A 51,601-nucleotide genomic window follows, 5' to 3' on the forward strand; every position below is an offset into this window, starting at 1 on the left:
GAGTTTGCACTGAGCTGAAATCGTGCCACTGCACTCCAGCCTGGGCGACAGAGCAAGACTCCATCTAAAAAAACAATTAGAAAACATAGATTGGCAAAAATAAGAAAATTTTAAAACCATAAGAATACTACCACCTAGGGAAACTATTGTTAATATCTTGATATGCATCCTTCAATATCTTTTAACATATGCCTTTTTTTTTTTTTTTTTTTTTGCCTGGCCTGAGACTCACCCATCAGGGTTTTTTTTTCATTTCACAAAAGTGAATTGACTTGTGTTCACTGTTTTGCAATCTCCTCTTCACACATAACATATGGGAACATCTTTTCCTGTCAGTAAATACTCATCTTACAGCCAGGTGCATGGCTCAAACCTGTAATCCCAGCACTTTGGGAGGTCGAGGCAGGCGGATCACCTGAGGTCAGGAGTTTGAGACCAGCCTGACTAACATGGAGAAATTCCAACTCTACTAAAAATACAAAATTAGCCAGGCGTGGTGGCGCATGCCTGTAATCTCAGCTACTTTGGAGGCTGAGGCAGGAGAATCACTTGAACCCAGGAAGCAGAGGCTGCAGTAAGTCAAGATCATACCATTGCACTCCAACCTAGGCAGTAAGAGCGAAACTCCGTCTCGAAATAAATAAGTACTCATCTTACATAGATTCTAATAATACTATTTTCAAGGATTGAAAAGTATCCCCTCAATGAAAGGATATAACATAATTTCTTTCTTTTCTTTTCTTTTTTTTTTTTTAGATAGTCTCACTCTGTCACCAGACTGGAGTGCAGTGGCATGATCTCAACTCACTGCAACCTCCACCTCCTGGGTTCAAGCGATTCTCCTGCCTCGGTCTTCTGAGTAGCTGGTACTACAGGCGCGCAACACCACACCCAACTAATTTTTGTATTTTTAGTAGAGACAGAGTTTTACCATATTGGCCAGGATGGTCTTGATCTCTTGACCTCGTGGTCCTTCTGTCAAAGTGCTGGGATTACAGGTGTGAGCCACCACGCCCAGCCTGGATATAGCATAATTTCTTTAACCATGTCAGATGCCGTGGCTCAAGTCTGTAATCCCAGAACTTTGGGAGGCTGAGGCAGGTGGATCACTTGACATCAAGAGTTCAAGACCAGCCTGGTCTACACAGTGAAACCCCATCTCTACTAAAAATGCAAAAAATTAGCTGGATATGGTGGTGGGGACCTGTAATCCCTGCTACTCAGGAGGCTGAGGCAGGAGAATTGCTTGAACTCGGGAGGCAGAAGTTGCAGTGAGCCAAGATCACGTCCCTGCACTCCAGTCTGGGTGACATGAGCGAAACTCTGTCTCAAAAATAATTTCTTTATCCAGTCCCCTAGTTTGGGATTTCTACTTTGTTTTCAATTTTCTGCTATCATAAACTGAACTGCAACAAGTATCCGTCTGGTCATTTGAAAAGTAATTTTGTATTGTGAATGTTCCCATAAATGGTGTGCTTAGTTCATTAAACTGTGAGGACTTGGTAGTAACTGCCCAGTGCCCCTCTCCCCTCATGCAGAGGCACACTTGCAGACTCCAGTCAGCAGTCCTACCCGCTCCCCGCCGCCACCATCAGCACAGTGGATACTTATCTAAATCCCACCCACCTCAGCTCTCAGCTTCTCCAGGACTCCCAAGGTCCCTACTCTTTTCTCTTCTTTAATTTTATGTTTTACTTTTTTATAAAGACAAGGACTTGCTGACTTTTTTTTTTTTTTTTTTTTTTTTTTTGAGACAGGGTCTAGCTATGTTGCCCAGACTAGTCTCAAACTCTTGGCCTCGGGCGATTGTCCTGCCTCTGCCTCACACAGTGCTGGGATTATAGGCTTGAGCCACAGTGCCCAGCCCCTTACTCTCTTCTTACCTAGCATCTAAGTTAGTATCCATCAATGTATTCCTTCAGAAATGAATGATATTTTTACCCTGGTGTTTATGTCTTTATAATAATACCTAATATTTGTACAATGCTTTGTAGTTTATTAACCATTTTATACAGAGCTACCACTCTTTGAGTGCTTACTGTGTGCCAGGTACTGTGCTAAGAATTTGAAATAAATGATCCCTAAGCTTTCCAAGATAGGTAAGTATAAGCGGTCCCGTGTCATGAAAAAGGAAACTGTCGGGTGCAGTGGCTCGCATCTGTAATCCCACCACTTTAGGAGGTTGAGGCGGGCAGATCACCTGAGATCAGGAGTTTGTGACCAGCCTGAGAAACATGACTTTACTAAAAAATACAAAACTTAGCTGGGCATGGTGGTGGGCACTGTAATCCCAGCTTCTTCAGAGCCTGAGGCAGGACAATTGCTTGAACCCGGGAGCCAGAGGTTGTAGTGAGCCATGATTGCACCATTGCACTTTAGCCTGGGTGACAGAGTGAGACTCCATCTCAAAAAAAGAAAAAGAAAAAGGAAACTGGGGTTTAGGACAAGACCAAATGACATAGTAGAAAAAGCTTTGAAGTCAAACCGGACCCAAGTTTGAATTATTTATTTGCTGTGAGTATCACAAACTGTCAGTTCACTCCATGGATAAAAATCGGATGTGAACACCTCTAGCCAGGGCGTGCACTCCTCAGTCTTCCACAGTTTGCACCACTTCCAGTGACCTACACCACTTCACACACTTGCCTACCTGAACCCTGACAGTATGTGAATTTGAAAATATTATTCCATTTGATCTTTATCAAGGGCTTTGTAAGGAGGGCAGTAGCATAACAAAGGTAGGAGGGTAGGAGAATTCCACCCTGAGTTAGACAAGAACAGGATGTTTAGTCCATAATGAGTTTTATTTTATAATTTATTTTATTTTATTTTATTATTTCAAATATGGAACGCTTCACAAATTTGTGTGTCATCATTGCGCAGGGGCCATGCTAATCTTCTCTGTATCATTCCAATTTTAGTATATGTGCTGTAGAGGTGAGCACTATTTTATTTTATTTTTTGAGGTAAAGTCTTGCTCTGTCACCCAGGCTGGAGGGCAGTGACAATCACCACTCACTGCAGCCTTGACATCCCAGGCTCAAGTGATCCTCCCACCTCAGCCTCCTGAGTAGTTGGGACTACATGCAAGCACCACCACACCAAACTAATTTTTTATTTTTTGTAGACATGGGGTCTCACCATATTTCCCAGGCTGGTCTCAAACTCCTGGGCTCAAGGGATCCTCCCCACTGGGCCTCCCAAAGCACTGGGACTGCAGGCACATGCCACCATGCTGAGCCAATTTGTTTTTGTTTGTTGGCTGGTTTCTGTAGAGATTGGGGTCTCACTGTGTTTCCCAAGCTGGTCTCAAATTTCTGAGTTCAAACCATCCTCCTGCTTTGGCCCCCTCCTCCAAAGCACTGGGACTACAGGCATGAACCACTATGCCCAGCCTTCTGCCTCTCTTTTTTTTTTGAGACAGAATGTTGCTCTTGTTGCCGAGGCCGGAGTGCAGTGCTGTGATCTCAGCTTACTGCAACCTCGCCTCCCAGGTTTAAGCAATTCTCCTGCCTCAGTCTTCCAAGTGGCTGTGATTACAGGCATATGCCACCACGCTCGGCTAATTTTGTATTTTAAGTAGAGACAGGGCTGGGTGCGGTGGCTCACGCCTGTAATTTCAGCACTTTGGGAGGCTGAGGCAGGCGGATTACCTGAGGTCAGGAGTTCAAGACCAGCCTGGCCAACATGGTGAAACCCTGCCTTTAAAAAATAAACAATAATAATAATAATAAAAGATAAAATAATAATTAAAAAAAAGTAGAGATAGGATTTCACCATGTTGGCCAGACTGGTCTCAAACTCCTGACCTCAGGTGATCCACCTGCCTCGGCTTCCAAAGTGCTGGGATTACAGGCGTGAGCCACTGCACCCGGCCATTCTGCCTCTCTTCTTTGGAAGACAGTTGGCTTCCATTTCTCTATAAGCTCCAAGCCCAGTACAGATAATAAGCCCATCAAGTTGGCTGCACAGGCACCTAGAAGGTTTGGGGCTAAGTCACATACCCAACTAGTGACACTTCCTTCAGGGAGCAGCACAGAGCTCCCAACCCTGTTGGGATGCAGGACAGCTGAGCCAGAAAATTCAATCATAGTAGACAGCCTATCTCTCCAAAGAAGAAACACTTGTCTTCTGCCTCTAGCTGACATTCTGTGACTGCACAGACAGCACTGTGTCAGTTTAGCAATTACTACATAACAAACCACCCCAACAGTTAGAGGCTTAAAGCAATAATTAGCTCACAACTCTGCAATTTTAGCTGAACTCAGCTGAGCAGTTCTGTTCATCTCATTTTCAGTTGCTTGAGTGGTTGCACTCATATGGACAGGACGGTCTACAATGGCCTCACTCACATATCTGGCAGTTACCTGGGATTGTCAGCCAAAGCACCTCAGTTCTCCTGCGTGTGGCTCTCCAGCAGAATAGCCTTGGCTCCTGGCCTGGCATCAGCAGGTCCCAAGAGAGTGAAAGTGGAAGCCACAAGATTTTCCACAGTCTAGGCTCCAGGAGTCACATATTGTCACTTCTGACACATTTGTTAGCCAAAGCAAGTCACAAGGCAATGCCAAATTCAAAAAGTAGGAAACATAGACTCTACTTTTTGTTTTTTTGGTTTTTTTTGGACAGAGTCTCACTCTGTCACCCGGCTGGAGTGCGGTGGCACAATCTCGGCTCACTGCAACCTCTGCCTCCCGGGTTCAAGCTATTCTCCTGCCTCAGCCTCCCAAGTAGGAGGCTTAGACATCTTAGATGTCTCTAAGAGATGAACTGAAAAATTCAGGACTAGTCCAGGACAAACTCACAGGGCAGTGGAAGGCAGAATCCAAATTTCCAAAGAGTAAAAAACTGAGGAAAAAAAATTTTAATCAGAAGAGCAAGACTGAGTGTCAGGTCCAAAGAGAAATGTTAGGCCATAAATGGGAAAGTAAATTACTGGGTCAGAAGCTAATAAAGAAATGTCAATGTCAAATAAGAAATGTATGAAGAAAAGGAGGTAAGAGAGTCAAGCCATGAGAAAGAATCACTAGGGCAGAGCACAGTGGCACATGCCTATGGTTCCAGCTACTTGGAGGGCTGAGGCTAGAGGATTGCTTGAACCCAAAAGCTCCAGCCTGGGCAACATAGCAAAACCCATCTCTTTAAAAAAAAGAAAGAAAGAAAGAAAGAAAAATAAAGGAAGGAAGAAAGAAAGAAAGAAGAAAAGAAAGAACCACTAGGCCCCTAACAGTGTGCACTTATGCTGGCTGTTGGGGACAGGTAGGACTGAGAGCCTAAAGAACATTCTGAGGCCAGGCAAGGTGGCTCATGCCTGTAATCTCAGTACTTTGGGAGACCGAGGCGGGCAGATTACCTGAGGTCATGAGTTTGAGAGCAGCCTGATCAACACGACAAAACCCTGTTTCTACTAAAAATATAAAAATTAGTCAGGCTTGGTGGCACACGCCTGTAATGCCAGCTGCTTGGGTGAGGCTGAGGCAGGAGAATTGCTTGAACCCAGGAGGCGGAGGTTGCAATGAGATCTCACCACTGCACTCCAGCCTGTATGACAGAGCGAGACTCTGTCTCAAAAAAGAAAAAAAAAAAAAGAAAAGAATATGCTGGGGCTCCACTCCAGCATTTAAGCTAAAGCTAGAAATACAGGAAATACAGGGTTGAAGGCATCCACTGAGCTCACCAGGAGCTCATCAGGAGCTGTGACACAAAGATATGGTCTTTGAGCCCATCTGAACAGGAGGGACAACAGAAGCTTTGGGAACTGATGAGTCACTAAAGAAAAAAATACAGAGCACAAGTTGCAACTGGTGGTCCATAGGCTAAAGCGGCCCCAGGGGCGCTTTATTTGGGCTACACAGAGTTGTAATTTTTTCAATTAACTACCCACTTTTAAATGTTGGAATATTTCACACAAAAAAAAATCTGTATATCTAGTTTATCTTTAAAAACTGGAAGATCTGGTAATGCTGGGGCCAATTTCACTTGACAATGAGAGTCAGGGTTGAATTGTGACTGTCACCTTTTTTTTTTTTTTTTTTTTTTTTTTTTTGAGACGGAGTTTCGCTCTTGTTACCCAGGCTGGAGCGCAATGGCGCGATCTCGGCTCACCGCAATCTCCGCCTCCTGGGTTCAGGCAATTCTCCTGCCTCAGCCTCCTGAGTAGCTGGGATTACAGGCACGCACCACCATGCCCAGCTAATTTTTTTTTGTATTAGTAGAGACGGGGTTTCACCACGTTGACCAGGATGGTCTCGATCTCTTGACCTCGTGATCCACCCGCCTCGGCCTCCCAAAGTGCTGGGATTACAGGCTTGAGCCACCGCGCCCGGCCTACCTTTTTTTTTTTTCAGACGAAGTCTTGCTCTGTTGCTCAGGCTGGAGTACAATGGTGAAATCAGCAACCTCCGCCTCCCGGGTTCAAGCGATTCTCCTGCCTCAGCCTCCCGAGTAGCTGGGATTACAGGCGCCTGCCACCATGCCCAGCTAATTTTTGTATTTTTAGTAGATACACGGTTTCACCATGTTGGCCAGACTGGTCTCAAACTCCTGACCTCAGGTGATCTGCCCACCTCGGCCTCCCAAAGTGCTGGGATTACAGGCGTGAGCTACCGTACCAGGCCTGTCACCTTTAAAGAAAGCACATAGGGTAGGCTAGGCCACTGTAAGAAAATGTCAGGGACTTAACACAATGAAGATTTGTTTATTGTCCAAGTAAAGTCCAGGGTGAATCAGGCAGCTCTCCATGGTAGTTTTCTTCCTTGTGATGACTCAGGGATCCAGGCTGTGTACCCTTTATGACTCTGCTTTTCCAACTTATACTCTAGATGATCCCATCGCGGAGCCAGAGCTGGAAGGCTGCTTTGTGGTGCTTATATGCTTCCAACATGAAGCAAAATGGTACTCGAACTATCCGTTTATTTGCCAAAACTAGTCCCAGGGCACTCGTCAGGGACATGAGAAATGTGAGGCAGCTCACGGATATTGAGTGAGCAGTAAATGTCTCTGCCATATGGAACGTGTGCTCTGCAGTTTGCCACATGCCTGCCAGGCTGCTTAAATCATTCACACGATCTGCCTGGCTCCTGAAGACACTGGCATTTGCAGCCTTTGGTACAAAAAGTGGGGAGTGCTGAGGAGAGAACCTTGTGGAACGCTACCAGGGAGCAGCCATCACAATAGAACCCTACACTAGCCAGGCGTTTCCTGCCAGAAAACAGAACCTACCCCTGGGAGGTGACCTGGTCGTATCTTTCATATCTCCTGGTCACACTGCTGAGGTGGTGCCTGCTTCTTCTCCATAGATGAAGATTCAAAATGTTCTTGTGTTACAACCTTTGCATATTTCAAATTCCTTATAGTTAAGAAGACTCCTGAATTCTACCTACTTTCCTTCCCCCTACATTGCATTTCTCCTCTTTGCTCTTGTTCTGCAGGGCTGCCTAAAGACTGAACTGAGCAAGAACCTGCACACTAGGCTCTGGATAGTACCGGTTCCCATGTAAAATGTTCGGGAAGATGAATTTATGTGTTCTTCCTGAATAGTGCTTGTTTTACATAACTTTATTTGTCCCACTGTTTACTTTTTTTTTTTTTTTTTTTTTGAGATGGAGTTTTGCTCTTGTTGCCTAGGCTGGAGTGCAATGGCACGATCTCAGCTTACCTCAACCTCCACCTCCTGGGTTCAAGCGATTCTCCTGCCTCAGCCTCCCGAATAGCTAGGAGTATAGGTGCGTGCCACAACGCCCGGCTAATTTTTTGTATTTTTAGTAGAGACAGGGTTTCTCCATGTTGCTCAGGCTGGTCTCCAACTCCTCACCTCGTGACCTACGTGCCTTAGCCTCCCAAATTGCTGGGATTACAGGCATGAGCCACTGCACCTGGCCTTATTTTTATTTTATTTAGTCATTTATTATTATTATTATTTTTGAGACAGAGTCTCACTCTGTCACCCAGGCTGGAGTGCAGTGGCACAATCTCGGCTCACTGAAACCTCCACCTTTCAGGTTCAAGCAATTCTCGTGCCTCAGTCTCCTGAGTAGCTAGGATTACAGGCAAGCGCCACCAAGCCTGGATAATTTTTGTATTTTTAGTAGAGATGGGGTTTCACCATGTTGGTCAGGCTGATCTCAAACTCCTGACCTTGTGATTTGCCTGCCTTGGTCTCCCAAAGTGCTGAGATTATAGGCGTGAGCCACCACACCAGGCCTATTTTTTTTTTTAATTTTAAATTTTTTTTTTTTTTGAGACAAGAGTTTTGCTCGTTTCCGGTGTTGGAGTGCAATAATGCAATCTCAGCTTACCGCAACCTCCACCTCCCAGGTTCAAGCAATTCTCCTGTCTCAGCCTCCCTAGTAGCTGGGATTACAGGCATGTGCCACCACATCCATCTACTTTTGTACTTTTAGTAGAGACAAGGTTTCTCCATGTCGTTCACGCTGTTCTCGAACTCCTGACCTCAGGTGATTTACCCACCTAAGCCTCCCAAAGTGCTGGGATTACAGGCGTGAGCCACTGTGCCTGACCTACATTACTTTTTAAATTCTTGCTCTAGGGCTTAGAAAATACATCCTTTACTTTTCACAGCCTAGGGTTAATATTCTACATCTTCATGTGGAATATGAAAACCTTACAACCATTTTAGGTCCATTTATCACCAACCCCCACTATTTCTTTTTTTGTTTTTCAAACAGAATCTCGCTCTGTCGCCCAGTTTGGAGTGCAATGGTATGATCTTGGCTCACTGCAACCTCTGCCTCCTGGATTCAAGCGATCCTCCTGACTCAGCCTCCCGAGTAGCTGGGACTACAGACGCATACCACCACGCCCAGCTAATTTTTTGTATTTTTGTAGTAGAGATGGGGTTTCACCATGTTGGCCAGGATGGTCTCCACCTATTGACCTTTGATCCGCCTGCCTCAGCCTCCCAAAGTGCTGGGATTACAGGCAAGAGCAACCTGCCCGCCTTTGTATTTTTTTTTGTAGAGATGGGGTTTCACCATGTTGCCCATGGCTGGTCTCCAGCTCCTGGGCTCAAGGGATCAGCCCACCTATGCCTCCCAAAGTGCTGGGATTACAGGCATGAGCCACCATGCCTGGCCCAATTCCCACGTTTTATGCTACAGTTGTATGTTTTATATCTAAATACATTATAATTCCACAATATCGTGTTCTAATATTTGCTTTTGGCAGTCAGGTGTATTTTAAATAAATTAAGAGGGACAAGGCACAGTGACTTAGGCCTCTGTAACCCCAACACTTTGGGAGGCTGAGACAGGAGGACTGCTTGAGGCCGGGAGTTCAAGACCAGCCTGGGCAACATAGTAAGACCCTGGTCTCTACCAAAAAATAAAAATAAGCTGAGTGTGTTGGCACACACCTGTAGTCTCAGCTGCTTGAGAGGCTGAGGTGGGAGGATCGCTTGACCACAGGGATTGAAGGCCACTACATTCCAGCCTCGGTCACAGAGAGAGACCTTGTTTCTTAAAAAAAAGACACACAGGGCCAGGTGCAATAGCTCACACTTGTAATTCCAGCACTTCGGGAGGCTAAGGTGGCAGATCATTTGAGGTCAGGAGTTCATGACCAGCCTGGCCAACAGGGTGAAACCCCATTTCTGCTAAAAACACAAAAATTAGTTGGGAGTGGTGGTGCGCACCTGTAGTCCCAGCTACTCAGGAGGCTGAGGCAGGAGAATTGCTTGAACCTGGGAGGCAAAAGTTGCAGTGAGCTGAGATCATGCCACTGTACTCCAGCCTAGCAACAGAGTGAGATTCTGCCTCTAAATAAATAAATAAATAAATAAATAAATAAATAAAAGAGAGACCCACAAGCAAACATGTATATTATAGTTTTTGTTTTTTTGTTGTTGTTTTTTGGCTTTTTTTTTTTTTTATGCAGAATCTCTCTTGCTAGGCTGGAGTACAGTGAGGTGATCTTGGCTCACTGCAACCTCCACATCCCTGGTTCAAGCAATTCTCCTGCCTCAGCCTCCCGAGTAGCTGAGACTACAGGAGCATGCCACCATACTGGCTAATTTTTGTATTTTTAATAGAGACGGGGTTTCACCATGTTGGCTGGGATGGTCTCGATCTCCTGACCTCATGATCCACCTACCTTGGCCTCCCAAAGTGCTGGGATTACCACCCGCCATATTATAGTATTTTTAATAAATCAATAATAGATAAAAAATAATTTCAAAAAAGAAACTGAGACAAAAACATGCCTTTACATTTACCCAGTAACCCCACTATGTAAGTACTCTTTATTCCTTCCCATAGACATGCATTTCCCTCTGGTATCTTTTCCCCTCAGTTTGAAGAACTTCCCTTAGTGTGGCTGTAATACAGTCCTTTCTTTTTTCTTTCTCTTTTCTTTTTTTTTTTAATTTTTTAAAATTTTTGAGACAGAGTCTCATTCTGTCCCCCAGGCTGGAGTGTAGTGGCATGATCTCAGCTCACGGCAACCTCTGCCTCCCAGGTTGAGGTGATTCTCGTGCCTCAGCCTCCTGAGTAGCTGAGACTACAGGTGTGCACCACTATGCTCAGCTAATTTTTGTATTTGTATTTGTATTTTTTTGAGACGGAGTCTCACTCTGTCACCCAGGCAGGAGTGCAGTGGTGCAATCTTGGCTCATTGCAACCTCCGTCTCCCTGGTTCAAGCACTTCTGCCTCAGCCTCTTTAGTAGCTGGGATTATAGATGCACGCCACCACTCCTGGCTAATCTTTGTATTTTTAGTAGAGACAGGGTTTCACCACGATGGTCAGGGTGGTCTCGAACTCCTGACCTTGTGATCCACCTGCCTTGGCTCCCAAAGTGCTGGGATTACAGGCATGAGCCACCGAGCCCAGCCAAATACCTGTTAATTTATTACCTCAAGAACAGGAAACTAATAGCCGTCTGAAGATGTTATTTTATTTTAGCAGGCTATTAAATTGACTAGACTCAAAGTACAAACTCACCCACTTGAAGTAGACAGCAGCTCGGATCTCAGTTTGTCTTTATTATTGTTTTCCTTAGCTGAACTGTTTGCAGCCTGCTCCATGCATGCATGGTTCAAGGACCAGCCAGAGATTTGGACAGAGTCTGCACACAGAACTCTGGCTCTCTTCTGAACAAGATTCCCCACTCACTTTCTGGTATTGAGGACATCCTGGGTAATGTCTTCCTAATGACACAAATGTGACACAAACTTCTGCCCCCGACACCCCGCTGTTCCACTCCACTTCAGTACCTGCTTGCAAGTTTCAACTCCTGTCCAAAACTGCTTGCCTTTATGCATTCTCTACAGCTTTCAGATAATTGTGGGGTTTCTTTTTTTAGTTTTGTCCAGAGATTATCATTATCTATGCGAGGACTGATCTGCTGGGAACTTATTTACCAAACCAGAAACAGAACCCATATACAGGCGCGCGCCACCATGCCCAGCTAATTTTTTGTATTTTTAGTAGAGACGGGGTTTCACCATGTTGGCCAGGATGGTCTCAATCTCCTGACCTCATGATCCACCCACCTCAGCCTTCCAAAGTGCTGGGATTACAGATGTAAGCCACCGCACCCAGCCTAGTATTTGTATTTTTGTGTCTATTGGATTTCACCTAACATAATGACCTCCAGGTTCATCCATGCTGTCAAAAATGGCAGGATTTTTTTTTTTTTCTTTTTTTGAGACAGAGTCTCACTCTGTCACCCAGGCTGGAGTACAGGGGCTTGATTTCGGTTCACTGCAACCTCTGCCAACTGGGTTCAGCAATTCTCCTGCCTTAGCCTCCCAAGAAGTTGGGATTACAGGTGCCGGCCACCACACCTGGCTAATTTTTTGTTTTTTTCTGTTTTGTTTTTGTTTTTAGTAGAGACAGGGTTTCACCATATGAGCCAGGCTGGTCTCGAACTCCGACCCCAAGTGATCCGCCTGTCTCGGCCTCCCAGAGTCATGGGTTTACAGGTATGAGCCACCATGCCTGGCTGGTACTTGTTGTTTCTGAACCTTGCTGTCATTACCTAAAAATGAGATTAATCTCATCAACCTTGTAGGGCCACTGTGAAGACGAAATAAGCTAGTTCATTAAGTGTTTGTCATAACATTGGGATATTTTAGGTGCCCAGCGGTCAACTTACTTCTTAAATTAATGGTCTTAATTATCAGATTTCATTCCATTTTAATGATCCAAACCAGAAGAAATACAGAATCTCAAGCTTTACCTCAGTCCTACTGAATTGGAATCTGAAGTTAAACTCTGCAGGTGACTGTTAAACATTAAAGTCTGAGAAGCACTAGACTAGTACATATCTCAAACACAGCAGGGCCAAAACAGAGCCCACATATACTCTCCAAACCTGTTCCACACAGGCTTTGCCATCTAAGTAAAAGGCACTGCCAGGCAGCTCATGCCAAAATCTGGGGAGTTATCATTGATAACTGTTATAGTTATTTAGGCAAAAGTGCTTACAGCACTTTTGAAAAGTGATGTGGCCCTACCAGTCTCACTGTCACCCAGGCTGGAGTGCAGTGGCATAACCTCAGCTCATTGCAACCTCTGCCTCCTGGGTTCAAGTGATTCTTCTGCCTCAACCGCCTGAGTAGCTGGGATTACAGGCACGTGCCACCATGTCCGGCTAATTTCTGTATTTTTAGCAGAGCCAGGTTTTCGCCATGTTGGCCTGACTGGTCGCGAACTCCTGACCTCAGGTGATCTGCCCACCTTGGCCTCCCAAAGTGCTAGTATTACAGGCGTGGGTCATCGCACCCAGTGAAGCAACAACCCTTTAACTAAACCTTCTCTTCAATTATTGTGTTACCGGAAAGGTGTCCAGATCCAGACCCCAAGAGAGGGTTCTTGGACCTCATGCAAGAAAGAATTCTGGGCAAGTCCATAAAGTGAAAGCAAGTTTATTAGGAAAGCAAAGGAATAAAAGAATCGGCCAGGTGTGGCGGCTCACACCCATAAGCCTAGCACTTTGGGTGACTGGGGCAGGCAGATCACTCGAGCTCAGGAATTCAAGACCAGGCTGGGCAACATGGGGAAACCCCATCTCTGCAAAAAATACAAAAATTAGCTGGGCATGATGACATGCGCCTGTGGTCCCAGGTTCTTGGGAGGCTAAGGTGGAAGGATTGCTTTAGCCTGGAAGGTGGAAGGATTGCTTTAACCCAGGAGATGGTGGTTGCAGTGAGCGATGATGTCACCACTGCACTCCAGTCTGGATAATAGAGTGAGACCCTGTCTCAAAAAAAGAAAAAAAAAACGGAATAAAATATGGCCACTTGGCTGGGCGAGGTGGCTCAAGCCTGTAATCCCAGCACTTTGGGAGGCCGAGGCGGGTGGATCACGAGGTCAAGAGATCGAGACCATCCTGGCCAACATGGTGAAACCCCGTCTCTACTAAAAATACAAAAATTAGCCGGGCATGGTGGTGTGTGCCTGTAGTCCCAGCTACTCGGGAGGCTGAGGTAGGAGAATTGCTTGAACCTGGAAGACAAAGGTTGCAGTGAGCCGAGATCACGCCACTGCACTCCAACCTGGTGCCTGGTGACAGAGCAAGACTCTGTCTCAAAAAAAAAGAATAGCCACTTCATAGACAGAGAGCAGCAGCATGGGCTGCTTGACTAAGAATACTTATAGTTATTTCTTTATTATATGCTAAACAAGGGGTGGATTATTCGTGTTTACTTGGAAAGGGGAGGGGGATTCTCAGAACTGAGGGTTCCTCCCACTTTAAGACCATATAGGGTAACTTACTGACATTGCCATGGCATCTGTAAACTGTCATGGCCTGGTGGGAGTATTTTTTTTTTTTTGAGAGGGAGTCTCACTCTGTTGCCCAGGCTGGAGTGCAGAGGCACAATCTCGGTTCACTGAAATCTCCACCTTTGGTGTTCAAGCAATTCTCCTGCCTCAGCCTCCCGAGTAGCTGGGACTACAGGCACCCAACACCATGGCAGGCTAATTTTTGTATTTTCAGTAGAGATGGGTTTCTCCATGTTGGTCAGGCTGGTCTCGAACTCCTGACCTCAGGTGATCCCCCTCCGCAGCCTCCTGAAGTGCTGGGATTACAGGCGTGAGCCACAGCGCCTGGCCTGCATGCTATTTTATCAGCAAGGTCTTTGCGGCCTACAACTTGTGTTGACCTCCTATCTCATCCTGTGAGTAAGAATGCCTAACCTCTGGGAATGCAGCCCAGTAGGTCTCAGTTATTTTACCAAGCCCTATTCAAGGAGTTGCTCTGGTTCAAACACCTCTGACAATTGCACTCTCCATTCAGCAGCCTGAGTAACCTCTTTTTTTTTTTCTAATTAACGGATGACTTACATAAAGTACACAAATCTTAAGTATACAGTCTGATGAATTCTTACTAGATATACAGCCATGTAACTAGCACTCACATCTGGATACTACAGAATCCTTTTTAACATTTCATTTCAAGTCATGACATTTCTGTGTTTTAAATCATTCCATACTTTCCCAATCCCCTGGAGATAAAATCCAAACATGTCCTAAACCTGGTTACACAGCCTCACAAGATCCAGCCCTATCTGTCAAGCTTCATCTTGTACCACTCTTTCCTTGCCCTCACCACATTGCAGCAATCCCATCTGCACATCCAGTCTTCTCCTAAACCTCTTCAGAAGACATTCCCAGGGCTGGCTGCTTGTAATTTAGATTTCCATCTGAATGTCACTTCCTCAGAGACCTTCTCTGATGCAATCTAAAGTTATACCCACTTTTTTTTTTTTTTTTTTTTTGAGACGAGTTTGGATCTTTTTGCCCAGGCTGGAGTGCAATCGATCTTGGCTCACTGCAACCTGCAACCTCCGCCACCCGGGTTCAAGCAATTCTCCTGCCTTAGCCTCCCGAGTAGCTGGGATTACAGGCATGCATCACCATGCCCGGCTAATTTTGTATTTTTAGTAGAAACGGGGTTTCTCCATGTTGGTCAGGCTGGTCTCCAACCCCCGACCTCAGGTGATCCACCAGCCTCGGCCTCCCAAAGTGCTGGGATTACAGGCATAAGCCACCTCGACCTGCACCCAATCACTTTTTATGACACCACTTTAATTACTCACAGAATGATCGTTGTTGGCAATATTTTATTTATTAGCTGCTTATTATCTATCCTTCCTCTACTAGAATATAACCTCTTTTGGGACAGTTCTATTTCGTGTTGTACCCACAATGTCTATGGCAGTGCCTGGTACATGGTGGGCAACACAAAATTTCATTGAATGAATGAAATGGAACATTAGCTAGGGGAAGCATGGATAGCCCTGGGCTCTGAAATCCTAAAGGCCTGAGTTTTACTAAACCTAGTCAGTAAACTGGAGCATTAAAGGAGGTAAAAGCCATGGCAATTTAAGTGTTCACCATTTGTTACCTTCTCATTCTGTCTAAACATGTCTCATCAAAACCATTCTTACAGATGTTCGATTTGTTTTGCCTTTACAAAAAGTAATTTGAAAACAAACTCGCGCAGTGGCTCCCGCCAGTAATCCCGGCACTGCGGGAGGCCACGGAGAGAGGTAATACTTGAGTCCAGGAGTTCGAGACCAGACTGGGCGACATAGGGAGATTCCCCACCCCGCCCCACTCCTTGTCCACACAAATACTTGATCCCAGCTACTCAAGAGGCTGAGGTGGAATGACTGCTTGAGCTCCGGAGGTTGAGGATGCGGTGAGCTGAGATCGCGCCACTGCACTCCAGTCTGGGCGACAAGGGGAGACCCCATCTCAAAAAATAAAAATAAATAAAAACAAACTCAGTAATTTCTGATGTAGCTTTTAAAAAGTAGACCGGGCGTGGTGGCTCACGCCTATAACCCCAGCACTTCGAGAGGGCGAGGCGGATGGATCGTCTGAGGTCAGGAGTTCGAGACCAGCCTGGCCAACATGGTGAAACTCCGTTTCTACTAAAAATACAAAAAACTAGCGGGTAATGGTGGCGGGAGCCTGTAATCCCAGCTGATCCGGAGGCTGAAGCAGGAGAATCTCTTGAACCCGAGAGGCGAGGGGTGCAGTGAGCCGAGGTCGCGCCATTGCACTCCAGCAGCCTGGGCAACAAAAGCGAAACTCCGTCTCAAAAAAAAAAAACCATTAAACTCAGAATCATCCCTTTCAGAACATCACTTATGGACACCCATCCAGGATCCACCAAGCCTCGGCTCAGTGCAGAGTAAGCGGAACCAGCAGCGAAGCCCCGCCCTTCCCGCCCCTCCTCCGGCAGGAAGTCTGTGCGTCAGGAGGCCGGCAGGGGCTGAGGCCGGCAGAGGCTTAGCCCGGGTCCCGCGTCCGCGTGTAGCTCTACGTAAAGCGTGCGGGGTTTCGCGACAGCCCAGGCCCCACCCCTTTGGTCACATGTCGCGCATGTCTTCCTGTCGGACACTGTGCCACCTCGCCGCGCAACTTTACGAACCTAGAGCATCGCCGCCCCGCCTCCCGTCTCCGTCCTCACCTCCCCGCCCCCTCCCAGCTTCGCGTCTCCTAGCCCGGCGCGCCCGCTAGAATCACGTGATTGCCTCATCCGGGTCCTTTGCGTTCTCTTTCCCTCTCCCAACATGGCGGCCTCAGGTGAGCGAGCAGCCGAGCGCGGCCAAGGACTGGGCTCTGAAACCCTCCTCCGAGCCTGATCCACTGATTTCCTGGAGTCTGGGAACTGCCGGCACCGGTTCCTTCCCGACTTGAGGGCTGCGGCAGGCTGGCGGCGTGGCCATGTTAGGTTGCTGCCTCGGGATGTTTGGGGGGGAGGGGAAGGTGTCCTTCCCCTCCCCCTCACACTCTTTTCACTCTGCGCGAGACTGGAATAGGCAGTAATGGTGGACTCAGGCTTGAATTGAAGGAGGAGGCGCAGAAAGGTGTGCGGGTGGTGCGAGACGTTTTCATAGACGTGAAGCACCGTGCTCGCGTGAAGGCGTGGAGGAAGGAAGGAGGCGGTTGCTGCGCGGACGAGTGCACATTAGACTACGTCTACGATGCGCGAGGCGTAGCGGACCGGAGTCGGGGGCAGGGGAAAAGGGGGGGCAGCAGTTAGAAAGCGAGCGCGAGTCGGTGGAGGGGCGGGGGAAGGCAGCGGAGCGCGTGCGCGGTAGGAGACACGAGGGTAGTGGAGACGGGCGCGCCTTCTATGCGTGCGCTAGAACCCAGATAGGAAGCTTTTACGCCCTTGTGTTGCGCTCTTATGTCCTTTTAGGTTGTGCTCTTCCCTTTCTAGGGTGTGGCCCCGTGCCTGTACTTTTCCGAGGGTATGTCTGTTAGGCTTGGAGGTTGGTGCTATTGGAGTTAGGTGGAGGTGGGGAACCCAGTGTGGTGCGCCCACGTGTTGGAGAAGCACGGGTCTGCACCTAGATTTCCTTATAGGTTTTTTTCTCTTACTCACTTGGACGCATTTTTACTCAGCGCAGCTATATGCCAAGATGAGATTTTCTTCTGGCGCTTCCATATTGGTTAAATTTGGATAGCTCCAGTGGTAGATTTCAGCCTTTTTGTTTTTGTTTTTTAGATAACTGTACAACTACCAGCAGGTACTTTTAAAATAATGTTTACTAGTGGCTGGAGTTGCTTACTTCTTTAGACATCTTTGGAAGGGAATATCAGTGCCATGCAAGTCTAGTTACATTTCTTATGGGCTTGTAAGAGCATTGATGACCTAACATCTTGTAGCATTGATTTTAGTTTAGGGAATATAGTTTGTTTTCTCTGGCATGACTTGGCATTCTTCAAAACATTATTTGAACCTATCTTTGGGTGCTCATTTCTTACCCAGTAATTCATTTTCTCTATTAAAAAGGAGATCAGGGTTATGGCTGGCTTTGGAAAACGTTGAGAAAATTGAGGTGCATTTGAACTTCTTTCATTGGTGTAACACTTGACCAAGCACTTTTGTGCATGTTGTCTCCTTTGATCTTGAGGTAATGTAGAGAGAGATGGTGGTGGTTCCCAGCTGAGGAACATTATTTAAGGCCGCACTACTCTCAGCTGGCAGAGCAAGGTCAAAACCTTTGAGACTTCTTAGCAACTTAGAAGTATCAAGGTGTCATCTTCAGTTTAGGACGCTGCTCGAAAGCATCTGAAGTTTACAAAAGTTCATATTTTTCTCCAGTGAGCTAGTAAAATCCTAAATATATTTTAAACTAACCATTGCATAAAGTATTTAGTTGGTCTGGATTTGCCACCTTAACAGTTTAGTATCGTAATTTAGTGAAGAAAATCTGTGTTTTCTTAACTTTTGTGGAACCTTTAGAGGCGGAAGACATGACAGCAATTCATGCCCTTCGTTTTGCCGAGTTGAGTGAAATTCAGACTAATTACAGGGATTTACTCAGTGACGTCCCATTCTCTTGTTCTTCCGTATTTACTCTACCCCCTTGAAAACCCGCAGGTTCTTTCTTTCTTAATTTTTTTTTTAGACAGTCTCGCTCTGTCGCCCAGTCTGGAGTGCAGTGGCTCGATCTCGGCTCACTGCAACTTCTACCTCCCAGTTCAGGGGGTTCTCGTGCCTCAGCCTCCTGACTAGATGGGATTACAGCCATCTGCTTTTTGTATTTGAAAACCCTCATCTGCTTTAATTCACTTTAGTAAATCTCTTTAGCTGGTACTGGTATCTGAGCACAAGTGACATCTTTCAGTCTGCTCTTGAGGAATCTGGGGTTTATTGGATTTGTTTCCCCTCTCCTCTTTTCCAATCACATTGGCTTTGTGAAGTAACCAGTATTCCCTGATATGGGAAGTGGATCTTGTGTATTCTCTGTGAAAATACATAAAACAACTTCATATACCTCTTTTACTGTTAAATGAGACCAAAAAATTCTTTACAGCAATACCAGTTTCCACTGTGACTCATTGACCTTCAGGAACTAAGGTAGGTGTCAAAACTGACTATAGAATGAGGATAGTTTGAATTCGTAGAAACTTGTTACCTTGAGTCAGTACACTTAATTCCTTGTTTTTGCTTCTTAAAAAGAATTCTTAAAGACTGGGTGCCGTGACTCACGCCTGTAATCCCAGGAGGCTGAGGCCAAGGCTGGCAGATTACCTGAGATCAGGAGTTCCGAGACCAGCCTGGCCAATGTGGTGGAACCCCGTCTCTACTAAAAATACAAAAATTAGCTGGGTGTGGTGGCGGGTGCCTGTAGTCTTAGCTACTTAGGAGGCTGAGGCAGGAGAATCACTTGAACCTGGGAGTTGGAGGTTGCAGTGAGCCAAGATCGCGCCACTGCACCCCAACCTAGGCGACAGAGCAAGACTCCATCTCAAAAAAGAGAAAATGTAATGGCCAGGTACGGTGGCTCATGCCTATAGTCCTAGCACTTTGAGAGGCCAAGATAGGCAGATCATGAGGTCAGGAGTTTGAGACCAGCCTGACCAACATTGTGAAGCCCCATTTCCAAAAAATACAAAAATCAGCTGGGCGTGTGGCGCGCACCTGTAATCCCAGCAACTCAGGAGGCTGAGGCAGGAGAATTGCTCGAACCTGAGAGGTGGAAGTTACAGTGAGCCGAGATTGCACGATTGCACTCCAGCCTGGGCACAGAGCAAGACTACGTCTCAAAAAAAAAATCTTTAAAATTGGAAATAACATATATATGCACATGCATAGGCCTTTCATTTGAGTAACGCTTCAAAATGCCATCGTGTGACATCTCATTTGATGTTTTTTGTTCTGTTTTGTTGTTTGAGACCAAGTTTTGCTCTTGTTGCCTAGGCTGGAATGCAAAGGTGTGATCTCGGCTCACCACAACCTTCACCTCCTGGGTTCAAACGATTCTCCTGCCTTAGCTTCCCCAGTAGCTGGGATTGCAGGCATGCGCCACCATGCCCAGCTAATTTTGTATTTTTTGTAGAGACAGGGTTTCCTCCATGTTGGTCAGGCTGGTCTCGAACTCCTGACCTCAGGTGATCCGCCCACCTCAGACTCCCAAAGTACTGGGATTACAGGCGTGAGTCACTGCACCCAGCCTTCATTTGATTATTTTTATGGAGAGAAGATGTTCTGCAATGATCGTTTTCATACGCTGCTGACTCTCACAGTTAAGAAATGGTTTTAAGGGTTGCCTATATTGTTCACAGATTACCTAGTTTCAAATTTTATCCTCTATCTTGTATATGTTACTCTGGGAGTAAGATACCCAAAAGGCCAAAACTAAAACTCTATAAATACGGCCAGGCGCAGTGGTTCATACTTGCAATCCCGGCACTTTGGGAGGTCAAGATGGGCGGGTCACCTTAGGTTAGGAGTTCGAGACCAGCCTAACCAACGTGGAGAAACCCCATTTCTACTAAAAATACAAAAAAATTAGCCGGGTGTGGTGACGCATGCCTGTAATCTTAGGTATTCAGGAGGCTGAGGCAGGAGAATCACTTGAACCTGGGAGGTGGAGGTTGTGGTGAGTTGAGATCGTGCCATTGCACTCTAGCCTGGGCAACAAGAGTGAAACTCCGTCTCAAAAAGAAAAAAAGAAAGTTTAAATACAAATACAGAATAGTGTCAATTAAGATAAAGTAGTGTTTCTAAGTAATGTCATTGAAAAAAGAGGTATGTTTTCATCTCAAAACATTCTGGAATTCTCTTTTCATGATGATAGTGGAAAGAATTGACTTGAGTACAGTATTTTGTTTTAAGTGCTTTATTTGTCATTAGGTTTGCATTCTGTACATTTATAAGGACCACACTGAAGTCAGTTTCTTAGATTTATAATAGATATTGCTATGGTGCTATTGGTGGGAAAGTACCCAAATCAAGAAGTTTAACTTGAATTTGTGTAGCTCCTGTCTCCTGTTTTGTGTAATGGTTAGCATGGTGTGCGATGGGCACTTATTTTGTTTGATTATGTAAATGATCAAATTGAGTATCCCTGGAAGGATAAGGAAAAGGTAGTATGGCATCTATCTTCTTGTGTCAAAAGGAAGTAATTGGGCACAGAGAAGCCATCTAACTGAACACAGGGGTCAAGATGGTGGAGCTTATGAGTTCTAACTTAGTCTTTATCTCTACTATGCTAAACTTACACAGACAGTCCCCAGCTAAATAAAAGGGTGCTTTGCATTGGGATCTTTTCGACTTTACAATGGGTTTATCCAGATGGTAAATGCATTTTTTTTTACTTAAGATGGGTTTATCCTGACAATCTCATCATAAGTCAAGAAGCATCTATATAGTGTAGTAAAGGTGAAGCTGAAAGATGTTGATATTACATTACATGAAATGTCTTTTCATGGCTGGGCTCTAAACACTAATTAGTTTAATTCTAGGCACTCTATTATTTGGGTGGGTTGATTGCATTTATACAGTATTGTTGGTTTAGGGAATCATTTGTTAATCATTAATTCATTATTTAAAGTGGCTTTTTGTTTTTTGTTTTTTTGAGACAGAGTCTCACTCTGTAGCCCAGGTTGGAGTGCAGTGGCACGTTCTCGGCTATTGCAGTCTCCCCATCCTGGGTTCAAGCGATGCTTGTAGAGACAGGGTTTCACCATGTTGGCCAGGCTGGTCTCGAACTCCCAACCTCAGATGATCCTCCCACCTTGGCCTCTCAAAGTGCTGGGATTATAGGCATGAGCCACCTCACTGGGGGTAAAATAGCTTTTAATTATGGAGAATTTGGCAGAACTCAATCTTTTTTTTTTTTTTTTTTCTTCTTTTTGAGATGGAATTTCACTCTTGTTGCCCAGGCTGGAGTGCAATGGCACAATCTCAGGTCACCGCAACCTATGCCTCTTAGGTTCAAGCTATTCTCCTGCCTCAGCTTCTCGAGTAGCTGGGATTACAGACATGCGCCACCACACCCGGCTAATTTTTTGTATTTTTAGTAGAGACAGGGTTTCTCTATATTGGTTAGGCTGATCTTGAACTTCTGACCTCAGGTGATGCGCCTGCCGTGACCTCCCAAAGTGTTGGGATTACAGGCTTGAGCCACCTTGCCCAACTAGAACTTTTAATTACAGCTTTATTTAATGTAACTCGTATACCATGAAATTTACCCTTTTAAAGTGTACAGTTTGGACCATGTCCAGTGGCTCATGCCTATAATCCCAGCACATTGGGACACCAAGACAGGAGGATCACCTGAGCCCAGGAGTTCAAGACCAGCCTAAGCAACATGGCGAGACCACGTCTCTACAAAAAAAATTTTAAAAATTATCCAGGGGTGGTGGCGTGCACCTGTGGTCCCAGCTACTTGGGAGGCTGTGGTGGGAGTATTGCTTAACCCTGGAGGTCAAGGCTGCAGTGAGCCATGATCTCATTACTGCACTCCAGCCTGGGTGACAGCAAGACCCTATAGGATTTGGTGGGGTTTGGTATATTCAGAGATGTTCAACCATCATCATTATCTAATTTCAGAACCTTTTCATCCCCCAAAGAAAAGTCTTTTATATAGGACAAACATTTCATTTATCTTTTTATTTATTGAAGTGAAAACATCACTTAGAACATGGTTCTCAACTGAGGGACAGTCTTTTTTTTTTTTTTTTTTTTTGAGATGGAGTCTTGCTCTGTCACCAGGCTGAAGTGCAGTGGTGCAGTCTCTGCTCATTGCAACCTCCATCTCCCGGGTTCAAGTGATTCTTCCATCGGCCTCCCCAGTAGCTGGGACTACAGGCACGCACCACCACGCCCAGCCAATTTTTTGTATTTTTAGTAGAGACGGGGTTTCACCATGTTGGCCAGGATGGTCTCGAGCTCTTGATCTCATGATCCACCCGCCTCCCAAAGTGCTGGGATTCCAGGCATGAGCCATCTCTCCTGGCCCCTGAGGGAAAATCTTTTCATCCTAAACCCCCAACCCACCCAGAGCATTTGGCAGTGTCCAGAGACACTTTTGGTTGTTACAGTGGGATGGGGGTCGGGAGTTGCTATTGGGATCTAATGAGGAGAGTGAGAGATACTGCTAAAGATCCCCCCATGACAAGATATTACCTAAGCTTAAATGTCAGTAGTGCTAAATAGAGAAACTCTGAGTTAAGAAATAGGCTGGATATCTATTATAACAAATCCTGTTTATTTATTAACAAAACCACAAATGTGTTGTCTCTTGTTTAAGGACTTCTGAACTTACCGATATTTCTGTTTTTAAGATCTTTTATTAAACCTTTGTGGGTATATAAAGAGCTGGAGGTATGTTTTCCCCACCGTAGTCCATGTATAAATAGTTGGGACATGTTTTGTTTTGTGAGGTGATTGATTTATTAACTTTTTAACCAGTTCACATAAGATTTAGAGAAAATTAAAGAATTAGACCAGTTCATTATTGAATTGCAAAGGATTGATAAACCTAGAGCATTAAACAGTGCTTTACTTATAAAGCAGAGGGAACACTGTTGAAATCTAAACATGTAATCGGCCTAGGTATTGGGGGAGCAAAGGGCATGGAGAATTTAGATAACTTCTTTTCTCAGTTACTGGAATGAAATCTAGTGGAACAAACACAGGCACCCACTTTAGGTTTATTGATTTTTGCTTTTCAAGGGCTAATTCCTTTAAACCTGCTGCTTATATTGTGACTGAGGCAGTGCTGCTGCTAGAGTTAAAGAAGTTAAACATCTTGTAAAGGAATTTTAGCCTGTTTTTTTAAGACTCATCCAACAGTAATTTCTTAACCAGAGGGCTTGGGAGTGGGTGGCAATCAGAGGAGGGGGAGATGTATGATTTGAAAAGACATTCTAAGATTTAACAATGTTTTAATATTTTTTAGTCATGCTATTTAATTTGTTTGGAAATTTCAAATAACATTAAAGAAGAGACTTGTTTGTCCAAGGAGTCAAGGGGTAAGAGTTGAGAAGCTGATGTACAAAGTTGATTTAAGCCAAATCAGACTAAAGGGCAGATTAATTCCAGATTCTGCTGTTTGGGTATAAGATACATACATAAAACAAGTAGGAAAGGGATATCTTATTCAGGTTCTTCTGTTCTTATGTTGAACTTGACCTCATTGTTTGTACTGACCACCAGTTCTACTTTTATCCTCCCAGTGGAAGGACAGGTTAATAATTGGGTATTAGCTGATGATACTAGATTAAGCCCCATGAGGTTAAGGATCTCTAGCTAGCATCATACAAATTCCAGACACTATTTTTGAATTAAAGGATATGAAAAAGTCTAAAAGTCCATGCACTATAAGCGGTTTACCTCATGTCTTAATCATGTTAGCTTATTAAAACCTCCCATAGATCTTTGCATATGAGGCTGGGCATGGTGGCTCATGCCTGTAACGCCAACACCTTGGGAGGCCGAGGTGGGCGAATGATTTGAGGTCAGGAATTCAAGACCAGCCTGGCCAACATGGTGAAACCCCATCTCTACTAAAAATATAAAAATTAGCCAGGTGTGATGGCGCATGACTGTAATCCCAGCTACTTGGGAGACTGAGGCAGGAGAATCACTTCAACCTGGGAGGCAGGGGTGTCAGTGAGCCAAGATCATGCCATTGCACTCCAGCCTGGGCAACAGAGTGAGACTCCGTCTCAAAAAAAAAAAAAAAAAATTTTGCATATGAGCTGCAGCAGTATAAGTGCTATGAGACCCAACATCTCCATAACTGTATTCTTTGAAAGCTATAGAATAATGCCAGGTGCAGTGGCTCACATCTATAATCCCAGCACTTGTGGACATCTAGGGTATATGAGTCTTACCATTTGAACACTTTCAAGTAACTACATTTTACCATGGTTTTGATAACCTGCCATGGAACTAATAATAAGCTGCTGAGAGGCAGGGATCCCTTGGTATATAGAAAGAGCCCTGGACTTTATATGAAAAAAACTTGGGTTTTATCTCCGGCTTAGCCAGCTAATGTCTCTGTAACTTTACAAACATCTAATGTTTCACTTAACCTCTCTAAAACTTAGTTTCCTTCTCTGTAAATTGATAGTTGTGGCCATGTACCGTGTCTCAGCCCAGCATTTTGGGAGGCTGAGGCAGAAGGATCACTTGAGCCTAGGAGACCAGCCTGGGCAACATAGGGAATACAAAAAAATTTTTAAAAATTAGCTGAGCATAGTGGTGTACACCTGTGGTCCCAGCTACTCAGGAGGCTGAGGTGGGAGGATCACATGAGCCTGGGAGGGTTGAGGCTGCAGATAGCCATGGCCACACGACTACACTACAGCCTGAACAGCAGAGCAAGACCGTGTCTCCAAAAAAAAATAAAAAATAAAAAAAAAAAACCAGGAGCCAGGTATGGCAGCTCACACCTGTAATCCCAGCACTTTGGGAGGCCAAGGCAGGCAGATCATCTGAGGTCAGGAGTTCAAGACCAGTCTGGCCGACATGGTGAAAACCGGTCTCTACTAAAACAAAAAAATAAACCAGGGGTGGCGGCAGGTACCTGTGATCCCAGGTACTTGGGAGGCTAAGGCAGAAGAATTGCTTGAACCCACGAGGCAGAGGTGGCAGTGAGCTGAGATCGTGCCACTGCACTCCAGCCTGGGCGACAAGAGCAAGATTCCATCTCAAAAAAAAAAAAAAGAGGATAGTTATGATTTCTTCCTCAGGTGGTTTTTTTTTTTTTTTTTAACAAGTGTCAATCCTCAAAAGTGCTGTACAGAATGTGTTATGTGAGATGGATTTTTATTGATCTTTTTTATCCAAGGAGCAGGGAAAGTAGTAACTGAATAGAAGTAGTTACAAAATTAAAAGATCTTAAATGATGAGTGAATATAAAAGAAGATAAAAGGTTGCCCCCACACGCCAGTCATACTCTCTAGCGGGTATCTCAAACACCTGGACCCTTTTCCATACGTAAATGTGTGTTTATGCATATAAGTATTCTACAACTTTTACATTACTTATTGCTTGCTTTTTCTTTTTGTGCCACTATACTGTGCTTTCTCCTTATTTATGTCTGCATAGTACCCCTTCATAGAAATGCCATAATTTAGTTATTTGGGGGGTGTCTATGTTGCTTTTTTTCTCAGTATGTTTTACAACATTGTATTGTATAACTCTGTAAATACCTGAGTATTGGTGAAAAATCTTTCTCTTGCCTTTTAAAACAGCAAAAAAGAAGAATAAGAAGGGGAAGACTATCTCCCTTACAGACTTTCTGGCTGAGGATGGGGGGACTGGTGGAGGAAGCACCTATGTTTCCAAACCAGTCAGCTGGGCTGATGAAACGGATGACCTGGAAGGAGATGGTAATTTTTCTTTTGTCATCATGTTTGGAATGTTTATTATTTTCTACACAAAACCTGTTTCATAATAATTCACACCATTTGTAATCTGAAAAGAACTTACTCATTTTGTAGCAGCTGAAATCTTACATATTTTCTAGAATCTAAGGTTTAATCAGAGGTTTGGGCTATCAGACTTTGCAGTGAAGACTGAAGTGGTCATTTAAGAGAGCTTTGCTAGTTCTTGTTCTTGAATTAACAGATTTCTTCAGTTACTATTCTTTTTGGCCTCATTTTCTTCATTTTGAAAGTAGGAACTAGATTATCTTTTAAAATTTCTAGGTCTAAAATTCTGTGGGGTCATAAAGTGATGTTTCAGGCCAGGCATTGTGGCTCACGCCTGTAATCCCAGCACTTTGGGAGGCCAAGGTGGGTGGATCACGAGGTCAGGAGATGGAGACCATCCTGGCTAACATGGTGAAATTCTGTCTCTACTAAAAATACAAAAAATTAGCTGGGTGTGGTGGCATGTACCTGTAATCCAGCTGTTTGGGAGGCTGAGGCAGGAGAATCACTTGAACCCAGTAGGCAGAGGTTGCAGTGAGCCGAGATCTCACCACTGCACTCCGGTCTGGGCGACAGAGCAAAACTCTGTCTCAAAAAGAAAAAAAAAGATAAGATAGGATATAATGAATATAAAGTACCTGGCACACAGTAATATTCCATAAAGAGTTGTATTTATGGAATAATACTTCTTTGCTACATAAGGATTAAAGTGTCATAATTCATCTCAGAAGCATCTTTTTTAAAATGCCCTTATTACTGAACCCTCACTTTTTTTTTTGTCTGTTTCCCAATATAGCATGTTTAATACTTGGCAGTTAACATGGCTCCTCTTGTTCTATGACAGCAATAGAGAAGTTTCTTCTAATTTCTTACATTCATTCCTCTATCGTAGTTTCAACAACTTGGCACAGTAATGATGACGATGTGTATAGGGCGCCTCCAATTGACCGTTCCATCCTTCCCACTGCTCCACGGGCTGCTCGGGAACCCAATATCGACCGGAGCCGTCTTCCCAAATCGCCACCCTACACTGCTTTTCTAGGGAACCTACCCTATGATGTGACAGAAGAGTCAATTAAGGAATTCTTCAGAGGATTAAATGTAAGTATAAAGTTGTAATAATTAACTAGATATTGAGGATATTGTCTGAAAAAGACTAGTTGTGGAATGGGCAGTTCCTCTTCATCGAAAAAACAATTAGAAATATAATTTAAGGCTGGGCTCAGTGGCTCATGCCTGTAATCCAGCACTTTGGGAGGCCGAGGCGGGTTGATGATTTGAAGTCGGGAGTTTGAGCCCAGCCTGGCTAATATGGTGAAACCCCATCTCTACTGAAAATACAAAAGTCAGCTGGGTGTTGTGGTACATGCCTGTAATTCCAGCTCTTTAGGAGGCTGAGGTAGGAGAATCACTTAAACCTGGGAGACTGAGGTTGTAGTGAGGTGAGATTGTGCCTCTAGCCTGGGTGACAGAATGAAACTGTTTCCAAAAATGAAAAAGGAAATATAATTTAGGATTTCTTTTCTTTTCTTTTCTTTTTTTTTTTTAGATGGAGTTTCACTCTAGTTGCCCAGGCTAGAGTGCAATGGTGCAATCTCGGCCCACTGCAACCTCTGTCTTCCAGGTTCAAGCAATTCTTCCTCAACCTCCTGAGTAGCTGGGGTTATAGGCATGTGCCACCATGTCTGGCTAAGTTTTTGTATTTAGTAGAGACAAGGTTTCACCATGTTGGTCAGGCTGGTCTCGAACTCCTTACCTCAGATGATTCACCCTCTTCAGCCACCCAGAATGCTGGGATTACAAGCATGGGCCACCACATCCAGCCTGAATTTATCTTTTTTTTTTTTTTTTTTTTTTTAAAGAGATGGAGTTTCACTTAAGGGTTAAATTCATATCATTCAAAATATAAAAGATATAGTAGGGCATTTAGTAAAGTCTCTACCATACCTCTGCATCAGTTTTCCTCCTGAGACAACTATGTTCTTGTGTATTCAGAGAAATTCACGCACATACCGTAATGCTTTTTAATCCCCTCAAAAAATGGCAAATGAAGAAGAATGTCGGAAACTTTGTTGTTGTTTCTTATTCCTTCAGATCAGTGCAGTGCGTTTACCACGTGAACCCAGCAATCCAGAGAGGTTGAAAGGTTTTGGTTATGCTGAATTTGAGGACCTGGATTCCCTGCTTAGTGCCCTGAGTCTCAATGAAGAGGTAAAGAAAACAAGAGTGGGCATATGAGGGGTGTGAGTTCACAAATCTTATGTTTATTGATCCAACTGATTTTTTTTTTAGGTTGAGTGAGTGGCTCACTTCAAAGATTCCCATATCTACAAATAAAGGCCTGCATTATTTAACAGTATATCACTTAACATTCAACGTCTAGCAAGTCACACTTTCAGCAAATTCAGTAGGTCCCAGTAATTTAAAGAGGTGCTCAGGTGGAAAATTGTGGGAGAAACCCACCACACACCAGGTCTCTAAGTCTCACATTGGTTTGCTCAGTGTTGCCTCAACAGTTATGGCTTTGCTTTTTCACAGTCATCTGACCTGATAAAGGCAAACAGAAAAATCAAAATTTGTTTAGTATTGAAAGGCATGTCTCATTTTCATGAAGTGTTGTAACGGTATTTTTGTTCATGTAAGAGGATTTGGAAACATTTCCTACAAAGCAGTATTTTACAGGAGAGCGACAATAAACATCTAGTCCTTCTGCTTGTTAACACTGCCCACAAATGTTTTCCCGTCCCAGGACTTGAGAGGCTTATATCTGGGAAGAGAAAACACTTCCTCCTTTAATTCTGAAAACCCCTTATTGCTTATTGATAAGGCAATTTCTAGTGCCATTTGTGCCGTAATTCTGTAGTCCAAATTTGCCATGTGCCATGATTAAAATGAACACCTCTTAGAAATAGTTTTCTGCCTCATAATTGAGTATCATGACAGTCTATAGTCAGTGTGAAATAGAGACTAAAAATTAATGTACTTAGTTAAATTTAAATGCATATGAAGGTCTAATCTTGTTCCAGAGTTACTCTTATTGGATTATTTTTAGATTTTATTAACATTACTGGTCTTTACTCAGTCTGATTAAGAAAAAGAATACCGTGCAATTGTTACTATTTGATGTTTACTAGATTAACTATTACTTAATATATTGTTGTGGTTCATATTTAGGAGTTATTTTTACTAGAGATTTCATTATGGTGGTGTTTAATATAGTTTTGGGTATTTTTAACTAAAAATCATTGTTATCCTTCTTCAACTGTAGATTCTACTATGAAATGAGGAAAAATCAGCGATAGAATTAATAGGGTTCAAAGTGTATGAACAATGATGTGGGAAAGGGCAGTCAGAGGATAGCTCTGGAAGAACTTATTTATCCAAAGGTAATATTGAGTGAAAGAACCTAAGATTGTAGACAAAGCATGCTTTATGCAATTTTGCTAGAATATAGTATTAGTAGGGGCTCTATAAATGTGTTGGGTGTTTTTGTTTTTAAGAGACAGGGTCTTGCTATATTGCCCAGGCTAGACTTGAACTCAGGCTCAAGTGATCTTCCTGCCTCAGTCTCCCAGATAGCTGAGACTGCAGGTACATGCCACTGCATCTGGCTTCTATAAATTTTGGATAAAAAAATAATTGCTGTGACACCAAATATGCCTTTTATTTAGCTAGTTACGTGAGAATTATTTTTAATTTACTACACTTGACAAATTACCTTGGATAGTTAAACAGTTGATTCTGTTCTGTGAAATTCAGATTTGTAAAAATAGCATGATGATTGACCTAATAATATTCAAGGCCAACTTAAATTTGTTGAATTTTTAAGTCTTTATAAAGGACTCTTTAGCCCACAGATTGGAGTGTTAGCTAGATTACAGTGTTTTCCTTTATCTTCCTTCCCCTAGTGCTTCTGCTATACCCAGACGTTCAAGGTCACTCAAGGGATTTGTGCATAATGGGGCAAAAGGTTGGTTAATATGGTCCTATGCTCTCAGTCTCTAGGTAACAGGAGAATTCGAGTGGACGTTGCTGATCAAGCACAGGATAAAGGTAAGGAAACTGGTAAGAGATTTCTGTTTGGTAATGGTAGGATGACACCAAGGCATCCTTTCCCAGAAAATTTGAATAGGGGTAGTGGTGGGCCTGCCTGAGTCTATAGTAATAGTTTTAAACCAGTTTTGCCCCGAGGGGACTTGTGCCAATGTTTGAAGACATTATAGGTTGTCACAATAAAATCCAGGGGTTAATTCTGTAGTGGATAGGATAATCCCCATCAATAAAGAATTATGCAGCCCAAAATGCATGTCAAGATTGAGAAGCCCTGATTGAACTAGATGAACATTAAATATATGATAAATAGGTTAGCTGTCTAACAACACATTGGGCACAAAGGGGACCTAATTTGTGTATGTTTCAGGAACTCCTGTCCTACACAGAATTTGAGATAGCTAAGCATTAAACCAGTAGGAAGAATGGGAGGAAAAGAATTAGTCCGGTTGAATTGGAGCATGTACTTATGGGGCCTGAGGTAACTGAGATGACAGTGTGATATAAAAGTGCAAAATAGGGTAAAATGGGGTTTTCTGTGTGTGAGAAATACTGGGCAAAGTTTTTATGAGCTAACTTACAGTTTTTGTTTTAATGTATCTGTAGACAGGGACGATCGTTCTTTTGGCCGTGATAGAAATCGGGATTCTGACAAAACAGATACAGACTGGAGGGCTCGTCCTGCCACAGACAGCTTTGATGACTACCCACCTAGAAGAGGTGATGATAGCTTTGGAGACAGTAAGTTTGTGTTTATGAAGTTAGTTTGTTCTGTGCTCTGGGAGGCTATTTAGTTATAGAACAGATGTATTACAGATGATCACATTAACAGAAGGGGGAAAGCAGATGAAGGAAAATTTTGGATAATATCCAAAAGAATTGATAGATGCAGAAAACAAATTTAATAAATTAATAGTTTTTTTAAGAAACATAAACAAAGGGACAGACATTTCTCTTTTTTTGTAGACAATTGTTTATAAAGAAACCTAGCTGGGTGTGGTGGCTCACACCTATAATCTCAACAGTTTGGGAGGCCAAGGCAGGCAGATTGCTTGAGGCCAGGAGTCAGACCAGCCTGGCCAACAAAACAAGATCCTATCTACCAAAAAAATATATATATATACAGTGGTATGCACCTGAGCCAAGAGGACTGCTTGAGCCAGGAGGTCTAGACTGGGTGACAGAGCGAGACCCTATCTCAAAAACCCGAAAAACCAACAGATTACACAAAGTGAGCTATTTGAAATAAAGAGATTAGGCTGCGCACAGTGGCTCACGCCTATAATTCCAGCACTTTGGGAGGCTGAGGCAGGTGAATCACCTGAGGTCACGAGTTCGAGACCAGCCTGACCAACGTGGAGAAACCCCGTCTCTACTAAAAATACAAAATTAGGCCGGGCGCGGTGGCTCAAGCCTGTAATCCCAGCACTTTGGGAGGCCGAGGCGGGTGGATCACGAGGTCAAGAGATCGAGACCATCCTGGTCAACATGGTGAAACCCCGTCTCTACTAATACAAAAAATTAGCTGGGCACGGTGGTGCGTGCCTGTAGTCCCAGCTACTCAGGAGGCTGAGGCAGGAGAATTGCCTGAACCCAGGAGGCGGAGGTTGCGGTGAGCCGAGATCGCGCCATTGCACTCCAGCCTGGGTAACAAGAGTGAAACTCCGCCTCAAAAAAAAAAAAAAAAAAAAAAAAAATTAGCTGAGCATGGTGACACATGCCTGTAATCCCAGCTACCTGGGAGACTGAAACAGGAGTATTGCTTGAACCCGGGAGGCAGAGGTTGCAGTGAGCCAAGATTGCGCCATTGCACTCCAGCCTGGACAACAAGAGCAAACTCCATCTCAGAAGAGTTCACCATGGTTGCTGGGTGAGCAGCATACAAAGATCAGTTGCATTACTATATGCATATAGCAAATAATTAAAATGTAATTTTTTTAAATAAAAATACTGATTCACTTTAAAATCCTCAAGATACAGCAGTGAACAAAGATATAGCAGTGAACAAAAACAAAATCCTATCTTTATTGGGCATACATTGTTATAGTGGAGGGAAGAGACAGTGTGTGAATAATTAAATGGTTCAGGGACAGAAAGAGGAATGGGAAATATCATGGGGTAGGAGTAGAGATTAATTACATCCACCACTTAAATCTAACAAAAACCTTTATGGGAAAAATTATGCAACTGTATTAAAATGTGCAAAAATAGACAACACTAATTATTTTTAAAATGGAAAGAAGCTACTACCTAGTGAAAATAAGTAGTGATTTGTCTGTAATGAAATACTTTGTAGCGTAACAATAGGGATAAAGTTCAAAACCTGTCACATTAAGGGGGAAAAAATCTGTATAAATTTGAAAACAATACCATGTATTAATGTATAAGTTGTACAACTATAAAGCTATGCATGGTAATTTAACCACCCTTGTGATTGCTGGTGGGGGTAGGGAGAATTTTGTTGTTACATCTGTAACATATTTCTTTTAAACAAAAAACAAACAGGACAAAATATGACATTCACTAAACCTAAGTAATAGGTTCATAAGTTTGTTATAATGGCTTCTTTACTTTTTTTAATACAAATGTAAATTTTTTATATACTTTTTTTTATTATGGCTTCTTTTCTTGTCTATATGTTTGAAATGGTTTATGTAAAAACAGATAGAAAAAGTTAAATTTGCAAGCTCTTTTTTTGTTTTGTTTTTGAGATACAGTCTCGTTCTGTTTCCCTGACTAGAGTGCAGTGGCAGTATTGGCTCACTGCAACGTCTGCTCCCAAGTTTGGTGTTCCTTGTTCCTCAGCCTCCTGAGTAGCTGGGAATTCAGATGCGCACCACCACACCTGGCTCTTTTTTTTTTTTTTGAGACGGAGTTTCACTCTTAACTGCCTAGGCTGGAGTGCAATGGCACTGTCTCGGCTCATCGCAGCTTCCGCCTCCATGGTTCAAGCGATTCTCTTTCCTCAGCCTCCCAAGTAGCTGGGATTACAGGCATGAGCCACTGTGCCCGGCTAATTTTGTATGTTTAGTAGAGATGGGTTTTCACCATGTTGGTCAGGCTGATCTTGAACTACTGACCTCAGGTGATCCACCCACCTCGGCCTCCCAAAATGCTGGGATTACAGATGTAAGCCAGCACTCCCGCCACAAGCATTTTAATTTTATGAAGTGCCTTTTGAGCTTTGTACCAAATATAATTGGGGAAGCAGTAAAGGATGTAATTCCTATTAGAGGAGAGTTCTTAACCTTATAAGATGTAGAAGGAAGAAGAATGGGGCATAGGTTTGAAAAATAAATCAGCAAGTTTATATCTGACTTTTCACATGTCTTTGTGACACAACAAAGCCTTGGGAAGAACTGCCTGAGGTGATTAACTTCAGCATTTATGCAAGAGATTCTGTTGTTAACAGGAAGAAATGGCTCTTGAAAGAAAAAGCAGACAATCAGACCAAGGGTCCTGTTTTGAGTCCAGGGGCATGACTTTTCTCACCTGAAACCTTGAATTTAGAGCAAGCAGGATGGATAACGAGTGAGTGTGCTGTTGTTATCCAAAGCTGCCCCAAAGTAGTTAACCTGAGTTAAAGATCCAGAGACTCCTATCCCAAGCATTAAAGCAAAAAACAGAACCCCCCGAGGGGTGTTGGGGGGTATTATACCAAGTATTCCTGTGAAATGTCAGTAATAGCATATGCTGCCTTTCTTCAGTATGGATCTGTGCTTTCTCAGGAAATGCAAGCTTATAATTTCAGTATTATCCAAATAAAGTGTAAATTTGCATCTCCAGAAATTAAAAACTCATTTCAAAATAAACACAGGGCTGATTTTCTTGTGTGTGTCCTGTTTTAGATCATTTCTATAATGATTTTACTAACATCAGCATGTTCTTCAATATATAAACTTTATAATATTGGGATATGTTGTATCTGGTCAGTAAAAATTATGTGGTTTCCAAAATGAAATCATTTAAAAGACAACAGCCACAAGAAAAAGATCCCTGTTTGGCCCCCACACATAAATTACCAGCCCTGAAAACATTCGTGGGGGTTTTTTTTTTAGTTGATTTATATTTAGAAATTCAGATTTAAAAAAACATAAAAATCTGTGTTGCCAGCTACTCTCAGAAAACTAGAAGATCCTAGCAACAGTCAGCTGGAGCTAAATAGCAGCTATCCCTTTCATAAACAACTTAACGCTACCCACAGTTTGCTGTCTGAGCTACTACATTTCTTTATACAGATTTCTAGTATTTAGGGTCCTCTGATACTGAAATGCACATGTGTATGTAAAATATATTTTATAATATAAACAACATTGCAGTGAATGTCTTTGTACCTGTATCTTTATCACATATCCAGTTATTTCCTCAGGATAAATTCCTAGAAATTGTTGGCCAAGAAGGGTATACATGACTTCAGATTTTTTAGTGCATAGTTCTAATACAACTTTCAGTATTTGTACTTATTTATTTAGAGAGGAAGTCTCACTCTATCACCCAGGCTAGAATGCCTTGCACAATCCTGGCTTACTGCAACCTCTGCCTCCCTGGCTCAAGTAATCCTCCCACCTCAGCCTCCCAAGCAGCTGGGACCACAGATGTGCGCCACCATACCTGGCTAATTTTTTGTATTTTTGATAGAATCATGGTTTCACCATGTTGCCCAGGCTGGTCTCGAACTCCTGAGCTTAGATGATCCACCATCCTCAGCTTCCCAAAGTGTATTTATACTGTTTTAAATTATGATCAGCAGTGCAGAAATTGATTTAAGCTCCTAAACTTAGCCAACACTAGATGTTATTTATTTTAATCTTTGACATTTTCATGGTAGAAAATGATGTCCTATTAGTCATATGTTACATACATTGTTTCTCATTTTGTTTGCCTCTTTGTGGTCTTTGAGGCTGGGTGTTATGGCTCATGCCTGTAATCTCAGCACTTTGGGAGCCCAAGGCTGGAGGATTGTTTAAGCCCAGGAGTCTAAAACCAGCCTGGGCAACATAGAGAAACTGTCTCACTAAAACAATTTTTTAAATTAAAAAATAAGTGGTCTTTGGTATCACACATTGAAGATTCCATCTGTGTTCTTTTAGTGTCTTGTGCTTTCTTTTTTTGTATGTGCATATATATCTTTTCTCCTTCTGGAAATTCATTATGGAATATTTAGAGATTTTTTTATTTCCAACCCACCATTCCCAAATTATTAGCTGAGCAACATTTATTTCACCAGGGAAACAGGTAGAAAATTGAAATCAGATAGAAATCAGATAGAAAATTGAAATACAGATTCTTCCAAACTGATCTTATAGTTTACCATGTTTTTATTAATGGTGTCAGAGAAAAGGGATGGTGTTACTTTTCTCTTTTCCCTAGAGTATCGAGATCGTTATGATTCAGACCGGTATCGCGATGGGTATCGGGATGGGTACCGGGATGGCCCTCGCCGGGATATGGATCGATATGGCGGCCGGGATCGCTATGATGACCGAGGCAGCAGAGACTATGATAGAGGTAATTGCTCTCTTTCAGTAACTTTTTGCCCTTTTTTTTTTCGGTCTCTGCTGTGATGATTATAATTTGGATATATTTTCAGGCTATGACTCCCGGATAGGCAGTGGCAGAAGAGCATTTGGCAGTGGATACCGCAGGGATGATGACTACAGAGGAGGCGGGGACCGCTATGAAGACCGATATGACAGACGGGATGATCGGTCATGGAGCTCCAGAGATGATTACTCTCGGGATGATTATAGGCGTGATGATAGAGGTAATAGTTTTATTTTGCTTACTTCATGGAGCAGAAACTCAGAAAACTACGGAAAATTTCGGATTGTTTTACAAACCACTGAGTCAGGCACAAATATAACTTGCACACTGTACAGGAAGCAGCAAAGCATAGTAGAAAGAGCTTTGGCTAAGGATGACATCAGTAGAAGTAAAGCAGTCGAATTCTTTTCATCTCATATGCCTTCACAGATTTTTCAGTTAAAATTTACTGAATAAACAGTAGAAATGGAAAAAAAATTTGCCAGATACTGTTATGTTGTGATCTCAATAAATTATACTTAAAACTGATTTTAGCTCCATTTTTCAAGTGACAGAAATGAAACTGGGACTAAACATAGTCCTGTAGCCCATAATTGTTACTATGTGGTTAAAACACACATTAAGGCCAGGTGCAGTAGCTCACGCCTATAATCTCAGCACTTAGGGAGGCTGAGGTGGGCAGATCATTTGAGGTCAAGAGTTTGAGACCAGCCTGGCCAACGTGGTGAAACCCCATCTCTACTAAAAATACAAAAATTAGGTGGCCGTAGTGGCGCACACCTGTCGTCCCAGCTACTGGGGAGGCTAAATCAGGATAATTGCTTGAGCCCAGAGGCAGAGGTTGCAGTGAGCTGAGATTGCGCCACTGCACTCCAGCCTGGGCAACAGAGTGAAACTCTGTCTCACAAAACAAACAAAAAAGCATTGCTGATTTCAGTACCATTATACCACAATAAGTGATGTTCATTAATTATAAAGGTCGGATTTTGGTGCACCTATTCTAAAATTATCCCCTAATACTATAACATATAAAATGTTAACTGCTATAAACCTAAACTGTTAGAAAATACTAATAAATGGCCACCATTTCTATTCTAACTTTAGTGATGTCATATAAAATCTGGCCTAGAATTTTTTTTTTTTTTTCTGAGACAGAGTCTGGCTCCATCGCCAAGCTGGATTGCAGTGGTGGATCTTGGCTCATTGCAGCCTCTGCCTCCCAGGTTTAAGCAATTCTCCAGCCTCTGCCTCCTGAGTAGCTGGGATTACAGGTGCCCACCACCACACCCAGCTAATTTTTGTATTTTTAGTAGAGATTGGGTTTCCTCACATTGCCCAGGATGGTCTTGATCTCTTGTCCTCATGATCTGCCTGCCTTTGCCTCCCAAAGTGCAGGGATTACAGGCGTGAGCCACTGCAGCTGGTCAATTTTTTTCTATCTTTAACATCTTTGTGTTAGTCCTACACTTTGTGCAGACGGCTTTATATCCATCATCTTCTGTGGTTCCCAAGTAAAGAAAATCCATCTAGACAACTAATAAAACACAGTGAGATGACAAAATTCATCAGAGCCATATGGCAGTTCTATTGTGGTGAAGTCTTTATTCCCTTAAAAAATAATAATTCAATGTTTGTTTTTAAAAAAATAAATAAATAACTTAGTCCAGGCATGGTGACTCACATTTGTAATCCCAGCAGTTTTGGGAGGCCAAGGCAGGAGGATCACTTGAGCCCAGGAGTTCGAGACCAGCCTTGGTAACATAGTGAGACCCCATCTCTACAAGAAATATAAAAGTTAACTGAGCATGGTGGTAGCATTTACCTGTAGGCCCAGCATCTTAGGAGGCTGAGGTGGGAGGAACGCTTGCACCTAGGAGGACAAGGCTGCAGTGAGTCAAGGTCATACCACTGCACTTCAGCCAGGGCAACATAATGAGACCTCATCTAAAAAATAATAAAATGTTTTTTAAAAACTGCATTCTTAAAAGCTGTTTCCTAACATTTAGTAAGCATTTACTCTGTTCCAGCAATGAGCTTAGTGTTGGTACAAGTATTGTTTAATTCTTAGATTTCTATGTGGTATAGGTAAAATTACAAGTTAGAAAAGTGGAGGCTCAGATGTGGGCCTTGTGTTCTCCTTGGCCCTTTTTATTTATTTATTTATTTTGAGACGGAGTTTTTTTTTTTTTTTTTTGCTCTTTCACCCAGGCTGGAGTTCAGTGGCACAGTCCTGGCTCACTGCAACCTCCACCTTCCAGGTTCAAGTGATTCTCCTGCCTCAGCCTCCTGAGTAGCTGGGAGTAAAGGCGTGAGCCACCACACCTGGCTCATTTTTGTATTTTTAGTAGAGATGGGGTTTCACCATGTTGGCCAGGCTGGTCTCGAACTCTTGACCTGGTGATCCACCCACCTCAGCCTCCCAAAGTTCTGGGATTACTGGCGTGAGCAACCGCGCCCAGCCCCTGTCCTTGACCTTTTCTTCTCACACTGATCCTTACCTCTCCACCAGTAGCTGCATACCTATTTTTTCTCTTGCTCTCTTCTTGCTCTTACCCCCATTCCCTCTTAAGATCTGCTCTCTTGTCGAGTCACTGCTGCTACCTTTTTTGAGAACTCATTGCTGCACCCACATTACTGACCATTGCCTCCTAACAGAGTTCCCTGCCTTGCTCCATTCTTCATATTGGCCCCAGTTGTCAGTTGTCGTTCTGGCATAAGCTCTAATAACCTTATTCTCCTCCTTTTAGACCTTTCTCATTTCGCATGGCCTGGAAGATAGTCCTCTCTCCATTTCTCTGACATACATGGGTCTTCACTGTTTGCCCACCATTTATATTTTCTTTTTTTTTCCTTCTTGAGGCAGGATCTCACCCTGTCGCCCAGGCTAGAAGTGCAGTGGCATAATCATGGCTAACTGCAGTCTAAGCCTTCTGAGCTCCAGTGATCCTTCTACCTCATCCTCCCCAGTAGCTGGGACTACAGGTGCATGCCATATGCCTGGCTAATTTTGATGTTTTTTATAGAGATGGGGTTTCTCCACATTGCCCAGGCTGATCTTGAACTCCCAAGTTCAAGTTATCCACTTGCCTTGGCCTCCCAAAGTGCTGGAATTACAGCGTGAACCATCGTGCCCAGTTGTATTCCTTTTTTTGTTTTTTGTTTTTTGTGTTGTTTTTGTTTGTTTGTTTTTGAGAGTCTTGCTCTGTCACCCAGGCTGGAGTGCAGTAGGGCGATCTCAGCTCACTGCGACTTCCACCTTCCAGGTTCAAGAGATTCTTCTGCCTCAGCCTCCCAAGTAGCTGGGATTACAGGCGTGTGCCAACATGCCCAGCTAATTTTTGTATTTTTAGTAGAGGCCAGGTTTCACCATGTTGGCCAGGCTGGTCTCGAACTCCTGACCTCAGGTGATCCGCCCACCCTTGCCTCCCAAAGTGTTGGGATTACAGACATGAGCCACCATGCCTGGCCTTGTTTTCTTTTATTAATATCTTTTTTTTTTTTTGAAACGGAGTTTCACTCTTGTTACCCAGGCTGGCTGGAGTGCAGTGGCGTGATCTCGGCTCACCGCAACCTCCGCCTCCTGGGTTCAGGCAATTCTCCTGCCTCAGCCTCCTGAGTAGCTGGGATTACAGGCACGCGCCACCATGCCCAGCTATTTTTTTTTGTATTTTTAGTAGAGACGGGGTTTCATCATGTTGACCAGGATGGTCTCCATCTCTTGACCTCATGATCCGCCCGCCTTGGCCTCCCAAAGTGCTGGGATTACAGGCATGAGCCACTGCGCCCGGCCCCTCTTTTATTAATATCTTAAATATCTTAAGTGAGCTACTTTGTCTGAGCCCCAGTTTTATCTTAGTAAAATGGAGGGGCCATAATACAGATGTAAAATATGTCTTAGGAGCCTATATAAACTGTCAGCTTAAAGCCCTCATAGAAAATTTAGATCTTGTTAAACAATACCCTCTGTCTGCAGGTACTATGTGCATTTATAGTAAAAGTATAAAGTCAAGTGTGGGCATGATAAAGTCACCATCTAGTGGTTAGAGGACAGGGTGCAGCTGGTCATGTCATGAGGAAGTTTTAGCTTTTTGTTAAGGTATCATTACTTAAGCCATGTGATTATATACACAGGCTTTCTTTATAGTCTCTGTATCTTTTGTATATCTAAAATATTGAGGATAAACAATGATTTTTAGAAATTTTAGCTTCCTTGAAACACTTAGGTTTCTCTTGAAAGAATTCTGACAACTTGAATCAAGGAAAAAATCAGACTGCCTTAAGAGTTTATTTGTTCAGTGTTACATGCTTTGCCCCATGAACCACCTGTGCCAAATTTATATTATACACAGAGACAAGGGTATAAGATCTAGAGTCTTCTTGGCCGAGGTGGGCGGATCACTTGAGTTCAGGAGTTCAAGACCAGCCTGGCCAACATGGTGAAACCCTGTCTCTACTGAAAATACAAAAATTAGCCAGATGTGGTGCCATGTGCTTGTACTCCCAGCTACTCAGGAGGCTGAGGCAGCAGAATCAGGGAGGCAGAGGTTGCAGTGAGATGAAACAGCACCACTGCACTCCAGCCTGGATGACAGAGCCAGACTCTGTCTCAAAAAAACTAAAGAACTAGAGTCTTGCTATCATATTGTATAAGTTCTTAACACCCAGATTTTGGAGTAAGATACTTTCATCCAGTAGTTTAATTGTGGTCAAAAATTTGTTCCCATATAAAAGAAATCTTAATAGATTATTAATTTATCACTTAAATATTAACGATTTTTAGTCTTTCCCATGGTCTGGTACTACATCATGAATGTGATAGAAAAGTAATTGAACTTGATTATTCAAGCTACATATATTCTTTCTTTTTTTGTTTCTTTTTGGCGGAGTTTCGCTCTTGTTCACCAGGCTGGATTGTGCAATGACGTGATCTTAGCTCACTGCAACCTCCACCTCCCGGGTTCAAGCGATTATCCTGCCTCAGGCTCCGGAGTAGCTGGGATTACAGGCATGTGCCACCACACCCAGCTAATTTTCTATTTTTATAGAGACAGGGTTTCTCCATGTTGGCGAAGCTGGTCTTGAACTCCCGACCTCAGGTGATCCACCTGCCTCAGCCTCCCAAAGTGCTGGGATATTATAGGCACAAGCCATAGCACCTAGCCTAAGCTACCTATTTTCTAATGATCTCCCATATGCCTTCTGTGGATTGGTTAGGCCACTAACTTGAATCTCATATAGCATTTCATAGGAGTTATATCTGGGAATGTGGCTTTCAGCCATTGGCTTCTGGTGATTTGGAAAACTACTATTTAGAGTTTCATTTAACTTAGGTCCGCCCCAAAGACCCAAACTGAATCTAAAGCCTCGGAGTACTCCTAAGGAAGACGATTCCTCTGCTAGTACCTCCCAGTCCAGTCGAGCTGCTTCTATCTTTGGAGGGGCAAAACCCGTTGACACAGCTGCTAGAGAAAGAGAAGTAGAAGAACGGCTACAGAAGGAACAAGAGAAGTTGCAGCGTCAGCTGGATGAGCCAAAACTAGAAAGACGGCCTCGGGAGAGGTAGGTTGTCTTCATGATGGATATCCCAATCCAATGGATCTTGGGGCATTACATCCCCAGGAGCACTTGGGAAATTTTTGTCATTATTACATCAGTGGTTGTCACTGATGAGCATTTTTAGTGGGCTGGGGCTGGAGGTGTTAGGTAGTATGCAGTGTTGGGGACAGTTTTACATAATGAAGAGTTGTTCCCTGTCCATTACAAAAGTGTTTACAATAAAAACTGGTATTGTATCTAAAAGACCAGAGACCTCCTATAAGTAATTGTCCTGAAAAACAGCCTGGTAATGAATGGCTTGTAGAACTGTGTTAATATTTTAAAAGGACAGTGTTGAAGATTATGTAGGAGAATGTTATTAACCGTATTGATTCTTGCTGAAGTATTTAGGGCCAAAGTGTGTCTTATTGTCTATAGCTTTCAAATAGTTTGAGGGAAAAATAAATTTATATGCATATACACCTATAGATGAAGCAGTTGTGGTAAAATATTAATAAGTGATGGTTCTTAAGGGGACAGCATGGATCTAAGGTGGCTTTCATTGAGCCAGGCATAATCTGTCTTTTGTGAAATCTTTTGTACAGACACCCAAGCTGGCGGAGTGAAGAAACTCAGGAACGAGAACGGTCGAGGACAGGAAGTGAGTCGTCGCAGACTGGGACCTCCGCCGTATCTGGCAGAAGTAAGTCAGACCAGGGTGGGTATCGTGTTACTGCTGTTTTCCATAAACTATCCTTAACCAAATTATGCAGAGACTTTGCAGTATTTAAATTGTCATGAACTTTTTTTTTTTTTTTGAGACGAAGTTTTGCTCTTGTTACCCAGGCTAGAGTGCAGTGGCGCGATCTCAGCTCACCGCAACCTCCGTCTCCTGGGTTCAGGCAATTCTCCTGCCTCAGCCTCCTGAGTAGCTGGGATTACAGGCACGCGCCACCATGTCCAGCTAATTTTTTGTATTTTTAGTAGAGACGGGATTTCTCCATGTTGACCAGGATGGTCTCGACCTCTTGACTTTGTGATCCACCCGCCTCAGCCTCCCGAAGTGCTGGGATTACAGGCATGAGCCACCGCGCCCGGCTCAGTCATGAACTCTTAATTTGGGTTGCATAAGCTGATTGGAGTTTCATATCTGGTGCTCCAAAGAATCTGAGGAATGGGTACAAGAATAGATCTAGATGATGTGCTTAATAATCTACCACTGAAGCAAATACTTAACTGTTAGGTTTGTCTCTTACCATTTTATGTCTTTTTTTTTTTTAATTTCGTATATTTTCATTTTATGTCTTGATATCATGTTTATTCAGAACAGTCATAGGCTTGGGGTTCTGTGTGAGCTGTCTCCAGGACCAGCCTTTTTTGATGTTACCACCAGAGCAGTGTTCTCAAGCCGTGTTATTCTGGGTGTTTATTCTTCCTCACTAGTTACTGGTTGATCAAGCTTTTAAGTTTTGGAAAGCTAACTGGTTCAATTGTAATACCTCCGTTCCCTTTCCATGATGTGTGTTTTGTTTTGAGACATGGTCTTAGTCTGTCACACAGGCTGGAGTGCAGTGGCATGATGATGGCTCACTGTACCCTCACTCTTGGACTCAAATGATCCTCCCACTTCAGCCTCCCTAGTACCTAGGACTGTAGGCACACACTACCACACCCAGCTACATTTTTCTAATTGTTGTAAAGATGGTTTCCCCATTTTTGCCCCATGTTCCCCAAAATATTTGGAAACCACTGGTCACTGTGATGTTTTTTAAGGCCTTTCCTCCCACCTCTAAACTGATTTGTACTTGCATTTTTTTTTTTTTTTAAATAAAGATGAGGTCTGACTGGTCTCGAACTCCTGGGCTCAAGTGATCCGCCTCAGCCTCCCAAAGTGGTAGGATTACAGGCATGAACCACCACACCAGGCTGTGTACTTGAGCATTTCAAAACATAGCTCAAGACTGAAGTGATTTGGAAATTCACCCAGGTGTTGTAGGAGTTTTCTGGAAATTACTAACATGTTTTAATGCCCCTTTTTGTGGCTAAGTAAAAGTATACTTTTATTGAGTTGATATATACCTATTTCTGTAGAACTTGCATGTAAAATGTAGAAAGAAGGTTGGGTGGGGTGGCTTATGCCTGTAATCCCAGCACTTTGGGAGGCCAAGGCGGATGGATCACAAGGTCAGGAGTTCGAGACCAGCCTAACCAACGTGGAGAAACCCCATCTCTACTAAAAATACAAAAATTAGCTGGGTGTGGTGGCGGCTGCCTGTAATCCCAGCTACTCAGGAGGCTGAGGCAGGAGAATCGCTTGAACCTGGGAGGAAGAGGTTGCCGTGAGCCAAGATTGTGCCATGGCACTCCAGCCCGGGCAACAGAGCAAGACTCTGTCTCAAAAAAGAAAAAAGATAGAATCTGATGAAACAGGCTTCTAGTTTCTTATTTTTAAGACAGGATCTTACACCCAGGCTGGAGTGCAGTGGTATCATCATAGTTCACTGTAGCCTTGAACTCCTGGGCTAAAGCAATCCTCTTGCCCCAACATCCCAAGTAGCTGTTATGACAGGTGTATGCCACCATGCCTGGCTAAATTTTTTTAATTTTTGTAGAGATGGGGTCTTGCTTACATTGCCCAGGCTGGTCTCAAACTCCTGGCCTCAAGCAGTCCTTCCTCGGCCTCCCAAAGGAGGCTTCTTGTTTTGAGAAGATACTTATTGCCTTTAAAAAAAAAATGTGTAGGTTGTTTTTTGTTTTGTTTTGTTTTTTTTGAGATGGGGTCTCATGCTATCAACCAGGCTGGAGTACAGCGATATGATCACAGCTCACCTCATCTTCCCTAGTAGCTGGGACTACAGGCACATGCCACCATACCCAGCTAATTTTTCTATTTATTTTGAATCTGGGGTTTCACCACGTTGTCCAGGCTGGTCTGAAACTCCTAGGCTCAAACGATCCACCCCCACTCGGCCTCCCAATGTCCTAAGATTACAGGTGTGAGCCACTGCACCCAGCCAGTAGGTGGTTTTTCATAAATGCAATTGTATCATTGTCTATGTGTGATGAGTTTTAAGTTGAAGTTGAGCGATGGTTACCAGAATTTGGGGTTTCATCATAGGTCCTCTTCACATATGTATATTCTTCACATCAAGACACTTTTAACATTGAGAATGCAGACAGGCTGTAAAGGATACTCATTCCTCAAAAGGTCAAATGGCTGTGTATCCCTTAAGATGTATACATGGTTATTATTTTTCCTATTTCTCTGTGCATCAGTAAACCTTGTTCTCAGAAATATTTGGAAACCACTGGTTTAGGGATAAATCCGTCTTTGCAAGCCAAAACTGATGTGGACCATTTTCCACACTGTTGAGATTCTGATAGATGCATGAGCATCTGAATCCTGATAATTTGATCTTTTCACTCTGGCTTCACAGATACACGAAGGAGAGAGAGTGAGAAGTCTCTAGAAAATGAAACACCCAGTAAGGAGGAAGATTGTCACTCTCCAACTTCTAAACCTCCCAAACCTGATCAGCCCCTAAAGGTAATGCCAGCCCCTCCACCAAAGGAGAATGCTTGGGTGAAGCGAAGTTCTAACCCTCCTGCTCGATCTCAGAGCTCAGACACAGAGCAGCAGTCCCCTACAAGGTGAGTCAGCTTGGAAGCAGTAGTTGGTTAGCTGTGCAGATTCTTAAATAATGTGATGTAATGATGGAAGATGCCTTAACAGGATACCAGCATTATATAGCATCTAATAAGTTATGCTGGCTTTGTTCTCTTAGTGTGCTGGAACTGGCTCATAAGACCCACACCATTTTCTGGAGTTTTGATAGCCAATTGACATCACTTTGATAGCTTGAAATCAGCTATGATGGGAGTACTAATGCCACACAAATCAAGTCAGAGACTTCCCTTTTGCCACATATTGGCAGTGTGGTAGGGGGTAACTTTCCTTAATTTCTCTAAGTCTCATTTGTAAAGAAAATAGCAATACTATTAGCTGGGTATGGTGGCAGACACCTGTAATCCCAGCTGCTTGGGAGGCTGAGGCAGGGAAAATCGCTTCAACCTCGGAGGCAGAGGTTGCAGAGAGCCGAGATGCGCCATTGCACTCCAGCCTGGGCAACAAGAGTGAGTCTCCGTCTCAAAAAGAAAAAATAGCAATACTAATCCTGCATGATGTGACCACTAGAAAGCATATGGCATTTAGTGTTTAAATTACTGCTTTCATTATTTTTTTCCCCATATTTTAATGTTCATAACATTGAGTATGATTTGTTTTCTGTAAAGCTTACAGCATTTGGAGGATGATTATAAGTTCCTTGGCTGTTTTCTCCCTGAAACAACTGATGAATGTGATTATGTGTTTTCCTTCTAGTGGTGGGGGCAAAGTGGCTCCAGCTCAACTATCTGAGGAAGGACCAGCCAGGAAAGGTGAGCTCATAGTGTGGGAATTGGGTTTTTCACCTAGAGGCCTAATAAAAAGGCCTCTAAAATCAGATTTTGAAGAGAAATGTGTCTTGCACCTGATACTGTGTTAAGATTTCTTGGGTTGGCTGGGTGTGGTGGCTCACACCTGTAATCCCAGCACTTTGGGAGGCCGTGGTGGGAAGATCACCTGAGGTTAGCAGTTCGAGACCAGCTTAGCCAACATGGCAAATACCCCATCTCTACTAAAAATACAGAAATTTAGCCGAATACGGTGGCACACTCCCAGCTAACTCGGGAGGCTGAGGCAGGAGAATTGCTTGAATCTGGGAGACAGAGGTTGCAGTGAGCCGAGATCACCCCATTGCACTTCTAGCCTGGGTGACAAAGTAAGACTCCATCCAAAAAAAAAAAAAGAGTTTCTCAGATTATCTACCTTTTCTTGCCAGTACAGGGAGGAGTGGCCTATTTGGAGAAAGCATAAAACTCTGCCCTTTCCCGGTAGAACATTTCCTTGAAAGGAGGAGAAAAAAATCGGAAATTAAGACATTCAGTCCATTAGAAATGTCACCATCAGCAGAGCCAAGGTCACTGCAGAGCGTCACAGTCTTTATTTCCAGCTTGATTTTCAGGATGGCATATCCCTGCATGGAACTTTTTAGTGGATTTTGTTTGGTTTTTGTATTTTTATGTGCTATAGAGGACGTGAGAAGAAGGGCTTCAGGAAGGAAGTCTGGACTGGGGCCAAGGTAGTTTCCCTCAGTACTTGTGGGCACAGTTTTCTTCAGCTAAAGGGAAATCTTAAGAGAGGGACATTGATCATTTTACTTGCCTTTTATTTGTTTGCATTACTGCTCAAGCAGATGAAAATAAAATAGATGGGATGAACGTCCCAAAAGGCCAAACTGGGAACTCTAGCCGTGGTCCAGGAGACGGAGTGAACAAAGACCACTGGAAGGAGTCAGATCGGTATGCTTGTTCTCTTTCTCATTATCATCCTTCCTCTGACCCACGTGCTTTTGTAATTAAGAAGTTAAGTTCTTGGTTCTCAAAGCACTGCCAGATCTCTCATTGTGAGCAAACTGAAGTCAGCCAGCGTAGACAGTTAAGCTTCTGAAAATCTAGAAGTAATACATCATCTAGATAACGAGGACTATTGACTAGAGATGCCTGTTGAGTGCCTTGAAACAGCATGCTTGTAGTACATGTTTGTATTAGGCTAGTCCTCTCCTAAAGACATGGTTTTATGCTTATGTCTCTGCAGGAAAGATGGCAAAAAGGATCAAGACTCCAGATCTGCACCTGAGCCAAAGAAACCTGAGGAAAATCCAGCTTCCGTAAGTGTTAAAGGCTGCTCCCAATTTCTTAGAATACTTTTTGCCATTGGATTTGTTTACATTTGGAATACAAAGAATAAGGCATTGGCCTTTATCTGAAGTAGCGAAAGAAGTTTAGCCTTTTCCTGGTTTCTGCCTTCCTCTGTGCTCATCCTTCTGCAAGGTGTAGAGGTGGTGTGAGACTACAGTGAGATCACATGTGCCTCTGACCCTCTTTCGCTAGCTCCTCTCAGTGGACAATGCTGATGAGCAAGTGCGTGTCATATGTCATCCCCCATTGCCAAAGGATCAGCATCTTGTGTCTTGGGTTTTGATGTGTTAACTCAAGGCCTTCATTATCCTGTGATTCTCATGTTACAGATGTTCAGTTCTGCGAGCAAGTATGCTGCTCTGTCCGTTGATGGTGAAGATGAAAACGAGGGAGAAGATTATGCCGAATAGACCTCAACATCCTGTGCTTTCTCCTAATTTCTCTCCACCCTGGAACATTCGAGAGCAAATCAAATCTCTATCCGGACAAGACAAAATAAAACACCATCTCCTGGAGACCTTTCTTACCTTTTTTTTTAATGGAATTCTTTTGCATGCTGCTGCAGCCTTTAAAATATTGAAGTAACTGGAGAATCGCCAATATAGCCAGAGAGAGACTACAGCTTTTTGTGGAAAAGTTGTGGTGCATTATGTCACCATGCACTTGCCAGTGTGATTAGTGCCTAGGGGCCTCCATTGAGCAGAAATGGTAATGACAGTGATAAAACGTCTGGAATCTGATTGGGCAGTAGGGGAGGGAGGTACAAGGAAAAGTGTGAAATTTCTACCTTTTGGGTTTTATCCTGTTGTGGCATATATGAATTCTCAAACATTATCTGAATAAATTTTCCACTCTAGGAAACGTAGATTTAGCCTCAAGTTGTTTTAGTTTCCACGAGGCTGCCAGCCCCTCCTCATATTTAATTCTGAGTTTTGGGGGCCAGCCTAGGGGAAATTCCTTTTTTTTTTTTTTTCAACCCCCCAAGGGGGTAGTTGGGAGTGAATCTATAGCTCATAAAGAATAGGACTGCATTGGACCAAAACAGATGGGAAAATCGTGGTTTGAAAAGAAGCTTTTGAGAGGTGATGAGTCATTTTGCACCAGGTAATAGGGGAAAATTGTGTGACCTCCAACAAACATGAATGGTTATTTCCTGGAGCCGGAAGCACTTAGGGGTCATAATTCCCAGTGTTTTTGTGTCCTGGTTTTACCCTTTCTAAGCACCATCCTTTTTGAAAGTTTGAATATATCTACATTCTGTTGAAACCTTGAAAAAATTTAGACTCTTGTCACAAAGTTCTTCGTGCTCCTCTCAGCCTCCCAAAAAGCTGTCTCTAAGTCACATAGATGACCTCTTGGGCATTTTCTCTCAGCCATGGAGAGCTGTGAAAGGAAGAATCACTGCTTTTCGCAAGCAAATCTTGATGTCTTTTGGTTCTCACTCCTTGTCTGCTCCTGATGCTTTGACTCCTTTTATAGATCAGAGTGCTCTAGAATAATGGATGATCTTGGGTGGTAAATAAAGGTGGATAAATAGGAAAAGGGACAGTTAAATTGGGAGCGTTTCTTACAACCTTGAGTTTTTTCCCCGCCCCAAGTTTCCTTCTCCACTGAAATGCCACACCAGTGCTTGTTGGATTTATGAGGTGGCCAGACCAATGTGTGTTTTCTTTTTCTTAAAGCTTCCCTTGAGAGAATAAATGGTAATGGAGAGAACTCTTTAACAAGGTCCTGGTTTCTCTCGCAACACAGTAGCTAAACTTGCCTGCTTTTATGTGCAGTTTTGTAGGAATCAGCTTGGTAGACAGTATTAGCGGAGAAATGACACCTTGATCTTGGTTTGCAAGCCCTTCTCCCATCAGCCCTAGATTAGGTCCTGTTCAGCCATGCAAGGGTGTTGGTTTATGCGTGCTGCAGCAGTGGGCATAATGAATATAATTTACCCAGTGGACAAAGGTGTGTACCAAGTGAATTCAAATAATTGGTGTGGATTGGCCAGTAGCTAAGAAGTGGGCTTTTAAAGAGATACTGAAGATTGAAAGGTTTTTTTTTTTTTTTTTAAAGAAAAACCATTGATTGTAGATAATGAAAAGCTAGGGTTTGCCCTCTTCGTGTCTACTCTCCTTCCAAATAGTTGTATCCAAAACGCTTTTTCCCTCTCCCCGACCTTGCCCCATTAAAATATAAGCGGGGATTGGTTAATGTCCCTCTCCTGAATACATGTAAAATTTGTACAAAAATATCTTCTATGAAAAATGATTTGTAATCTGTAGACTTATTACCTGGGAGATGTCTTGAGATGTAAAATCCCATCCTTTGGGTTGTGGGTTTTTTGTTTCCTTCAAATAAATCTGATCTTTAAAGTTCATTGTAATGCCGAAGTTCTTTATATACTCTGCACTCCCAGTGGTTTTTACTGGGGTCCACATGCTCCTCCTTCCCCCGCCATCTCTGAAGTTTTCATTCAACATTGGATACCATATTGTCCAAGATCAGACGGTGGGGTTACAAGGGAATCTATTTCAGTGTTTTATCAAGGCCCAATAACGGAGTTTGCATCCTAGCTCCCCTCTGGCTTTTCTTTTTTTCCTTTGGCTTGGTGTTAATTATTTAATCACCTGGATGTGCCTGCAGTCTATTTCCTGTACTGTTTTTTAATTAAGATGTGAGAACTCAATCTTCGTGTCCTTGGCGTGGTTCCCTCATAATCCCCCTCCCTTCAGCAGTCTGGAGAGGTGCTGCTCCCTTGAGTCACACCACACTGGTGCACCAGAGATTCTGGTGACAGGCTGGTCTAGGTTACCAGAACAGAGGCCACTTTCTCTTAGTCATACTTTAGACTCAGTGGGAATTTTCCAAACAGCTAGGGACAGACTGGTCATTGTTGCAAGGCAGGAAAGGGGTTAGGACAGTGGCAGAGAATCCCTACTAAGGTCACGAGGTGGAGCATAGAAAGGATCCTGGGAAACCTCAGTCAATTCTGGGGATTTAAGAGCCAAGAGGAGGAAGGAGTTAACACAAATGGCATTTCCCAGCCAATTGGAGCAGCTGCTTTTCTATTTTCTGGCCAGTGCATTTATCTCTTCTCCAAAATTGGCAAAGTTGAGGGATATGAGACTCAGCTGTGATAATGTAAAGGCTTTTCAATGTGGCTTTAGGTGCCCCTGTTGCCCAGGGTGCCTGGGGAACCTACAAGGTAATGCTTGTTCACTGCCTCTCCATAGGAATCAGTTTCACTCACACTCTCCCAGTCTTCGTTTCAAGCCACTCTCTTAGCTGTGCAGTACTGAGGTCTAGGTAAATGATGGAAAGAAGGAACATAAAAATAGGAAAGGCTTGTTGAAAGAGATTTATGATGGTTGTATACAGAAAGGGTAGAGGAAGGCCCTGTGTCCCAAAAGGTACTTAAATAGAGAAAACCTGGCCCCTAATATGGTCACATCTTCATTTAAAAAGATGAGTATGGCCAGGCACAGTGGCTCACACCTGTAATCCCAGCACTTTGGGAGGTTGAAGCAGGCAGATCACAGGTCAGGAGTTCAAGACCAGCCTGGCCAATATGGTGAAACCCAGTCTGTACAACATACAAAAATTAGCCAGGCATGGTGGTGTGTGCCTAGAGACCCAGTTACTTGGGAGGCTGAGGCAGAAGAATCGCTTGAACCCTGGAGGCAGAGGTTGCAGTGATCTGAGATCAGTGCACTCCAGCCTAGGCGACAGAACAAGACTCCGTCTCGGAAAAAAAAAATAATAATAATGTGTGTCAGCTGTGTGTGGTTGCTCAGCTCTGTAATCCCAGCACTTTGGGAGGATGAGGCAGGAGGATCACTTGAGCCCAGGACTTTGAGACCAGTCAAGGCAATATGGTGAAACCCTGTCTCTACAAAAAATAGAAAAATTAGCCAGGCACGGTGTTATATGCCCATAGTCCCAGCTACTTGGGAGGAAGGATCACTTGAACCCAGGAGGTCAAGGCTGCAGTGAGCTGTTATCGCACCACGGCACTCCAGCCTGGGTAACAGAGTAGGACTCTGTCAAAAAAAAAAAAAAGGATCCACCCAGAAGCGCAGCTGCAGAAATGGACTCAGGACTCATTGCCAATCTTGTAAATCCTGAACTACTGGACAAGTAGGGGGAAAGTGCATATGCAGTATCCTACTTCACAAGGGCCAACTTTAGGCTGGTTAGGTCCCGTTTGTATCTCAGTCCACATTAGCCTAGTTTCTTCTAAACAGAATCAAGCACTATACTCTGGATCCCAAGGCACTGAGGGTCCCAGTTTGTGCTGAGGGCGTCACCTCAAGTGCTAAGCGAGCTCACAGCATCTGGTTTCTCAGGAAGTGAGAGAGCTACACATCTGCTCCTGGGAAGCATTATTTGTCAAATAAGCCTCGTTTCTCAGCAACCATGGTAGCCCCAAGGGCCACAAGCGAAGGGGGGCTTGCCTTCCCTTACCCTCCCCCAAAAGAAATTTGGAAGAGATTGAGCTGAGCTGCTCCCCGCCCAGCTGCAGCAACC

General features: G+C 43.4%; 1 protein-coding gene and 1 non-coding gene across 7 annotated transcripts; one reads left to right on the top strand and one right to left on the bottom strand.

The window, feature by feature from the left end:
• Positions 1-2,838: 2,838 nt before the first annotated feature.
• Positions 2,839-2,945, bottom strand: LOC135275456 (U6 spliceosomal RNA). Its single transcript, XR_010343089.1, has one exon. It is a non-coding gene; the product is annotated as a U6 spliceosomal RNA (small nuclear RNA).
• Positions 2,946-16,461: 13,516 nt separating this feature from the next.
• EIF4B (eukaryotic translation initiation factor 4B) lies at positions 16,462-49,139 on the top strand. 6 transcript variants are annotated; one of them, XM_064377121.1, is made up of 15 exons: positions 16,462-16,555; positions 25,976-26,113; positions 27,048-27,256; positions 28,250-28,366; positions 30,154-30,220; positions 30,812-30,946; positions 35,576-35,713; positions 35,796-35,969; positions 41,080-41,308; positions 41,890-41,987; positions 44,722-44,935; positions 45,666-45,721; positions 46,579-46,684; positions 46,980-47,052; positions 47,413-49,139. In XM_064377121.1, exons 1-15 carry the CDS (start codon positions 16,543-16,545, stop codon positions 47,491-47,493), a joined length of 1,848 nt encoding a protein of 615 aa, XP_064233191.1. In that variant the 5' UTR covers positions 16,462-16,542; the 3' UTR covers positions 47,494-49,139. The 6 variants fall into 6 exon arrangements, with proteins under 6 accessions (XP_064233191.1, XP_064233192.1, XP_012305718.2 ...); XM_064377122.1 differs by having other exon boundaries at positions 16,463-16,555; positions 30,812-30,925; positions 41,890-42,002; XM_012450295.2 differs by having other exon boundaries at positions 16,463-16,555; positions 30,154-30,208.
• The last annotated feature ends 2,462 nt before the right edge of the window (positions 49,140-51,601 follow it).

The sequence above is a fragment of the Aotus nancymaae genome, unplaced genomic scaffold (assembly GCF_030222135.1).
Source record: "Aotus nancymaae isolate 86718 unplaced genomic scaffold, 86718_ANA_hifiasm-v0.15.2.pri h1tg000016l, whole genome shotgun sequence".
NCBI lineage: Eukaryota > Metazoa > Chordata > Mammalia > Primates > Aotidae > Aotus > Aotus nancymaae.

Coding starts and splice junctions, on each gene's coding strand:
- EIF4B (XM_064377124.1), top strand. Junction 42,003..44,721: donor CAGAAGTAAGTCAGACCAGG/GTGGGTATCGTG, acceptor CTGGCTTCACAG/ATACACGAAGGAGAGAGAGT. Junction 46,685..46,979: donor CACTGGAAGGAGTCAGATCG/GTATGCTTGTTC, acceptor ATGTCTCTGCAG/GAAAGATGGCAAAAAGGATC.